This window comes from Astatotilapia calliptera, chromosome 22, assembly GCF_964374335.1.
Source record: "Astatotilapia calliptera chromosome 22, fAstCal68.1, whole genome shotgun sequence".
NCBI lineage: Eukaryota > Metazoa > Chordata > Actinopteri > Cichliformes > Cichlidae > Astatotilapia > Astatotilapia calliptera.
Window position 1 is genome coordinate 437,046 of NC_137442.1, and position 70,455 is coordinate 507,500.

The 70,455-nt window shown below is 46.9% G+C and overlaps 1 pseudogene across 1 annotated transcript; it reads left to right on the plus strand.

Moving 5' to 3' along the window:
- Positions 1–41,403: 41,403 nt before the first annotated feature.
- Positions 41,404–44,715, plus strand: LOC145423586 (derlin-2 pseudogene; annotated as a pseudogene). Its single transcript, XR_013904635.1, has one exon. The product of XR_013904635.1 is annotated as a derlin-2 pseudogene (transcript).
- Positions 44,716–70,455: the final 25,740 nt, after the last annotated feature.

Here is a 70,455-nt window from a genome sequence, read left to right on the forward strand (position 1 = left end):
ATGGTTCTTACACACACACTGGACCTTCTGGACATTGTTTTCACTTCATTACTTAAATCACGCTGCTGTTATTGTGTATATATTTATTTATATTTCTTCATACAGGGATAGCTCAGTAGGTAGAGTGGTTGCCCCATGATCGGAAGGTCGGGGGTTCGATTCCCCTTAACAGCTACCCTGAGGTACCCCTGAGCAAGGTACCGTCCCTACACACTTCTCCCCGGGCGCCCAATGGCTGCCCACTGCTTCACTGAGTGAATGGGTTAAATGCAGAGAGCAATTTCCCCACGGGGCTCAATAAAGTACAATAATGTACACACTTTCTTCTTCTACATTCTTATATAGTTCTATATTGTGTATTTTGTTGTACAGTTATTTTATTTTCAACTTTAATTTATATATTTTATCTTATTCTTTCCCGGTTAAATTTACCCTTCATTCTAATTTGTGTTGTACAGTTATTTCATTTTTAACCTTAATTTATATTTTATTCCTTCCTAGTTAAATTTACCCTTTTTAATTTTTCATATTTATTTCCTATCTTATTCATAGCCTCTTTTTTTAGGTCACGAGCAGTTGTCCAAGCATTTCACTACATATCGTACTGTGTATGACTGTGTACGTGACAAATAAAAATTTGAATTTGAAATACAGAGACAGACAAATACAGAGCATACAAAGGGATAAATAGAACAAATAGGAATAACAGTACAAGGGAATTGCACATTTCAGGTGTTGTGAGTCTATTGCATCGTTGGATATTAACAAAAGTATTGCACAAAAGGTATTGCACAGTGAGGTGAAGAGGCACTACAGCGCAGTTGTCCCCCTCCTTTGTCCCCCTGTCTCCCCTCCCTCTCCCCTCCAGAGAGGAGTTAAACAGTCTGATGGCGTGTGGGACAAAGGAGTTTTTAAGTCTGTTAGTTCTTGTCTTGGGGAGAAGTAACTTGTCACTGAACAGACTCTTCTGGTTGCTTATGGCCGTGTGCAGAGGATGCCCAGCATTGTTCATAGTGTCCAGCAGTTTCTTTAATGTCCTTTTCTCTGCCACTGTCACCAGAGTGTCCAGCTTCACGCCGACCACAGAGCTAGCCTTCCTGATCAGTTTCTCCAGCCTGCATGAGCCCGAGGTTTGGTATAACCAGAATATAGCTATCTATCCCCATAAACTTTATAGTGGTTTATTTCTGATAATAAACATTAAATATTATAATATCCTGCTTTGGGCAGAAAAGGAAAAAGATGAATTAATTATTTTACGTTATGCACAAAATATAATGGTGCATGTTTTCAATAGGGCAGTCTGTATCTGTGAAAGTGTTGATCTGCTCATTACATCACACTTTAACACTGTTTTCTTTCAGAACTTCGATTATTTCCTCCAGTTTGTTATTGTCCTGTTACACAAGTTTCAGGGTAATATTACTCAACTGTAACCACTGTTGCTACCATGATATTACTTGGATGTTACATGGTTATTACTTTGGTAAATGACCACATTGTTACACTCTTGTTTCCCCTTGTTACCCTTCTATTACCGCTTTATTACCACGTCATTACCAAGCTGTAATACAAAGTGCTAGCGTAAATGTGAAAGTAGATGACCGGCTGTTTTTGGTCTCTGGGTGACTCTTCATCCCGCTCATGGTTGCAGCACCAGCTCATCACTTCATGGACTGTATAAGTTTGCAGAGACACTGCAGAGTCGTGAGCAGAGAGAGGCCGATTGTCCTGATTTTAGATGCAGAGGCGGAGCATCCACACCGGCCATCCAAACAGACTTTTGACACGAAGCGCCCTAATTTGGTCTTTTAACTCGGCTGGTCCTGTTGGGCTGAAGGAAACCCAGAAAAGTGAGCTGGGTTTGCTGTTCTCGCTGAATCTCTCCTCTAACCCACGAACTCAAGTCACAGATATTTGAAAACCCTGAAGTTGGCTTTAGTAACTCCAGTTTTCACACAGAAATAGCAAAACGTGGAGAAGAATGGAGGGATTACTGACGATTAAGAAGCCAGCGAGTAATCCACCGACGGGCCACGACTCCATCGCTCTGCTTGCCCGACAAAAGCCTCCAAAATCCCCCCGAAAAAGAAAAAACAACTTCACTTCAAACAGCTGCTGTGAATGGCAGAAGAAAGCCTCCTCCTCCTTCAAAACCGCTTAGCAGGAAGCCTGAAAATAAACTGGGCCATGCGAACACGAGGCCTCGAATTCCCTGCGTATCTCAGCTGCCTCCCGATTGAGCGTCGATGGGATAATAACGCAGATCTGTCACGGCGCCGGCGTCCTGGGGATAAATCTTCAGAGGTGCAGGTGCTGACGGCGCTGCTGAAAACAGCATTGTGTTTCTGTCAGATGCTTTCTGCTCACGAGCAGCTTCGGCTTTTCCCAGCTGCTCGTGCAGCTGCAGGTGACGGCTGCAGGGCGCCGCTCACCTGCTCGTGCAGCTGCAGACGAGCAGGTGACGGCTGCAGGGCGCCGCTCCTCCATCACCACTTTTATGCTCACTGTCCTCCGCACTTACACTGAGTTTGATTTATAGCTGCTCAGTTTTCTTGGACTTTCCTAAAGTAGCTCTTTATCATTGGGTGAAAGAGGCTGTATTAGCCCCTCCCCCTCGAAAGAAGCTTACTTCTGATTGGCTGCCCTTCACAAACAGGACTCACAGCAGTGAGGGGGCAGTAGCAGCAGTCAGCACCAGCCTCTGCAGTTTGTTAAATAAATACTACTCACATAGTCACTCTGACTCTGACCAGCAGGATGATCCTGTGAACCAGAGACTGTGAGGCGATAATAAAACACAGTCACAGGTGTATGAGCAGACGTCTCCCATGACGCCTGAAGGTGGCGCTGTAAAGCCAGAGTTTGGTTTTGACATTATAAGATTATAACATTAAGAATCTGTTTCCTGAGTCACAGCGGTTACTGACATCCTCATGAACTCTGCTGATCCAGGATCTGTTTTCCTGATCTGACCAGCAGGTGAAACCTGAACTCCTTCAGCGTGACTTTAACGTGACGTAAAACATTTGTTTGAATTTGCTGCTCGCGCTTTGACCCGCTTGCCTCAACGTCTCACTCGTTTGAGTGAAGTTTCCATCAGAGAGCAGCCGAGCCAATCAGCTGAGTGCAAACAGAGCGAGAGATAAAGGAGGAGGACAAAGAGGAGGTGAATCTAATTTACTTGTCTGAGCAGCAGCACGGTGAACACACAGACGAACGGCCGACAGAGCGAACGACGGCCGTCTGAGGTCCAGGAGGCTGCGTTTGAATTTAATCAGCCTGGGCTTTGATATCAGCAGGTGAAAGTCATTTCAAACTTCACGCGGCTGCTTTGTCTTTCAGATTATGATTACTGTCTGATTATGAAGAGCTCCTCTGTCAGAGGCCAGCGCAGGTTTTAACTCAAACTGTCAAAATGGAAATGCACAGATTTAAGCTGCTGGAGTTTCTCCTGCAGCTCACATCTCTGCACAAACTCTGGAACAGCAAACACCTATTGTTACTGCAGGCAGAGCAGGTCACCTACTGACTGGGAGGTTGGTAGTTTGATGCCTGACTGCTCACATCTTCAGGCCAACTTACCCTTGGGGCAAGGTACTGAACCCCAAGCTGAGCGTCAGTGTGTGAATGTGGGGTCGAAGGTCACATGGGCAGTAACAGAGGGGGGGGATTCAGACAAACAGCCAACATCAAGATCTGAACCCAGTGCTGTTCTGTTACAGGAACATCAGGAGTGTCCATAAGTCTGAGATCTCTGACCGAACCTGGATGGTTTACAGACGAACGCAGCGAGGACCTTTGAGTGAAAGCGCGAACAGGACGTTTGCTTCGTCCTCTGGCCATTCGGTCAACAAACACCATCACCTCCCCACCCACCAATCCGAGTGATTCTATTCTATTCTATTCTATGGAGCTGGAGACCTTCTAGACCTTCAGAGCAGGAAGTTTTATTGCTGCGGTCGGTTCATGAACAGTGTGGAGTCCTTCCAGGCTTTTTATGGCATCTCACTGTTTTAACTGTGCAGCTGTTGCTTTCTGCAGGAATCCGAGCCGCACTCGGAATCTGGGAGATTCGTCCAGTAAAGGAAAAGTGAGGACTACAGGGACGACGGCCCCATCGGCAGATCCTCGCCCTCACCTGGAGAACTCTGGAGTTCAAAGAGACTCTGAGGTCAGAGGAGGTCAGAGAGTCACACAGGACTGAAGGCTCAGTCTGCACTCATAGCAAATGCATCTCAAAGCTCCTCAGTGGAGGAGGTGCAGGTGGAGTCTACAGGTGGAGGGAAACGGGAGCTTCTCTGCTGCCACCACAGCCTGCTGCAGGTGGGTGGATGTACCTCACACTGGAGCTGAGTGTGAAACTGTCTCAGTTTGACCTCACAGTGGATGTGTGGAGGTTCTTTAGTGCACCCCATCGGACAGATCAAAGACCTGCAGAGAGGTCAACAATTCAGATTTCTGTGAGTCCACTTTTAGGTCACAGATACATAAACAAACAAATAAGGGGTGGGGGTGTTTTCATAGATAGAGGACGGCTCGTTGGAAGTTTAAAAGTGTGAAAATCCCAAACCTCGGGAAGGTTTGGGATTTTCAGGAAGCAGGTTCAGGAAGCAGGCGTCGGTCCAGAGGTTTATTTGGGATTCATGGGGAGAAAGGTACGAGAGACAGGTCGGACTTGAACTGAATGGAGAAAACACAAGGACACGACCTTCAAAATAAAACAGGAAGTAAAAGGAAGGAGGACTATTATAACCTTCACATGCACGTGTACATGTACACACCCGGTGTACTTCAGCAGTAGCGCAGCACTGCACTCTTCCTTCAGTCTCACTTTAACTGACCCGTCGGTGGCCCCCCCCAGCTCTGCTCCGAGTGCACGCCGCTGCTCGGGTCACCGATCTGTATGCACCTGCAGGGGGCGCTGTCATGTTTTAAACTGTTTTTCTTTCATTTTTAAATGAAACATCTTTGATTTTACAGCCGTCAGCGCGATGAAGCCTCAGTCTGTTTCAGGCTCAGCTTCTCATCTGTAGCCAAATTCAAAAACCCTTCTTCACGATCTTCCTCCTCATCCTCTCCTCTCACTTCCTGCCACCTCCCTCCGTGTTTTCTCACACTGACCGTGTGTCGTTTCATCACCTCCTCCTCTCCTGGCCTTTCCTTTCATTTCTTATTCATGCTGTTTCAGCCTTTGATTCTGGTCCTGTCTGACTCCAGCTGTCAGCCGGACGGACAGAGGAGGCTGGAGGAGAGGATCACACTGAGATTGTACGCTTTAAAAAGAGAGCGAGCTGGAGGAGAGAATGAAAGAGTGTAAAGAAGTTTACTGTGGCTGCACTTCAAATCCAGCAACACAGAGATGCTGCAGAAGAAAGAAAACAAGCTCAGGATGAAACAGTGCTGGGATCTTGTTCCTGATCCCGTCTGAAAAACATCATGAATCCAAAGATCAACAGCTGCAAGGCCAAAGTGAAGAAGGCGGGAGAAATGTGAAAACCAGAGGTTCAGAGTTTATCAGCCTGCCGTTTGGACCTAAGCTCACATTTATGCATCAAACGGCCCTTTGTCTGTCTCTGTCATCACCTGAGCAACACGCTCGAAAGCCACGGACTCCAAACTGGACTCACTCAGGGACACATGACCGTCAGATTTACAGGTTGAAATACAAAACACTGGAGTAAAGGTGAACTCTGGTTTTAGCAGCACCTGGGTGGTGGAGCTGCTTTCCATCAGAAACTTTAACTGTGGCTTCCTGTTGGGTTACTGTGTCTTTGTGCAGCTCACCAGCAAACGTGTGTTTGTGTCATTTACAATTTCAATTTCCTGCAGATGTAAAACGTGGATATGTGAGTCCATATTTTTCTTATTATTGTGTGTGTGTGTGTGTGTGTATGTGTGTGTGTGTCTGTGTCTGTGTGTGTGTGTGCGCGCGCGTCGTGTGTGTGTGTGTGTGTATGTGTGTGTGTGTCTGTGTCTGTGTCTGTGTGTGTGTGTGTGCGCGCGCGTCGTGTGTGTGTGTGTGCGTGCATGCGTCTTGTGTGTGTGTGTGTGTGTGTGTGTGTGCGTGCATGCGTCTTGTGTGTGTGTGTGTGTGTGTGTGTGTGTGTGTGCGTGCATGCGTCTTGTGTGTGTGTGTGTGCGTGCATGCGTCTTGTGTGTGTGTGTGTGTGTGTGTGTGTGTGTGCGTGCATGCGTCTTGTGTGTGTGTGTCTGTGTGTGTGTGTGTGTGTGTGTGTGCATGCGTCTTGTGTGTGTGTGTGTGCGTACATGCGTCTTGTGTGTGTGTGTGTGTGTGTGCGTGAATGCGTCTTGTGTGTGTGTGTGTGTGTGTGTGTGTGCATGCGTCTTGTGTGTGTGTGTGTGTGTGCATGCGTCTTGTGTGTGTGTGTGTGTGTGTGTGCGTGCATGCGTCTTGTGTGTGTGTGTGTGTGTGTGTGTGTGTGCGTGCATGCGTCTTGTGTGTGTGTGTGTGTGTGTGCGTGAATGCGTCTTGTGTGTGTGTGTGTGTGTGTGTGCATGCGTCTTGTGTGTGTGTGTGTGCGTGCGTGCGTCTTGTGTGTGTGCGCGCGCGTCTTGTGCGTGTGTGTGCGCGCGTCTTGTGTGTGTCTGTGTGCGTGTCTTGTGTGTGTGTCTGTGTGCGCGTCTTGTGCGTGTGTGTGCGCGCGTCTTGTGCGTGTGTGTGCGCGCGTCTTGTGTGTGTGTGTGTGCGTGTCTTGTGTGTGTGTCTGTGTGCGCGTCTTGTGCGTGTGTGTGCGCGCGTCTTGTGTGTGTGTGTGTGCGTGTCTTGTGTGCGCGTCTTGTGTGTGTCTGTGTGCGCGTCTTGTGCGTGTGTGTGCGCGCGTCTTGTGTGTGTCTGTGTGCGTGTCTTGTGTGTGTGTCTGTGTGCGCGTCTTGTGTGTGTGTGTGTGCGCGTCTTGTGTGTGTGTGTGCGCGCGTCTTGTGTGTGTCTGTGTGCGTGTCTTGTGTGTGTGTGTGTGCGCGCGTCTTGTGCGTGTGTGTGCGCGCGTCTTGTGTGTGTGTGTGTGTGCGTGCATGCGTCTTGTGTGTGTGTGTGTGTGTGTGCGTGAATGCGTCTTGTGTGTGTGTGTGTGTGTGTGTGCATGCGTCTTGTGTGTGTGTGTGTGCGTGCGTGCGTCTTGTGTGTGTGCGCGCGCGTCTTGTGCGTGTGTGTGCGCGCGTCTTGTGTGTGTCTGTGTGCGTGTCTTGTGTGTGTGTCTGTGTGCGCGTCTTGTGCGTGTGTGTGCGCGCGTCTTGTGTGTGTGTGTGTGCGTGTCTTGTGTGCGCGTCTTGTGTGTGTCTGTGTGCGCGTCTTGTGCGTGTGTGTGCGCGCGTCTTGTGTGTGTCTGTGTGCGTGTCTTGTGTGTGTGTCTGTGTGCGCGTCTTGTGTGTGTGTGTGCGCGCGTCTTGTGTGTGTGTGTGCGCGCGTCTTGTGTGTGTCTGTGTGCGCGTCTTGTGCGTGTGTGTGCGCGCGTCGTGTGTGTGTGTGCGCGCGTCTTGTGTGTGTGTGTGTGCGCGTCTTGTGCGTGTGTGTGCGCGCGTCTTGTGTGTGTCTGTGCGCGCGTCTTGTGTGTGTCTGTGCGCGCGTCTTGTGCGTGTGTGTGTGCGTGCGTCATGTGTGTGTGCGTGCGTCTTGTGTGTGTGTGTGTGCGCGCGCGTCTTGTGTGTGTGTGTGTGTGTGTGTGCGTGCGCCCGGCAGCTGTAAACCTAGAAAATACTCCCATTAAGATGAGTCAGTCATGCAGGGTGGAGAGGAGAGGCTGCAGTGAGGAGGAGGAAGACAAACATCCTGTCAGGAGAGGAGGCGTCAGAGCCTGGAGCAGAGGGAGCGAGGAGGCGAATAGTGATGTGGCGTTGGGGCCGATCGGCCCCTCCTCGGCTGCGGGCGATGAAGAAGCTTCAGTCTGATTATCCCGAGTGATGACTGAAGGCGTATCTGCAGATCTGCTGAGAGGGAAGCTCAGAGCGCTTCACTGTGAATCATTAACTTCAAGGTTTCAGATTGAAAATCAATGAGGGGCTGCTTCAAAACCAAAACAGCTGTAAGAACAAAGAACCAGTGACTCCGTCAGCTACACCTCGATAGTCCAACGATGAATCCGAGAGCTGTGTGTGAGCCGCAGATGTGGGTGGGTGTTGGTGGAGTTCAGACTCGGTCACTGAGGTGGAAACACGTCTGAAACCATCAGCGTGAACGCAGCTCATTACTGCACCCACACAGGAAGCTCAGTCTCCACCACACACGTGTAGAAACACCTCCACCCCTTCGTCCCGTGGTCTGAGAGGAGCAGAGGGATGGGGCATAGTGCACATGGCAGAGGCTTCTGCAGGGACCAACATGTGCTGTCATCCTCATGAGCTCCAGCAGCACAGCTGCATAACTGAGGAAAGCCATCAGGCACATCTGGAGCTTGATGAAGCCAGAAACACAATAAAGGATCTGAACTCATCAGTTCATGATGCAGCTCAGTGGAACTTTTCATTTTTATCCATGTTTTAGGAACTTTTTCAGTAGTGTGGATGTAGTCAGTCTGTATTTAGCTGGAGAAAGGACAAAGTGATGTAGCCCGAGGAATACGACGTCTTTGCTGCCAGAGTCGACGTTCCCGGCGCTCACGCTAGATCAGACACTTCAGGCTCAGATCGATCCGGCAGGAAGCAAAAGCCTGACGTCTCACTAACATCCAGTCAGGAACACGAGGCTGTATCTGAATGTGTAGTTAAGGTTAGGCAGAAAGATCTAACACTGAAAAATGTAATAGTGCGTTTTAAAAACACGGAAACACTTCAGCCAGCCGACAGAGTCGTCACCCCGTCGGCTGCTGGGAGGAGCATCCTCGTGGAGCACAAAGTAATGAATCTTTCATGTAACGTCCTGTTTGTGCGGCCGTGTCACCTCAGCGTTCCTCACCATCGGTGGTTTTGTTGTACTCCTCTGGTTCATGCTGTACTGTCGCTCTTTTAAAGGTTAGCGTCATCACAGTTTGAGGTTTTTATTTCTGCATGTGTTTCCTCTCAGAAGGTCCAACCCGCCTTAACTGCCTCCACCTGTGTCTCATTTCCTGATCAGCCGTCTCTGTGAGCTTTCCTCTGTCAGTTCATCCAGCGCAGACATAACGGGCTGGGGAAAACACGGAATAAAACACGAGGGGAAACGAGGGCTCACAGATACACAGAGGGGCACACAGGGGTAAAAGTCACAAGGGGAAGTCAAATAAGGAACAAAATACAAAAATACATGAAACTAAGAATGCTGGGTCAACATGGCCCAGGATCATGACACTGGTTCGTTTCCAGCTCTGTGTGTTTCCTAATGAACTTGTGAACGCTGATCCGACTTCGAGACGGACCAGTTAGCCAGTGTTTGTTCCACGTTTGAGCTGAACAAACTCCCGTAACCACATCTGCTTTGCATCCTGGGATGAGGCAAATATAACTATTGATGTGCAAAGGTCTGTAGGGCTGGCAACTAGATGTGAAATGTACATAAACTCTCCTGTATTTACTTTTGTTGCTCCACATCAGGCAAACATCTGTCCCTGCTGAAGAGAAGCACCCCCAGAGCATGATGCTGCCACCACCATATTTGACAGTGGGGATGGTGTGTTCAGAGTGATGTGCAGTGTTAGTTTTCCGCCACACAAAGCGTTTTGCATTTTGGTCTCATCTGACCAGAGCAGCTTCCTCCCCTTCTACCAAAGGGGGCTGAATAATTACGCACACCCCACTTTGCAGTTATTTATTTGTAAAAAATGTTTGGAATGATGGATGATTTTCGTTCCACTTCTCACGTGTGCACCACTTTGTGTTGGTCTTTCACGTGGAATTCCAATAAAACTGATTCATGTTTGTGGCTGTAATGTGACAAATGTGGAAAAGTTCAAGGGGCTTTTGCAAGTCACTGTAGAGGCAAAACTCAACTAAAAAGAAGTTGGTGCAGTAAATACAGTTAACAGTAATGCTAAATATGTGCACTGGTTTTACAAACCAACGTTTTTACAGCAAGGGGAAGAAAAAGCTGAAGGAACTCTTCACAGATTCTCTTTGATTAAAGGAAAAAAAGAATGGATTGTCATGGACAGATAGAGCTGGGTGTCATCTGCATAGCAGTGAAAATGTATGCTATGTCTTCTAATGATGCTGCCTAAGGGAAGCATGTATAATGTAAACAGAATTGGTCCTAGCACTGAACCCTGTGGAACTCCATAATTAACCTCAGTGTGTGAAGAGGACTCTCCATTTACATGCACAAACTGGAGTCTATTAGATAGATATGATACAAACCACTGCAGCACAGTACCTGTAATACCTACAGCATGTTCTAATCGCTCTAATAGGATATTATGGTCGACAGTATCGAAGCAAGGTGTAGTTCAGGGGATTCAAAGAAGACTGGAATATGTGAAGATGGGAATTTGACCACAAACGCAGGAAGATCTTGTCCCTCCAATCCACTTACACGATTCAGTCTTCTATGAAGGACTTTTTACATCGTGCAGTCTGCTGGGTCCATGCTTGTCTGACAAATAACTAAATACTCAGCAGCAGACACGAGCAGAGAGGATGGATCATTTAGGATCGAGCAGGTTTCCCAACCCAGACCAGCAGAATGAAGAAACAGGAACCAAACTGACCAATGACAGAAGTCCAAGGTGGCAGGTGCACTGATGCTGACGATGGGGTCACTGGGACCTGGCAGTGATCACAGAGGAGAAGGTACTCTTGTCTTTGGTTTCCAGGATGAAGATGGTGGATCTCTACTAACAAAGCAAGCTCCAAATTAATTTGGGCTGGGAAGTGTGTGTAGCACAGAGATGCTCAGATTACGGGATTACAAACTTCAGGAATGTTGAGATGGACATTAGCCTGACAGTAAGCGTGTAATGACCAGGCAAAGACGTTGGCACGTACATATTAAAGTGTTGCTGTTAGTCTTCGTGTGTCTGAGCTAAAAGCAGCATTTATTTTACAGACGAGGATGCCCCTGAACCTCTGAACATATCCCTTCATGAACAGCTGTTTTCTGTTTGCCACCAAACTTTTCTTGTGTTGTTGACCTCCTGGACTTCAGCCTGAGGATCTCAGGAGCTGCAAACTGACCTTAAACGTGACACCTATGTCAGCAGGAACAGTGATACAAAAATGAGTCATACCAATTTGTCGGTATCTAAATGTCACCTGTTCTCTGTGTGCGGCCCTTCGCTCTGCCCCGGGGCTAATGGACACAGAATTAACACTGAAATGCTCTGAAGCTATCAAACTGACACATTTTTAAGGTTAATTGCATCATTAGACTCAGGCGGAGGGAAAGAAAAGATTCCCAAAAATGTCACTCGGTTGTCCGCGAGCGCCGCTTTATTCCAGACAAAGGCAGGATGTGATGCTGCTTCTTACCTTTGTTAAGGTACAAGTCATAGTCTGAATTCAACACTGAGGCCCATGGAGGGTCAGACTGTTTGTTGTTGTTCTTTTAATATGAGGAGCAAGAAGCAACCATCGTGGAGCCAGTCTGTGTCTCTGTAATCACATGACGTCCTCATTTGTCTCTTATCAATAAAACGCGATGGTAAATAAATAAATGGCCTGTATTTATATAGCGCTTTACTCAGTCCCTAAGGACCCCAAAGCTCTTTACACATCCAGTCATCCACACACTGGTGATGGCAGCTACATTGTAGCCACAGCCACCCTGGGGCGCACTGACAGAGGCGAGGCTGCCGGACACTGCCGCCACCGGGCCCTCTGACCACCACCAGTAGGCAACGGGTGAAGTGTCTTGCCCAAGGACACAACGACCGAGACTGTCCAAGCCGGGGCTCGAACCGGCAACCTTCCAATTACAACGCGAACTCCCAACTCTTGAGCCACGATCGCCCGTGAAGCGAGGCGAACACTCTTTAATAACGAGCATCATTTCACAGAGCGTGGTCTGGCTAAGCAGGCCTTACCACTGAATGACCTCACAGAGACTGCAGTCCTCGTTTCTATAGGTGCATGATTCATGGACTGTAAATACCCAGCGTGTACTGTATTTGTTCCCTAGCAACAAGAAAACGCAGCCTGTGTCTGAGGAAAGGGGAAAATCATGGCGGCACTGCTAAACTTAAACACGGCGAGTATGAGTGCAGCCTCGGGGCGTTTTCATCGTTTAGCCATGACAAATATTAGTTTGGGTTCAGTTCAGGTGTGTCAGGCTTGTGTAGCTAATGCTGTACACACACACACACACACACACACAGGCGCTCATGAATAACAGTGACTCATGTTTTACTCCCCGAAGCAGATCAATTTAATCTGTTCTCACTGTGTGTGTGAAAAACATGCTTTTCTGCCATAGTGAGGTCCGATGTGCAGTTCTTACGTCCAGTGAGAGGACGTCCATGAAAACCGAGGACATCGCTTTGTGACGGTGCTTCAGCAGGTCATGTGACGCCTCATACCTGGACGTGTGTTTTTTAAACAGCTGAATGTGGTTCAGATAAAAGTAGTGATGTGTGTGTGTGTGTGTGTGTCTGGGCCGCGCTGCTGCAGGGATGTTAGAGCGCTGAAACCACAGCTGTAGGAAAGAGGACATAAGTGAAGCACAAAGTGTTTTCAGCAGCACGCTGACATTTAGCCTCTGAAAGCTTTTCCACAGGAAGAAGAAAAGATTGTGGTCATGAATTTTGGAAACAACAGAAACCTTTCTTCCTCTGGAATCCTGAATTATTGATCAGAACATGAATTTCCCAGCTGGGAGGTTTTATTTTCTCCCATCTCCTGCACTGCTCTGTGTCTGAGAGATGATGATCTTCCCACCAAAGCTCTCCGGCCAAGCAAAAATCCAACAGAAGCATAAAGTTTTATACGGTTTTAGTGCGGAATGAGCACTTTTCACAGAAGCCTGTGATGAAAGCCCAACAGCATCACTACAGGAGCCTCTTCAGTTAAAGCCAGATCCTGCACCACGCTGGAAAAAGCTCCAAATTGGTGCTTTTGTTTGCACTCAGATCTAAAACAGCACAGCAATTCTTAAAACTGACTAAAGGACACAGAGGAAGGAGACAATGTTTTAATATCACTGCATGTACGTGTTTCATATTTAATGCTGCTCACATGAAACCGTGTTTAATGATTTAAAGTGAAGACGACACGTGTACCAACAAATGTGCTCATGAAAGTTGTAGAGGACTGACAGGAACCTTGGTTCCTCAGGGACTCACGCCGAGGATGGCTGAAGGAGATTTTACATATTAGATGAAATCCACGACTTTTATTTGATTTGCTCAGCTGGTCAGGAGGAAACTGCTGCTGCTGGTGTCCAGACAGCAGGAGGCGCTGCATATCAGTATCACAAGTCCATGAATGTCCCCAACGAGGGGGGGCCCACCAACAAAGACTCAAAACTGTGTGATGCTGATGATGACAGGACATGATCTGCGTCCTGTGTCACACATACAGAGATTATCAGCAGCACTTTTCAGCTCTTCTGTTTTCATCATCATCGTCCATGGACAGGATGTTAGCTGAGCTAGCCGCTACAACAACCTGCGTCCGCCTGTCACTCAAAGGCCACGCCCCTAACAATGCATACTTTAATCCAGGTGAGTTATAACAACTTGTCTTGTACAGGTGTGTCAGGCTGTGATATTAATGTGGATGTAAAGGCTCTCACACACAGGTGTGACTCTGGGTTTAAGGAACAAGTGCTTATACTTTTAAAAACAGCGCCATCTTCCGTCGGTACGGAACGTCATGTGATGTAAACCAACCACAGTGCAAAGGTCAGTGAGGGTGGGTTTACCCACACTCACAGGCTGTCATCACGCGGCTCACGTGAGGTCACGACAGAAGCACAGTGATCCACGTCAGCGGCGTCACAGCAGGTGCCACAGCAAGTGGAACTGCTGAGGTCACATGGACAGTCTGATGCTAATGAGCTGGCTAACCAATGGGAGGCCGGCAAGGGGGCAGGTGCAGCCTGATTGGATGAGACAGTTTGTGTGTAAACGTAGTCGTCACTGTGGAGACTTTCCTGTTTGTGAGGATTGTGAAATTGCTGTACGCCCACCACACACACACACACACACACACAAAACTATTCATCATTGTTTGTGTGTGTGTGTGTGTGTGTGCGTGTGTGTGTGTGTGCGTGTGTGTGTGTGCGTGTGTGTGTGTGTGTGCGTGTGTGTGTGTGTGTGCGTGTGTGTGTGTGCGTGTGTGTGTGTGTGTGTGTGCGTGTGTGTTGCTGCCCGCAGAGATCATTTGGTTGAGTGATCTTAATAACTTTGCGATTGCACACACACACACACAGGGTAAATGTTTCTCATTGGCTGTGTGATGCAGCCTCTGGAGGAGGAGGAAGATGGATGAAGATGAGGAAATAGAATCAGTGAGGGAGGATGGATGAAGCGATCTGAGCGTGTGCATAAACAATAGAGAAGTTTTTGCTCCTCCTCAGCTGATTCATTAACACGCCGAGCTGCAGTGATGGTAAACTCGATTCTTTTTACTGAATTGAGTTTGACTGAGTCACTCATGAATCCGGTTTTTGAGTCAGAGAGTGCAAAAAATGGATATTTTCACTTAAACTGAATTTGTTTTTCTTTTCATGTAAATCCTGCTGCTAAGATGAGTGATTGAAAAAAATATCTTAAAGAGCAAAAAAGAGCAAAAAACTTGAGATTTCTAAAGGGAACATTTATTTTATTCTATTTGTATTTTCCTCAAATGTGTCAAATATATATTTTCTCATCTAAAAAATTTAGTGAAATAGTGAATTTCATATAGTTTTTCCTTTAGTCTGCTTGTTATCTTTGCAAAACAAACAAAGACTGAATGTTACATTGTGTCAGTCAGACTATCAGACTTCATCTCAGGTGAAGGAGCAACTCTTCCACGGTAACACGCTCTGAGTTTCAGCAGCGGAGAACCAGGAGGGAGGGGTGAGTGAGTCATATGTAAATGGCCTGTATTTGTATAGCACTTTACTCAGTCCCTAAGGACCCCAAAGCACTTTACACTACATTCAGTTATTCACACATTAGTGATGGCAGCTACATTGTAGCACCTGGGGCGCACTGACAGAGGGGAGGCACCGGGCCCTCTGACCACCACCAGTAGGCAAACATGGGGTTAGTATCTTGCCCAGGAATATTTGGCATGCAGCCCGGGATTGAACCACCGACCTTCTGATTAGCGGCTAACCTGCTCTGCCACCTGAGCTACAACTACCCAACCCTTACATGTAGCTCGAGCATCCACTGAGCTGTGTGCCAGGGGGCGCTAATGCACCTTAACATTGGTCGCCAACCAAGAAGAAGAAGAAGCTGTGAGCCAGGAGGGAGGGGGTGAGTAACTCAAACGTGCTGTTAGCATGTTAGCAGAGCGATGCAACTGTGAACTGAGGAGCTATTGTCTCGATGTGAGCTTCTACTCAGGGTTTTTTCTTCCAGTTCAGAGCAGAAATGTTTTTGTTTAGAAACTGGCTGTTGTTTTTTTCCACAACTTTAATTATAAGCTAGATATATTTCTGCTAATGGTTAGTTTGCTAACAGCAACAGGGATGAGTCAGTGAGTCAGTTGGGCTTGTGAATCATGATTTACGAGTCAGTAAAGTTATTCTCGAGTATTGAACGATTCGTTCATGACTCGCACATCCCTACCGAGCTGCTCGGTGCAAAGCTCCAGAAGTGCGTCCTGTCACGGCGAGGATGATTTCAGACTCGTGGCAGCAGGTTTAAGAAGAGCAGGAACTTTATTGAGACGAGGCTGAGACAAACACACATGGGACGGCACGGCGAGGCTGACGGCGCCTCTAATGGTGCACATAGACCGGGGAAAACACGACAACCTGCAAAAGTCCAACAAAAAGTTCAGGGGGCGGAGCTTGGCCAGAGACTGGCATTACTGGCTGTGCTGGCATCAAAAAGCCCAGGACCGCAGTTTGTGAACACTGAGCAACATTTACAGCACATTTTACTCTTTAGGTCACTTTGAAGATATTTAGGCTGAAATTAAATTATTTATAAAAAAATTTTTTAATTATTTAATTTTTTTAAACTTTATTTGAAGTTTAAATATTTCATGGATGAAGTGATTTTGTAACACTGTTGAAGAGACTTTGGTAAAACTGTGAGTCATTGTGAACAAAGAATAAAACTCTGGGAGAACCAGGAAAACTTTGATTGGTATTCCCACCATCAGAGGGGCCTGTGGGAACCGCAGGATCACCTGCTGGGTCCACAGCGCCTGAGGCTCCCCCGCCCCACCTGGAGCTTTTGGCACACTCTCTGCCTCGGCCTCGCTCACTAACAGCTGTGTGTCATTCATGTGTGAACTCCCGGCTCTCTGATGATGCTGGAGTTTGTTTCTCAGCTGAGACGGGAACGTCTCGCTGATGTTCCTGTCTCAGAGACGTACAGAAACCTGCCCGAGTACACCTCTGCTCTCGCTCCGGATGGTGGGTTAGCTGATAAACATGATTTCTACAAGTCTGGACAATTTTCCAAAGAAAACTCCAACAGGAGGAGACGTTCATCCCTGTCTGTCTGCCTCCAGCCGGCGGTGTGCACGGCACCGCTCACCCCGACCAAACCGATGGACACGCTGAGGCTGCTGGGAAATGTACGTAGAAGAGCAGCGACCAACACCCGAGTGTCAGCGGCTGAGAAATGAAACCACATTTATGGAAAGAAAGTGGGAGGCTGAGAGCGTCGGCGTGGGAACGGTCAGACCACACCCACAACATCCAAAAGTAAGACAGCAGACCAGAACCACAGCAGGGTGACACCCTACCCCACCCTCACAGTGGGTTCACCTGAAGCTTTGGCTGACTGTGACCCACACCTGTTGTCACACCCAGGCAGAGGATCAACATGGGGTCCACGGCCCTCTTAGGGACACTTCCCACATCTGGGACTCTCACCAACTGAAGAAGCATCTTGGATGAAACTTCTTAAAGAAGTCCAGATGTTTGTGAGCCGTTTGGACTGAAACGCGACGCGTGATCCGACTCGACATCCTCAGAATGATGCAGAGCGTTTACAGCTTTTATAACGTCCTTTTAAGCCCTTATTGGTTCCTGCACATCTGAGTGACCTTCAGCGTCTCCAGCACCTCCACCAGCGTGTGAGGTCCTCCTGCCTCCACCTGCCTCCTCTCTAAAGCTCCCTGCTCCATACTAATGGGCCTCCTTCAGTTTCTTTCACTGCTCACGCTCCGCCGCTGCACGTTTTCAGCTCCTCTGTAAGAAGACAGATCACTTCCCTGCGTCAGGCTGCTGACCTTTGTGTGATGTATAGGGTCATCTGATCTGCCGTTTCTCAGATTTATGAGACCGCCTGCTGTAAAACACGGTGACCTATGTGGAAAACAACGTTTTTGGGACGTTGGCCAGCAGGCAGGGTTCTGAACGAGAGCAGAAAGATAAGCTGAGCTTCATGTTTTTCACTCTCAGGTCCGACTGGACGTCCACGCCTCGGCGTGTTCAGGACGCTCGGTGAATTTAACCCTCCAGAAAGAAAGAAAGCTGCCACAGCATCATTCAGACGTGCTTTCAGTTTAAAAGCTGAACACAGCTTAATGGAAGCAGCATTCTTCACGTGAGCCGGCGGCGTCCTCAATCCAGCTGCATATTAACGGCTTCAGGTTCCTCTGCACACCTGAGCCGGAAGATTTGGAGAGCCGCGGCTAATCACGCGTCCTTTTAAGAGCTGAGGTGTGCTCACACAGCTGAATGGTGCTGATGAGTTCCTGCAGAGAGTGATTACAAAGAGCCGCTGCTCATCCTCACATGAACCCCGACAACACGATCTGAAAATGCACCAATCAGCAGCGAGCTGTGTGTTCACCTTCAAACACTTCACAGGACATGAGCTGCAGAAAGGATACAGAGCGTTGTATGAGCCTACGCTCTTATTTGGAGTTTCAAAGAAAACACAGGAGAGCAGACGGCGTGGGATATCGTGACAGAGGTTATTCTTATAATCTCTCTGCATGATGTTAACACGAGTTCACACGTCCATCTGAACGCTGGGAGGATACTCCGACATTCCACTATTGAGGGGGAAAAGAACAGGAAATAACATTCAATTGAACTTTATTTATACAGCGCCAAATCACAACAACAGTCACCTCAAGGCGCTTTATATTGTACAGTAGCTCATACAATAATAGATACAGAGAAAAACCCAACAATCATATGACCCCCTATGAGCAGCACTTTGGCGACAGTGGGAAGGAAAAACTCCCTTTTGACAGGAAGAAACCTCCAGCAGAACCAGGCTCAGGGAGGGGCGGGGCCATCTGCTGTGATTGGTTGGGGTGAGAGAAGGAAGACAGGATAAAGACATGCTGTGGAAGAGAGACAGAGGTTAATAACAGATATGATTCAATGCAGAGAGGTCTGTTAATACATAGTGAGTGAAGAAGAAACCCCCAGTGCATCATGGGAATCCCCGGCAGCCTACGTCTATTGCAGCATACCTAAGGGAGGATTCAGGGTCACCTGGTCCAGCCCTAACTATATGCTTTAGCAAAAAGGAAAGTTTGAAGCCTGATCTTGAAAGTAGAGATAGTGTCTGTCTCCTGAATCCAAACTGGAAGCTGGTTCCACAGAAGAGGGGCCTGAAAACTGAAGGCTCTGCCTCCCATTCTACTTTTAAATACTCTAGGAACAACAAGTAGGCCTGCAGAGCGAGAGCCAAGTGCTCTAATAGGGTGATATGGTACTACAAGGTCATTAAGATAAGATGGGGCCTGATTATTTAAGACCTTGTATGTGAGGAGCAGGATTTTGAATTCTGGATTTAACAGGAAGCCAATGAAGGGAAGCCAAAACAGGAGAAATCTGCTCTCTCTTTCTAGTCCCTGTCAGGACTCTTGCTGCAGCATTTTGGATCAGCTGAAGGCTTTTCAGGGAGTTTTTAGGACTTCCTGATAATAATGAATTACAGTCGTCCAGCCTGGAAGTAATAAATGCATGAACTAGTTTTTCAGCGTCACTCTGAGACAGGATATTTCTGTTGGATATTCTGATCCAGATTCTTCCCACATCTCATGATGATGATGATGATGATGTCATCCACAAAGCCCTGAGCAGCACGTCCTTGCAGCTCATCTCGTGCTTCCTCCACGGCACACTGAGGCGTCACTCCTGAAGGCTTTCTGGTCCTCAGATCTTTTTCTGCTGAGTGAAAGGTTTTACTGATGCTGCTGCTGAAAATTATGCACCAGAGAGAGCCAGCACGACCTTATCCTCTGCAGCAACAAGGAGAGGAAGCGTGAGCCTCTCTCTGAAGTAATAATCACCAACGAGCAAGAGAAGAAGCGTGGAACAAACAACTTCCTGTTCCCAAGCTGAAGCTGCACAGACGTCCGTCTGGCATCAATTAAATTAATTAAAAAAACATTAACAAATACAAAATGAAAACAGAACATGAATCCAAATATAAACAGAAGACAACAAAATAAATAAACAGAATAAAATGAAGTCGCAGGTTAGGCATGCTTTTGATAATTAGCATCACATCTGATCAGTCATGTGACTCGTATCTAAGTTTGGGCTAGCGAGCAGCTCACTGCTGAGGGCGTCCACGCACAGCGGGAGGCTGCACCGAGGCGTGACAGCGCTGTCCGTGGTGCTGAAGGCAAACGAGGACCAAAAAGTTTTCAGATTTAATTGAAACCATAAAGATCACCTCACAGACGGTCAAACACACAGCAGGCACAGGTAACACTGGCCAGGTAAGCACAGCGACGCCAAGCAGAAAGTGTGAGGTTCAGGTACGAAAACACAGATCCTCAGATGGCAGGAAGTGATGACCACATCTGCAGCTGCACGTCCACGTTACACCGTCCAGATGTGGCTGCTGTGTGGTGCCACACCTGCCCACATCTGGAACAGACAACATCAAAACACGTTACAGCTTTATTCAAAAACACTACAAAGTCCTCACAAACAACAGTGACCCACAGGACCCCGGCTCGAGTCCCGGGACGACGGCGCCGTCTCTCTGATGAACCGAGGGCGAAGCAAAGCTGGAGCAAACAGCACCACCTCTGTGGAGATTTCTACGTCACCTGCTCATCAATGCTGTGATTAATACACATGGAAGCAGGAGCTACAGGTGATACAGAGTCTGAGTGTGATTTATGTCAGCTCCTTTAGAAAGGACCTCAGGTGTGTGTGTTAATATTACCTGTCTTGGTTGGTGAGTGCAGGAATATTCCACCACGTGTCCGAGTATAATTACTGCTCCTGCTTTCCAGTCAACCAGCTGATCCTAACTTAAATCCCAGCCGGAGTCTGATCCTTGAATTTCACCAGCTGTTGTTGCTGGCAGGAGCTGCTGTGCTTATTAAAGGCAGCACCGTGTTGTGGTCTGCAGCTCAGGTGTGCAACACGCAGGTGAAAACAACGATGACATGAAGAAGAAACATCTGCATGTCTGCATCATTCTTCCAGCTTCGGTTAGTGCTGCTCCTTCTACTTCGTCTCAGTGAAGGAGCAGGAGGAGGACTCCGAGGGGCTAGCCTCCTGCAGTTCAGCTCGGTCACAGCTCAGCTCGATGGTGAACCGTCAGCATCACCTCTGACGTACCTGAACTCCACCTGCAGAAGCTCAGACAGCAGGCCTTCCATTCTGGTCCTCAGACTGGGAGCTGCTCTGCTGCCCTTCAGTGAGCACAGTAACAATGACACTAAACAGCTAACTTCCTGTTGACCTTTAACCCCTTTAGACTCATCATTTAAACCAATCAGATCATGAAGGGTGGCGTTGCAGGCTTCAGGGTCTCCTCCTGTCCAAACACACGGTGGTTGTGTTAGCCAAGCAAACAATGTGCTAATTATGACAACAACAACAACAACAACAGTCATAGTCAAGAATGAGGCTGCTCAGGCGGCCCCCTGCTGTGTGTCGGGGTTAGCGCAGCCACAGATGTTTATGATCAGTGTGATACGGCCACCTGCTCCTCAGCATCACACACTCAGGGAACCTGATACCTGTGAGTGTGTGTGATGCTGAGGAGCAGGATGAAGAGAGCCTCTCAGCAGCACCGAGCCCCACAAACTGGCCCAGTCAGCCCAGTGTGAACCACCACACACACGCACACACTGATGTTTCTCTGCAGCACGGTAATTAGTACTGACGGTGTGTGGGTGTGTGTGTGTGTCCATGTTCTCCTAAACCATAATGAGCAGCTGCAATTACAGCCTTTCTGCTCTAATTAGCAACCTTCATCCTCAGCATCCTCCCTTCTTTCTTCTCTCGGCTCCTCTTCACCTGTGAATGTCAGGTGAGCCCCGCCCTCACACATCTCTCTGCATGAAGTCTAATATTTACTCAGTGATGGAATTACTTCTAAAATGACCTCCGGCGCTCCGGTCGCTGGGAGGGGACTTAGCTAACGAGATTATAATGACCTGTGGAAAGAAATGTACTGACTCATTATTGGGGGCGCGCTCTGAGCTCCTTCCTCCGGCCCCAGGGACGAGGCCGTTGCCAAGCAGGCAATGAAACCTCGGCGTGGACCAGGAGAAGAAATGTGCTCAGAAATCATGTCAGTGAATCGCTGCAGGCACAAAAGAGTCTGCATCAGTGTTTTCAGCTCGACGTTGTGACGGCGTCTTAGAGGCTAAAACAGGATCAAGGAAAAAAGAAAACCGTTTACTGAGAAAAATACAACTTTTCATTTTTACGACTTGAATCTTGTTTCTTCGGCTGAATATTCCCAAAGCCTAATTACCAGAAAGCCTTCCAGGCTTGTTCGGGTTCCTGTTTCGGAGCAGCTCTAGCACCATGGCGCTGCTGAACTTTGAATTGCAAATTTGTTTTGACCTTTAAGTGGACAGAAAGATTTATTTAAGCTCTTCTGTCAGAGTATGAACCAAAACAACGAGTCCAGCCAGTGAATCTCATCCAATCAGAAAATGATGAACCCTCATTTATCTGATGCTGGGCCCACACGCCAGCTGCTCATTAGAAACTCTGGACATGTTTAATATGACGATGCAGCTCTGCACATAGGATGAGTTTCTGTATCTATCTGTCGATACTGTCATGGTGTGCAGCAGGAATGCAGGACTCGAGACGACAAAACTAAACTCAGCTTCATTTGCTGGATGGCAAAAGGAACAGAAACTAACTAGACTGGGAATCATAACCGGGCATAACACAGAACACAGCCGGGTATGAGAGTACGACGCGACACTGACAGGGTTAAACACAGCGGGGAGCAATCAAAGCTGACGAGACCGGGGGAAGCTAAACTAGAAACACTGACATGAGACACGGACCGTCAAAGTAAAACAGGAAACACGAGACAGAGGCACGGACTTGACACTGAACACAGGGAACATGGAGCCCAGAGATGACTGACCTGGGAACAACATGATGAACATGAAGACTGAACACAGGAAGAAACTAGAATTTAGAGAGCATAGAAGAACGCCAGGATACGACGCAGAACCCAAAACACTATCAGTCATAAACACCATGAAGTCACAGATTTACAGTAACACTGGGGACTGTGACAGATAAGTGCGTGTGTTTGTCTGACGTCAGTGTCCTCACTCGTTCCAGTTTATCTGCCGATGAAATCCTGTGAATGTTTGTTGAACTCCGGATGTTTACTTTCATACTCGTTACTCCATGATCTGCCTCTCTCCATTGGGTTGATGGGGTCACCATGGAAACATCCCAAATATCCCTGAGGTCACATCCAGTGGATGTGGGAATACAGCTGGAGCAAAAAGAAAAAGGCAGGCTTCATCTCTCATCCAGGCGGGTGTTATGTTTGAGGAAATCTTATCAGGATAATAAATAATCCCATTTAGTGGAAAAGAATCCTGAAATAACACTGTTGTGTTTTACTGGCTCCTGACTGGGGGCAGTTTCAGGACAGCCGGAGATATATCATTATTATTATGACGACTGTAGACCAACATAAGGCTGGAGGCAGACTCGGAGTCACCGTGGGCTAAAGGTTTTCTTTCAGTGAGGAGTCTGTGTTTGGAGAGTCTGCGAGCAGCCTGTCAGGCTCGCTGAAGCAGCACAGTGTACATGTCATACATCTGCAACATTACATGCAGTAAATGGCCTGTATTTGTATAGCGCTTTGCTAGTCCCTATGGACCCCAAAGCACTTTACACAACCTGTCATCCATCCAGTCATCCACCCATTCACACACTGGTGATGGCAGCTACATTGTAGCCACAGCCACCCTGGGGCGCACTGACAGAGGCGAGGCTGCCGGACACTGGCGCCACCGGGCCCTCTGACCACCACCAGTAGGCAACGGGTGAAGTGTCTTGCCCAAGGACACAACGACTGAGACTGTTGTAGCCGGGGCTCGAACCGGCAACCTTCTGATTACAAGACGACCTGCCAACTCTTGAGCCACGATCGCCCCACAGTCACCGTCCCTGTCAGGTAAAGCTTTGATATTTGACAGCGATCAGTCAGCAATGCCGGGGTCACAGTGCCGACACAGCGCTCGACCACAGTCCCTGCAGGTGGCGGTCCCGGTGCGCCTGGTTGATCCCGGACGCTCCAGGCGTTACCAACAGATATTTGTCTCCAGAGTCTGGCTCCAGGAGGCGCCGTTGGTTTCCGTCGAAGGTGCTGCTACACTTATCGAGTTCATTTGTTACCTTGGTTACAAATAATGAAAACAAAGCGTGAGATGGACCGTTGGACTGACTTAACATCAGGGTTCACATGACAGACTGAGCTTTCAGTCTGCCACTCGACCTCCGATTATCACCTGTGCTCATAAGATCAGGGTCGCTTTTCCAATCACTGGAAAACACTGCCGACCACACAACCTCCGTCACCATAAAGCAAGAAGATGGATGGATGCAGGATAATAATACAGATCAAAACAAGGAGCTCTGTAACCACGCCCTTTGACGTGTTTCTTCCTGTGTGCTCGGGCACTGGAACCAATTGACCCTGTGCACGAGAAAATGCTAACTTCCTGGTTTGAGACCGGATGTGGGGTTGTACCTTTCCGGTAGCTTTACTTTGCGGTCAATCGCTACTGCGAAGATATCCTCCAAAATCATGTCCAAAACTCGAAAACGGAAAGATGGCGTTAAGTTACAAAGAGCAGAAGGTGGGAACACTCACCACGATCGCTGGCAGTGTGACTCTGAAGTGCAGTGCTGTATGTCCACAATGTCCACGAAACGTTTTGTACCGTCAAAAAATAAAATTGGCTACTTGAGTTCACCTCTCGCTGGTTATTTTTAGAACATAACACCCGCGATAAACGAGGGACAGCTGAGAAATATAACATTTGAATCCCTTTTCTCTTTTGCTCTGAGGCGCGGGGAAAAATATCAACAAGTCGATGAACATCATTTACAGATATATTGGGTAAATGCCCGAGACATCTATAGAAATGTAAATCGCCGCTTGATTCATTCATTTGCTTAACTTGTTTTGGACAACAAACCAGGCGCGAATAGGACACCGGAAACAAAGCTCCCCACAGGAGTTTCTGCACCGGAAGTAGCACATGCTAACGTGCACATAGTCTATAATCCCACACAGGGATATGAGGGATATCCCAACAGACCAAACCCATGGAAACTGTCACATGAAGGCTGTTTGACCCCAGAACCTTCTCCATAATGATGAGGATAATGATGATGATGATAAGCACAGTATGAATCCACCGGTGTTGTTTCTTACAGGCACTAAAATGAAACTGGTTCCTTTTTGTTTCGTGAAATGCAGACTGAGAAGTGCAGCCGGCAGAAGAGAGAACAACAACAGCTGTTTTTGTACATGAAAGCATTGAGGTCAGACTGACCTGCTCACATCAGACGTGTTTGGGAGGAAGTGAAAATAACCAGAATTTCAGAGAAACTCTAAATGTGTCAAAGTGACCTGCTGTGTCCAACAATAACAGCTTAAAACAACTTTACCTTTTCTCAACCATCAGAGATGATGGCAGTCTGCATCCCTGGGCCTGCTTCCTAAAGTCCACAGAGTCCACTGCTCCTTAACAGGACTCTCAGACTAGAACTACGCGAGGATCAGTCAGGACGAGGTCATCTGTGGTCACGTCTGCCATATTTCACCAATCAGATGCAACATAAAAGGTTTTTCCACGCCATTCTTCCATCGCCTCCTGAGTCATGGATGAGGATAAATGTTTGGACTTGATTCTTAGAAAGATCAAAGTCAAACCTGTCCACAGAAGACATCAACAGACGGTGACGTAAATATAAAATAATATCCATCAATAATGTCACGTTTGAGAAAAACACAGGTAACACTGGTGATCCTAACGCTCAGGTGTGTAATAAGAACAGGAACTACTTAAAGTAAGACTTAAAGTCAGGTGTGAAACACATCTGCAGCTGATGTGAGGAGGCCGGAGCAGACTGAGGCAGGTCGAGATGACAGGAGATACAGGTGAGGATCAAACATCCTGTGAAAGGAATAAACAGTGTTGAAGCTGTTCTGAACATTTAACAGATCTCACTGAAGCAGCTGATTTTCAATAACAGATGCAAAAATTCACAGAAACACGGCCGCCATCGCCCGATATTCTGACAAGCTGACACACACACGTTTGTTTTTCTGCCTTTGTGAGGACCCTCGCTGGCGCTCATTCCCAGGACCTCCAACACGAGACTTGTTTTAAACCACAGAACCAGGAAACCTATTATATTAACTTACGGCAACTCATCGTCCCAGAAAGCAACATTAGAAGTGAGAGCACACACTAGTGGCCAAACTAACTATTGGATAATAACGGCGCGTGAAAAGACACCCCCGATGCCACTGGACAGACGTACTGCTAATCTCAGTACATTTACTCTTTCCTGAATATACTTGTACTGTATTTAGGTATTTTTCATTTCTGTGTCTACTTTAGAAGCACCATTTACAGTATTTGCAACACATGGTGCTATTCTTATTTTCTTCACTTCTTATATAAATCCACTAACATAGAGAGCAGGTCATTCCAGTCTATAATCCTGCAGCATCACGAGGAATACAGAGTTGGTCACGCAGCATCAAAGGTATGTGCCTTTATTCACGTCACGCTGTGGCCATGTTATTGTTTACATGAGATGAACTGCAGAATGATAGAGACAAAATACTGTTAATCTGACTGTCTGCAGGTTTTACACGCAGTTACTGTCCCTCCATTTACAAAGGCAGAGGCGTCATGGTGTCATTATTTTACATGTAGTTGTTTTTTCCTGTGTAATAATGTTCAACATTGCATCAATACCTTTTTCAAAAAATGCCTCTCTGTGCAAAATGGGTTTAAAAACATAAACAGCTGTTGGATCCCGTTTATCTGTGATTTAAACAGCCCAGCGCTGCTCCCGACGCAGGGAAACCAATCCTGCAGGGAGACCTACCTCAGCACCTGTGCAGGTGAAGCCAAAGGGCAGATTTGCTTCACCAGAGTTTCTAGTCTTTGGCTTAGAATGAAGTTGGTTTGGAAACATATTCAGCGATGCTTCATCTCCTGCTTTGTGTTTGTGTGGGCGCTGTGCTAGCAGTGTCCAAGCGTTTTGGACCCCCGCGATGGCTCTGCACCCCCCCTAGGGGGCGGGCCCCACACTTTGGGAAGTCTGCTGTAACGGATACTTCAGAGGACCCCGGGGTCTTCATGGCTTTCTTTACATGTATACATAAGTATATGTAAGCGCAGCGATGGAACTGTGTTCTTTATTTAAAATGATATGAAAGCAAAACAGGTTTTGATAAAAAAATCAAAGATTACCTGTTAGCTTCATTTAAAGGATGTTTGAACTGCAGGTCACAGGTTATTTAAACAGAGGTGTCAGTGACCCACTTACATGATTCCACATCATCACCACTTTCATTGCTTGTGTCCGGAGGCCAAAACTTTGGTCCCGTTACTTCAGGTAAACGTGAAGTCAGAGTGGGCGGAGTCAGATTTTCAGTGCTTTGGGTTGAGCCAGTTTACTCAAGCATGGAGCAAAGTTACTGTAAAGACGCTTTGGTGCTCCAACAGACTGTGCATCCTCCCGCCTTCCTATCTGGTCCTCGTGTGCCGACATTTAAATAAATGTCAGATAAAAATCTGCACAATACAAAACAGACGTGCTATAAAAACACAAGTTTTCATCTGTCTTAATAATCACATCATAGCAGTGAAGCATGATTGGTCCAAATGACTGTAACTCAGAAGGAGGCTTTTACTTTTCAGGCTCAGATTACTGCAGTATTACTGCAGTATTACCACCTAATTAATGTCTGTATCCTGCATCAGTGATTGGAGCCTGAGGCGTTTCAGACGTAGCAGCAGAGACAAAGGGTTAACTCAAAGTCCTTCTTTTCTGGGACAAACTCGGAGCGCACACTTCCTGGATGGATGTTTGTTAGCTCGGAGCCGTCTCTCCGGGCCTTTCTTCTCGCTGCCTGAAGCGTGTGTGTGTGTGAATTCAGTTATTGTGCTGAATAAATCCCATTAATGCGATGTGTACCTCTGCTGATCCCTGCAGGGTGTTTAATTTTCTTTTCAGAGCAGCGTTTCCCCGCAGAGGACGCCACGAGCTCGTCTGCAGGAAAAGAACAAATTCAGAGAAACTCGAGCTGCACGAGGGCGGTGTCTAAAGCAGCTTTAACAGCGCTTTCAGGAGACACGCTCTGCTTTCCTGTGAGGAGGTCAGAGGTCATGTAGCAGCAGAGCAGTGAAGGTCAGGAAGCTTCCTTTGAGGCTGTGTGATGAAGCAGTGAATTTATTTTAAGGGCTGAACCTTTTGGTTTTGTCTAACAAAGAGAAAGAAAGACTCTGCAGCTCCAGAGGAGGTCGGGAGGTCTCACTGTTCTCTGAGCCCACAGAGCTCCTCTCTCTCAGGGCAGAGCTCAGCAGACTGCGCCTCCTGACCCTGGTGCTTCAGATCGGCTGGTTCCCAGGACCTGCAGAGAAAACAAGGACAGCAGCTGTCTCTTGTGAATGTGGATCCAAACTCACACTTGATTGGTTGGCAAAGCCAATCACGTATTTTTAAAGCTGACGCTATTCCTGGAGTGATGGCATGCACACACGTGGACAGTGTTGGTCAAGTTACTTGAAAAAAGTAATCAGTAACGAATTACTGATTACTTCCCCAAAAAAGTAATCCCGTTACTTTACTGATTACTTATTTTCAAAAGTAATTAGTTACTTAGTTACTTTTTAAAAACACGATTTACAACCTGAAGAGGTGATAAAGCGATAGATCTTTCAGCCCAATTCTACTTTTTCTGCATAATCCATCATATAAATGTAATCAAATGGAAAAGTCTCTTTTTAAAACTTGTTTTATTAGTTTTAATCTTTTAACTTTATGCATCAAGCAAAGATTAAATTATCTGCAACATTCTCTGACTGGAAGAAATTAGTTTAACATTTAAACCTATTTTCTGCACATTCCAGCTCATAAAATAAAATATTTTGTGTGTTTACACTCAGTCTTTCAAATAGATGCAAGTAAAACACAGCAGAAAATAAATAAAGTCAAAGACTCAGCGGTCCTGTTGCTCTATTTTCATCTGTAAAGCAGGAGTGGGGTAGGCGGAGGTTTACCCTGGTGCAGGTGTGCCGCGGTCAGTGGAAGAATCCGCGAGTTTCTCTGTGAGTTTCCCATTACGTCGTAGCTACTCGGTGCTTGTTGGAAGTTTAGGGGTTTTTCGCTGTAAAAAGAAGTTTTCTTCCCACGCACAGCGGACACTAATGTTTTTGTCACTTTTTATGGAATCAAACTCAAAGTAAGGTCAGTACTTCCACGCTTTAAACGCTGCACGCTCATACTCTCTCTGCACTCGATATGTGATCCATTGTTGATCTGCACACAGCTGTTGTCACGAACGTCGCACTTGCTTACGTCACTGTCATAAGACATTCTCGCAAAAAATCACGGTTTTAGTAACGCAGTAACGCAGCGTTCCTACGGGAAAGTAACAGTAATCTAATTACCGTTTTTGCAATAGTAATCCCTTACTTTACTCATTACTTGAAAAAAGTAATCGGATTACGCGTTACTGCCCATCTCTGCATATGGAGGACATGCTGGGCTGAGGTGAAACTATGGATGCTGTGAAAAAACTGTGGAAAACAGAGTCTGTCTTTAAAAAGTTGGACTGTGAGACAAATAGAGGCATTAGTGAGTTTTACTGACTCACTCGTGTCTCAAACCACAGAATGACCGCCTGTTGTCCTTTTGTTGTCCTTTTGTTGTCCTTTTGTTGTCTGATGAAACACATTCGTCCAGAACCGTCAGATTTTTAACTTTCAGACTTACCAACAGATAAAATTCCTCCTCAGAGAGCAAACAAACAAACTCGAAGAGAAGAGAGGTCAGGGCTGGCTGCCAACACTCACATCGACTTCCCTGAGAACCGCAAATATAAACACTTCCAGCAGCTGTGTTGGGGTTAAAGGTCACGGGGTGAAAAAAGACACAATCACTAAACAAGTAGATGATGAACGCTGCAGGAATCAGGCATCAGCTCAGATTTAAAAATATTTACTAAAACCCTTTTTTAATCTGATCCAGAATCATCTTAAAGCAGCATTCTCTCTGCTGTCCAGCATCGGGCAACTCTGCTAGTTTGTACTTCCAGGATGGCGGCGCGTACAGGCGTATGTTTTACATCTACAGTGACGATAAAGGGCCATTCTATTCTATGCTGTTCTATTCTATTCTTGATTGGCTCAGTAAACTCCTACCAGGCGCGTTTATGGTATTAATGGATAGCACATTGCAAAAAGGTGTTCAGATCAAACAGACGATAAAACAGAGGCGTTTAGGGCGGAGCCATCAAAGTCAAAGTCAAAGTCAAAGTCAACTTTATTGTCGATTCTGCCACATGTACAGGACATACAGAGAATAGAAATTGCGTTACTCTCAATCCCTAGATAAATAGCAAATGAACATTTAAATATATTTAAATATAAAAGTGATTAAAAATGCAAGTAAAATAATTAAAAAGTAAAAATTTAAATAAATACAATTTTACATATAACAAGAAAGCTATATAATATACAATATAATGGGTAAGTGACATTGAGTGAGTCAATCAGCCATCTGCTGATTGACAGGTCACTCGCATCGTGTTTTAAGACAGCCTACCTCATAAACATGATTCTGACGCATTACAAATCAGGTGTTTTTCCCGTGATTGCTTTTATTTACCTGTTTTGTATGTAGCTCCTGTTCAACTTACCAACTTACAAACAAACATCTGTCAAACAAACATCTGTCAAACAAACATCTGTCATGTCGTGGTCATCTTGATTGTGATTAAGTCTGATTGATCGTGATTGTGTCTGATTGATCGTGGTTTATAATGGATTGGATTTATATAGCGCTTTACAATGCCACTATTCACTCTCACATTCACACACTGGTGGAGGCAGCTACGGTTGTAGCCACAGCTGGCCTGGGGCAGACTGACAGAAGCCAGGCTGCCATATCGCGCCATCGGCCCCTCGTCTGTTTGTGTCTGATTGATCGCGGTACAGATACCTGTTTGTGAATAAAGCGCAGTCTTCTCAATGATAATGTGCTCTTTAAATTTCTGTGTTTCTCTGCCTCTTTTGGATTCAGCCCTCAGCGCTGAAACGCTCTTTTCTCACATATGTCCTTTTGGCAAACAAACAATCCGAGTCCTGCGCTGCCTTCAGAGGCCGTCTTGACCTCGGCTTTTATGGATGCTGGAGGTGCTATGGATGATGACTGGTGTGTGTTTTCTGTTTTACATTTACATATCTCTGCCTCTGTTGTTCTCTGTAGCATCAAAGTGGTTGTTTTTTGTTCCTTCCATAGTCACTCATGCTCACAAACGTGTTTTCAGATCAAACCTAACGGCAGAATGAAAGAAGGTAAAGTTTGTGATTGCATTTAAATGATCTTATGGGCGTTAATTTGTGTTGAGCTTCAGATCTGTGAGTCGAAGGTAATTTAATTCCCTGCAGTTGGCTTTTAATGCTGTTTTCATCAGAACAAAAATAAAAACATCTGCATATCAAAGACTCGACTGCTGACCTGATTCTCTGATGAAGAAACTTTTTTGCATCAAACTGTCCTTCAACCAGAACGGGCGGTCTGCACTCAGGAGACCTCATTCCTCAGCTGACTCCCACTGATGCTGCAGAGCATTTCCATCTGCCTCTAACACGGGATTCATGCCTTATGTTTACCCAAACATTATTTAAATTTAAAAGCTCTATGTTAGCGTGACTCTCTTTCTTTGAAACGAGTGAAGATCATTAAAGTGGCTTAGGCAAATGGAAGGAATGAATAACCTTTGACCTCTGAGGTTTCCTTTGCAGTTTGTGGTGGTGGTTTTGGTGCGTCCCAGATCGCTGTGGGGTTTCCTCGTCCTGTGTGGTTGTTCTTTTGTTGTCTGGACTTCCTGCCTAACGTTGTTAGACTCTTCTAAAGCTTCAGAAAAGCAGATTTTCTAACAGCTGGCCCACCTGCCCTGGTGTTCACAGGTTCCTGTGTTATTTTGGACTTGCCTTCTCTTCCTGAGTCAGATCCTTCTGCTTCCTGCTTTCATCATTTATTTGTCTCACTGTCTGCCCCTAAATAATGAAACCCATATTTCATCTGTTATCTGTCATTATTTATTTATTTATTACAATCCAACTCAAAAAACCTGGCAATAGCCGATTAGCACCTTCAGTACCTCCGACATCCTTTTTATTCTTATTATTAGAATATTATACTATTATGTTTATTCTAAATGCAGCATATAGAAAAATGCACAAAGGCAATAAGGACGGTATTTAAATGCTCTAAACGCTATCTAATACATATAAACAGTTATATGTATTATCTCTTGCCTCCGTTGTCAATGGTAACTTTATTGTCCCCAATGGGAAATCAAATTGCAGTATGTCCACACATGAAACAACACACACAACAACAAGGCCCAGAGACAACAGCCCAAATGTTATCAGTAGCATCAACAGAGTGCGATGTGTAGCAGTGATGGTATCACCACTTGCTATTAACCATGATAACAGCAAAGGCTATAAAAGACACTCCATGTCTCTCAGTCTTCACTGCAGGCATGTTATACCAATGACCTGAAGGAAGCAGCTCAGAGTCATTAAAGTGAGGATGGTCTGAACTCAACTTGACCGAGGTCGGCCTCCTCAGCACCTGCCTGTTAGAAAAGCCCACAAGCTGGACCTGAGACCTCCCTGAAATCTGACCAACAACTTTAACCAGGTTAGCAAGTCTGGTCTTATTAGTCAAAGGCAAATTACCGTACCAAGCAATTATGCAAAACATTAAAACAGATTCAATCAAACTTTATAAAAAAGGATTATAATTCAGATGAGATGTTAAAAGTCTCAGTCATTGTTGGAGGTTTTTCTCTTTCCCAAATGTGAGTCAAAGGACAGAGCCTTATCTTTTTTTTTTTCTTATTAAAAAATAAGAAAAAAAAATAAGGACAGAGCCTTATCAACCACAGAGGCAGACTAAATGTGCACAGTCAGGGGTTAAAGTGGATTCAGCAGGTGGGGAACCTAAAATCAGCTGTAATGTCTCAGTGTGGGGAAAACAATCAAACTCACAATAATTCCTACTGACAGCTCCAGTAGATGGTCTTTACTGTAAACCAATCACAGTGCAGCAAACTCACCTGTATATCCTGCGCTGACCTGCAGAGGATTCTCATGCAGTCTTTAAATACCAGAGTCAGTCTGTCTCAGTTCGTTTCAGTCCGTCCTTTAACTCTAAACTCTCTCCTTCTTTATCATCTGTCTCCATCTCTGAGTGAACTTAGCTCTCTGTCTTTTCTCTCCCTGTCAAATCAGCAGCCAGACTTTAGCTGCAGCACACTGTGAGACAAACTGCTTGCTGATGTTGGCTGAGCTCATAGAAACGCTGCTTTCAGATGACCTGACACTTAAAATCGTCGCTCCCTTCATGCTCGCTCCTCTTCTGTAGAGCCAGCTAGATGCTGACCACAGCCTATGACACCTGCAGTCGTTCTGCTGTTGTGCCAATAATAATGATAATAATGATAATAATAGACTGACCCACTGTAACCCCTGACTGTGACACACGGTTTGTCCTGAGTCTCCTGACTCAGTGTTTATGGTTTGTGGCTAATTTATATTCTTTGGTTATTGTTATTCATGTTTTTGGTTTTCTGCTTGTGTTTATTCTTAGTCCTAGGATTTAGGCTTGTTTCTTTGCCTGTCCTGTGTTCCTCGTCTAGTCGCTCTTGTCTCTTTGTCCCGTCTGTCTCCCCAGTCGGTCGTGTCTCAGTGTCTAGTCTGCGTCTTTGTAATCGTCTTGTGTTTCCTGTTTTGCTTCCCCTTGTCTCGTTAGTCCCAGCTCGTTGCTCCCTGGTGTATCTAAGCCCTGTGTTTCCACTGTTACTTTGCTCCTGGTTTTCTACTATTTCCGGTTTCCCCTGTTTAAGTTCTGAGCTTCTAGTTTGCTTCATTCTTCACGAGTTTGTGTTTCGAGCAGCAGCAGCATAATAAAGCTGTCTTTTTGAGTTTATCTTGTCCATGCTTACTGTCCGCCACAGTGCAGTACCATTTCTTCTTTCATCTCTTTTTATGTGACACCTGTGGTCATTCAGCCCATTAACAGGATTTCCTCTCAGGTGTTTCTGTTTAGGTTTAAGTCAGTCTGATACTTAAAGGCTCACATGTATTAATAACTCCCCTCAAATGTGTCCAACATTTGTAAGAATGTAAGGAGCAGAAAGTACAGATATGTGTTTAGGAATGTACACAGAAAAACACCCATTCTGGCGTAGGTGTTGTTGTTGTCCAGGTGTGAGAGGACAGAGTGCAGTGCGATGGAGACTGCATCCTCTGTGCTCCTGTTCTGGCGGTATGCGAATTGGTGGGGGTCCAGGGTGGGGGGGAGACAGGATTTGAAGTGTGCTAGGACCAGCTGCTCTAAGCACTTAGTGATGATGGGGGTGAGTGGTACTGGGCGGTAATCATTGAGGCTAGAGCGGTTGGAGTTTTTGGGTATCGGGACGATGCAGGTGGATTTGAAGCAGGCCGGTACCACAGCGTGGGCCAAGGACAGGTCGAATATGTCTGTCAGCACTCCTGCAAGCTCCCCAGAACACGCTCTGAGAACACGCCCGGGGATGCCATCAGGACCATGTGGACATTGATCCTGCTCAGCACCGCTCCTACATCGGTGGGGGAGAGAGTCAGAGATTGGTGGTCCGGCGTCACGTCTGCTTTGGTTGTGGTTGTGGGGTTCCCTCGCTCAAAACGAGCATAAAAGTTGTTGAGCTCGTTGAGGAAGGAGACATCAGAGGATGCGGGGGAGGGTTTGATGATCCTGTAGTCCGTGATGGTCTGGAGTTCTTGCCACATGCGTCGGGGGCTGGAGTTGGAGAAGTCTTCTTCTACCTTCTTTTTGTAATGGTGTTTCTGACACCCCTCTTTAGCTTCATGTTACCTGCTGCCAGTTAACATGACCACAGTTTGGTTGCACATGTAGAAGGAAAATAAAGAGCCGTTTTATTCTAGCTGCTAAATGTTCCTCCAGCTTTCTGTTCAGACGTTTTGCCATCAGATTCAAATTGTTGGATTTTGTTTATAGATTTTATTTTGCATCTCATCTTTTGGGGAATTTTTGCACCTTTCAAATAGAAAACATCTTCACTGTTTGTATTTAGACATTTATTTTCTGTTATTGCAGAGTAAATGCTTACTCAGACTTTTGATGATCTTCATTTGTTCCTCTGTGAGTTCTGGTCCAGTTCATATTCCTGACCTCTGACCTCCCATAATTCATGAAATCCTCCTCTTATACAACTTCAGCGCCTGGCTCTGTCAGCTTGTTCTTCGGTTCGTTGTCTCCCAGCAGAGCGGCTCGCAGCTCGCGGCGCTCTCCTCGGGGAAACAACTCCTCGGCGGAGGTGAAGTTCTCGGGCTCAGCCGTCAGAAGATGAGTTTGAGGGTAAAACAGATCAACTTTGATATTCTAATGAGGGCTTTTCTCCAGGATCTAAAGCAGGTCAGGATCAAAGACAAACAGCGCTATATGCTAAACGGGATTGTGGATCCAGGCGGGGAGACATTAAACTTCTCTACAGGCCTGCTGTTTGTGCACAATTAACTGTTGTCAGGCAGATTTTACACGCCAGAATGAGTTAGAGGAAAATGTCTGCAGCTAGTCTTTCACAATCAGTTTCATGGGAGGCTGTAAACACGATAAAGTCACTGCTAACAACACAACGTCAGCAGTTTTCAGTGATGCTTCCTTCAGGCTGCCTGTTGTTCAGAAGCATGCTAATGTTGTACAAGAAATTCAATTTATTTAAATACATACAGAGAAAAACCAACATTCATAAGATAAGAAGCGGTTAATTCTTTTGTCATACACATGCTCAATGCAGCAAGAGAGGAATAAGATATACTATATACACAATAGAAATACTAATATACAGTAATATACAGCAAGATAGTGCAAATATAATATCAAATAACTCTAATGAAGTAACAAAATAACTATATCCCATAATATATGACCCCCTATGAGCAAGCACTTTGGCGACAGTGGGAAGGAAAAACTCCCTTTTAACAGGAAGAAACCTCCAGCAGAACCAGGCTCAGGGAGGGGCGGGGCCATCTGCTGTGATTGGTTGGGGTGAGAGAAGGAAGACAGGATAAAGACATGCTGTGGAAGAGAGACAGAGGTTAATAACAGATATGATTCAATGCAGAGAGGTCTGTTAATACATAGTGAGTGAGAAAGGTGACTGGAAAGGAAAAACTCAATGCATCATGGGAATCCCCGGCAGCCTACATCTATTGCAGCATAACTAAGGGAGGATTCAGGGTCACCTGGTCCAGCCCTAACTATGTAAAGTAAAGTGTGCGTGTTAGTCCCCATAGGGAAATAGTTCCTCTGCATTTAACCCATTCACTCAGTGAAGCAGTGGGCAGCCGCCAGTGCAGCGCCCGGGGAGCAGTGTGTAGGGACGGTACCTAGCTCAGGGGTACCTCAGGGTAGCCGTTCAGTGGAGTCGAACCCCCGACCTTCCGATCATGGGGCTACCACTCTACCTACTGAGCTATCCCTGCCTATATGCTTTAGCAAAAAGGAAAGTTTGAAGCCTGATCTTGAAAGTAGAGATAGTGTCTGTCTCCTGAATCCAAACTGGAAGCTGGTTCCACAGAAGAGGGGCCTGAAAACTGAAGGCTCTGCCTCCCATTCTACTTTTAAATACTCTAGGAACAACAAGTAGGCCTGCAGAGCGAGAGCCAAGTGCTCTAATAGGGTGATATGGTACTACAAGGTCATTAAGATAAGATGGGGCCTGATTATTTAAGACCTTGTATGTGAGGAGCAGGATTTTGAATTCTGGATTTAACAGGAAGCCAAAACAGGAGAAATCTGCTCTCTCTTTCTAGTCCCTGTCAGGACTCTTGCTGCAGCATTTTGGATCAGCTGAAGGCTTTTCAGTGAGTTTTTAGGACTTCCTGATAATAATGAATTACAGTAGTCCAGCCTGGAAGTAATAAATGCATGAACTAGTTTTTCAGCGTCACTCTGAGACAGGATATTTCTAACTTTAGAGATGTTGCGCAAATGGAAGAACGCAGTCTTACATATTTGTTTAATATGTGCGTTGAAGGACATGTCCTGGTCAAAAATGACTCCAAGGTTCCTCACAGTGTTACGGGAGGCCAAGGTAATGCCATCCAGAGTAAGAATCTGCTTAGATACCATATTTCTAAGCTTTTCAGGGCCGAGTACAATAACCTCAGTTTGATCTGAATTAAGAAGCAGAAAGTTAGCGGCCATCCAGGTCTTTATGTCTTTAAGACATTCCTGCAGTTTAACTCATTGGTGTGTGTTATCTGGCTTCATGGACAGATAGAGCTGGGTGTCATCAGCATAGCAGTGTAAATGTATGCTATGTCTTCTAATGATGCCGCCTAAGGGAAGCATGTATAATGTAAACAGAATTGGTCCTAGCACTGAACCCTGTGGAACTCCATAATTAACCTCAGTGTGTGAAGAGGACTCTCCATTTACATGCACAAACTGGAGTCTATTAGATAGATATGGCTTACTTTTTGTTGGCAGGCAGGTTTGAATACTTTCAAGCAGGAAGTGTCAAACTTTGCTGTGACCCAGTTTTTATCTTTTGCTTCTGTGAATGTTAATTTTGGCCCTCAGGGGATTTTTTTCTTTTTCAATAACAGGCTGTGAAAGAATCTGTTTTACTGAACTTCTATTATTTCTCTCTGCATCTTTTCAGGAACATCTTTTATTTCATATTTTTCCATGTGAGTCATGAGGATTTTAAAGGAAGGCAGCTAAAATATTTTTTAAAGCTTTTTCTTTTCTTATGATTACACTGTTTGGAAAATTCAAAATTAGGAACGAAAGCTGGAAAATAACACCCCAGTGTGAGTCTGCTTTTGCACTTTCATAGAGACAAAGGAGTTGGTGTTTGGAGGTTGGAGCAGAGGTGGTGTTGATCTATGATGTTTCAGTAAGTCATTTATTATTAAAAACATGGCGCTTGGTTAGGTTTAGGTGTTTGACAGCGTTAGGTTTAGATAAATATGGCCGGGGTTCACATTCTTCAAAGGTTGGCACCTTTTTTAAACCGTGCTTTCTTTGTTGCCATGGTTACGCCTCTGCCCAAAAAGCACACTTCCTACTGAAAAATGCATCACCTACGGATTCGTGTGCACGACTTGAAGACGTGTGGAAGCACAGATGTGCTTTTCCATGAGTTGTTCAGGAGCTGCTGTCGGAGCGGCTGCATGTGGTTTTTAATAAAGTGTCCAACAATAAATATTTCTGGAGAACACCGAGCAACGTGAGGAACAGGAGCACTTATGAGGGACGTGAGGACACTTTTATGTAAGGAAAATCCTTTATAGACCTTTATAAACAGACATGTATCATTATCATTATTAGTACTGATGAATGCGTGTTTAAATAAGACAGCCTCGTCGTCACGGTGTGAGGCAGCTCTAAATGTGTTCATACAGGCGTCCAGTTTCTTTTTCTTCAAGCACATACAGTGGAAGGATCCCGCAGTGTAAAAGCTCATCTATGCAGCTGAAATCCGCACACCTGTGCTCAGGTGTGCGCTGTTGATGTTCACAGTCCCTGCAGTGAAGCCTGAACCCTCTCAGCTCAGTCTGCTCTCTGTGGACTCGGCTGAATGAAAGGTGTGGTGGTTAAAGATAATGTGAGAAGCCTTTTTCAGTAGCAGCGAGGATCTTTGAAGAAGTTGTTGGGTTGACGACCGCTTTAATATCACGTTAAACTTCCTTCAAAGGAATTTCTAATCTGCGTGTTTTCCTGGCAGGCAGACCGGCAGGAGATTTCACAGGGATTGTTTGGAATTAAATATTGTCTCATTAGAGGGGCTTCATATTTCACGCGTTTTACTCTAAATGTGGGAAAAGTTCAGTTTTACCTGATGACTTTGACACACACAGCCAAATCAGAAAAAGATTTTTTAAATGTTTTATTTTTGCTTCAACCTTCAGTCTGTACTCTCGATATGAAAGCTGGCACGCAGGCTGGATGCTGAATAATATGAAAATAAGTCATAGAGGAAACAAAAAGAGGTTCTTGTGTCCGTTGTTTCTCACCTTCTGCAGGGCGGTGATGGTCTGTCAGCCCGAGGCTGCTCGTCCTCCTCCAAACATCAGGTCAGCTTTGACTGTGTGGGATGGACTCACAGAGTCCACGCAGCTCGACTGGACCGTGACACGACGTGCTTGAACATCTTTCCAGGTAGATCGCTAAGGCCCAGATTCAGTGAACAGGTCACCTGGACCTCCATGTTTACAACAAGAACTTGGTAAGAACAGATAAGACGACAGGCTGATAGACCCAAAGGCCCAGAGTGCTGAGAGGAAATGATCAGTCGCTGGCACGTCGTTAGAAGAGGAACCAAAGTGAGGAGCGAGGCTGTGATACATGGGAGGAGTCAGACCAGCACTGCCCCCTGCTGACTGCTACACCTTTAAAACGCCGCCCTTAATGTTCTCTCAGCAGCTGGTTGGCAGACACCGTTTCTGACCTGCTTTGGATGAAATAGCTGTTGGGACTATTTTCAGGGGTGGATGAACACATATCCTATTGGTAATGATATTCCTAATGTAAAAACCCTATTCATGTTCTCCGTGGTGATGATGGTGTAGCTGAACCACACATCTGTGTGACGTCGGCCTTGTTTTAACAAAAACTTCAACGATGTCCCGGAAACCTGCAAAACAGGCCAACCAGGCCGTGCACGCACACTACTGAACAGCACCACAGCAAGGACCACGACTCAGCTCAAGAAGGCCGGACGCTGCTCGCTGTGTGAGCTGGGATTTGCAATGCATTGTGGGATGAGTGGTTCTTTCACTGTTAAAAGTAAATGAGTACTGAGCCTGGTACTGACTGACTGAGAACCTGAACAGGAAATCCACTTCAGGAACCGGAGCCTTTAGAACAGCGAGTGAGCGCGTGTGGCAGCGGCAGCTGATGCTCACCCGGTGGGCAGATTTGTGATAAATGTTCGGGCTTTGTAGCAGCTTGTCAAACAGTGAAGTCCTTTTAGAAAACAGGCTTGGACTGAAACACCTGCGCCTTATTTTGAAGCTTCTTTCTGAATGAGCGCACCACTGTGACATCACTGTGACATCACCGCGACGTCACCGTTACCACCCCTCCATCAGCTGATGGTGATACAAACTGTTTGGTTAATGTTTTGAAAGCTGTGTCCTTTGTGCACAGAGCACAGCGATGGAGTGGTTTCTAAAAACGTTCTGTATAAATGAACGTTTTGACTCTGTGGTTTGTTTTTTCCACATCATCTCGTCAAATTCATGCAAATTAATTTTGAAGAGTAAATCTGTGAAAGCACCACGGTCACATGAGGCTTCCTCATTGGAGAGGATTTTACTGATGTTTTTCCTGTTGAAGGGAAAAACATTATTCCGAACTTTAATAAGACATTAAACACAAAACTCAGTGACTGTAAGAGCAGCAGGAAGTGGGTTTTAGGCCTTGTTGTGTCTGAGTTAGAGTTACAGCTCTATGGGTCTCGCTGTAGGGGAATCTCAGGTAAAGATGCCTGACAAACACAAACGTGGTGATTTGGAGGGGGAGGAGCTAAACAAGGATCATTTGAACCATGCAAAGCTGCTCTATGAGAGCTCAGGAACGAAAATCCAGAGCAGGTCGAGTCTGAAGCCTCAAACTGTCCTCGCTTTGCACAGCTGTCCTCACAGGATGCCAAGCTGACACTGGTCCCCACAGAGATAGACAGACAGGCGCACACACACCTCTCTCAGACAGATGAAACATTAAATTTCAGGTACGAAAGATGATTGGAGGTCAGCTGCTGTGCTCCCGTGGTTACCATCTCTGAGGTATCCACATGATTACACCCCTCCACCCCCTGCCTCTGTCTCCTCTTTCATCTCGTCCATCTTCATCCTTTCTTTCCTCTTTTTTACATTTTCCATCATTATCCTTTAATCTCCTCATTTTGTCTACATCTCGTCCTACTTCTCCTCCCTTGTTTCCCTTCTTTGTCCTTCGTTGTTTTCTTTCCTTCCCCACTCCCTTCGCCTCCTCCACGCTGATGGCTAAAAGGAGGGGCGGGTGAGGAGGAGGGATGCAGCGTGGCGTCTGATTAGAATCAGTTAATTAGAGATTGCAGCAGCAGCAGAGTGGAGGTTCATTAATTATCAGAGCTGATCTACATGCTGATACAAGCGTGAATCATTTCACATGGATTATTATCGCTGTAACGTGGAGATCATCTGGATGATGTTCAGACTGTAACGCCATCCACCAGATTCCCGAATTGAGCTGCTATCCAGAGGGAAACGTGCGCTCTGCAGGTATCTGTATTCACCGAATGATCTCCTCAGTCATGACATTCAGCCTGTAAGATCAACAACAAATACCTGCAGGGTCCAGTCTAAAAAATAAAGGGTAGAAAAAAGTATGGTGACGAATGAAAGGCTGAAACAGACGTTTGTATCAGCGACACTGAGACGAGAGAGAAGAGAGGGACCGACGTGTTAGAGACGTCTGCACTGGACTCTGACATACTGACGGAGGAGCGCGGTGCGATGTGGATCAGGTGACCCCGAATCCTCCCTCAGTTAGGCTGCAGTAGGTGTAAGCTGCTGGGGGATTCCCATGATGCACTGGGTGCCTATACACACAGAGTGGTTGTTGGGTTCCTCTGAATTATTGTAGAGGCTTTACCTGACTGTAACGAAATCACACACACACACCTGGTTCCACTTTCAGCTCTTAAAGTTTGAGAAACCAAAAACTGCATTTAAAATTTTTGTAGACTGATCAGCCTGCTGTGTGTGTGTGTGTGTGTGTGTGTGTGTGTGTGTGTGTGTGTGTGTGTGTGTGTGTGTGTGTGTGTGTGTGTGTCTCACTTTGTCACGCGTCATCGTTTGTGAGGCTGACAGGCGGGATGACAGGCAGTCTCTCGGCTGTCAGAGCGGGAGAAGAAGCTGGAGATGGATATTTGCTTCAGAGCGGCGGGAAAGCGGCGGCGCGATGGAGAGGAGGGAATCGCTCACCTCATCGGCGGAGCTGCTGAGAAGCAGAAAGGCAGCGAGGAAGAGGAGTTTACTCTGCCTTTTTATTCTTGACTTTCAGGAGCTGGGAGGCTTCGATGAGCCAGGAGAGAAAGTTGGAGAAAGCGTGTGTGACAGAGGCAGAGCGAGCACAGACTGACATGTTTACACTGACTGAGCTGAACGGCGTCGAAGCTGACGGCACGTTTAGAGTCAATCTGCGCTGTTTACAGGACGCCTAATTGGTTCAACCTGCACAGAAAAAGGAAATGACTCAACACACTTTAAAGAGCTTGGATCAGTTTTCAGAGTCACAAACAGGAAGAGGAGGAGCTTCAGACCAACCATCTGGTGACCACTGATGGGAAGACTGCGCCTCGCAGGAAGTCACCCAGAAACTGGAGGTGTGACGCTGCTGTCACCGAGCAGGAGGACGTGTTTACAGTCGGTACAGCCAGTGTCAGAGCAGACCTCTGTGGGGATGAACAAAAGTATTTTACCAGCACAATATAATCTGCAGTATGATCGTTGCTTTAACAGTGTAACAGATAGCTTTAAGATGTTTATGCATACTGTTATCATATTAACCTTGTATTCCAGATGCAGTTATAACTATTTTATACACATTGCATATCTGTGCTTCGTTTGAGTTGATGTTCGGTTCATTAAGGGTCTTAAGCTTCACTGGCGTGACTGTCCAGGTGATACATGCTGAGGGAAACTAGAACATAGAAGGAATTGCAATACAGGCTTACAAAACACTCATATCAGGTCATTTTCATTATTGTTTATAAGTTCATATTCTTGTATTAAGCCTTTAGTAGAGGTTCTTGATTAAAACATTTATTTAGTAGATGATATATACATAGTTTCAGTTCGGTTATTACATATATGAGAGTGGCTTTGTCTCTCTGTCTGGTGAGAGGTCAGCAGCTAGTCGGCGAAGTGAAGTAGGGTGCAATTGTGGTTAGCACACAGACACACACACACACTCAGTTAGAGAGAATCGTTTAGAGGTGAAAGTTTAATCATGTTTTGCTCGGGGTTGCAAAAGAGCAGTTTGTGATGTGTCAAGATGATAAGCGAGCATCCGGCAGTGACAGGAAGTACCTGCCGTGAAGACGAAGACAATGTTCTTTTAAACTGTGTTAAAAGTCATTGTGGTTTTCAATTGACGTATGCATATATTGTATCTGACGCATGAGGGGGCGTCATTAAATTCAAACCCTGATGGTATAAAATATCTGTTTATGTTTTGAGTAGTCAGAGATCAGCCCTGTCTGCGAACGGAGCTGGTCCCCCACGCGTGTATTTCATTAAAATCAATTGTTTGACCAAGCTCTTGTTGGACCATGGTTGTTTGTACTCTCCTTCCTCAATATTTGAACCTTAACACCTCTGAAACGTGTCAGCCCGTTAACGTAATCATCTGTGGGATGACGTGTCAAGAAAGTACCGGAAGCTTTCAGTCGGTCTAAAATGGCTTACCAGACGCTGCAGCAGGAATAGCTGCAGATTCCTGTTGTTACCAGGGCATACACAACCGCCTGTGTCCTCACAACTGCTGCGGTGCAACTAGAGAGCATCACACCATTTCAGCTCTACTTCAACCCAGATTTAATTCTAAGAAATTATCAGGTATGGTGACTAATAACCAACTTCCTGTTTTTTGGTCCGGTTGGTTTCAATTTCCTGTTCCATATGATTTTTCTGTACAGATGCTGTCGAATGCTGGAGGAGGGCTCTTTCAGGAGACGCACGGCTGACTTTGTCTTCATGTTTCTCTTTGGTGGACTTCTGATGACTATATTTGGCACTTTTGTGAGTCTGGTGTTCCTGGGCCAGGCCTCCACCATCATGCTGGTGTACGTGTGGAGTCGACGGAACCCGAATGTTCGCATCAACTTCTTTGGCCTGCTCAACGTTCAGGCACCCTTCCTGCCCTGGGTGTTAACGGGATTCTCACTTCTGCTGGGCTCTATCATCGTGGATCTTTTAGGTATTGCTGTTGGTCATGTGTACTTCTTCCTGGAGGATGTTTTCCCAAATCAACCAGGTGGTGGAAGGTGGCTCTAGACCCCATCAATCATAAAGATGCTCTTTGACACTCCAGAAGAATACGCCAACTATAACCCCCTGCCAGAGGCGGGTTTGCGTGGGGGGAAGGACAGCGCCTTGGTGGTTAAATACACCCTCTATTTCATCCCTGATCATCAGGTCACCTTCAGGGACCTTCCTCAGAGAGTTGAAGACACGGTCTTTGTTTTTGACGTGTTTGTTTAGTTGTGGATGAGGAATCCTCCACACCTGCTTCATGCCCTGGAGGACGGGGCTGTGGCCCCCCCACACCCTCTAGCAGATCATTACATGAAGGAACCTTTTAAAAACAAGCGCGTCCATGCTCACAGGTGTACACACGGGTGATCACACCCACAAACTACACCCTTTTTGGCTCCTACCTCAAAGCACACTGTGTTCTGTTGATCTTATGTGCTGCACAATAATGTTTAATATTTAGTATTTACTGTCATATTCCCATATATCATCGTGATGTTGTTGGTTATGTTGCTCTCGTTTTCTTCGGCTTGTTTTCTTTTTTCTTTCTCAACAGGTGAAATTAAAAAAGTATCTACTGTTATCTACTGTTATCTACTGTTAGCTAGTTTATTGTGATGGTGTTGTTTTTATTATGTTGCTCTTTGTTGTTTGTTTTCTCTTCTGGTTTTTTTTCTCCACACATGTGATCCAGGTGTTTTTCTTTCTTTCTTCTCCCCCTTTCTCACCGTCTCTTCTCCCCTCCTCTCTTTTTCTTTCTCTCCCTCTCTTTCTTTCATTCTTTCTCCCTGTCCTATCCCCCAGTCATGTCTGTCCCGTCTTTAAAAAACGAAAATAAAATAAATACATAATAATAATAAAGGTCAATCAAATGGACCAATAAGGCCATGATGATCCACTTGGTGAAGTAAATCTGTTTGGCATCTTTCTGCCTTCAGACAACAATTCTGACGGCTAAAGATCCAAACGGGACAGACAACATAATCATCTGACCAATAACGTGTTGGCCACGGCGCGTCGAAGCCTCAGACTGTGGCGCGTGCGCCGTTTATGAACACGGCTGTGGAAGATCGCCTGTGATGAAGAGCCGTGGCTCATGGGAAGGTTGCTGGTTCCATTCCAAAGCGTCCTTGGGCCAAAACCCGAGTCGCTGCTGTGCAGATGAACCTGTGAATAAAAGTGGGCGGAGCTGTCCAGCAGACACGTGGTGTGTGAGATCCAGGCCATTTACCATCACTGATGTCACACACGGTGTATATTTTGTTTATGTGCTGCAGGGTGTTTGCGGTCTGAGGTCATTTCCTGCTCTCCGTGTCACGTGTCTGATATCGTGCGCCTTTTTGGGCACTTCATGCCTCCAGCTGACAGTTCTTATCACCGAGTTTGATAAAGCAGTAGAGACGACAGGCACACAGGAAACGGTCGGGCTCAAACCCACGGCCCTGCAGCCCGCGGTGTCCCTGCAGGCGCACAGCGTGTGAGCTGATTGGTTTGAAGCCACGGTCACACGCACAGGAAGAGAAATGAGTGGATTTTATTGTTCAAAGCTTTGAGTGCTCTGTGGTTCAGAGCTCTGAGAGCCGCTGAGGTCACTCTGTTTTTACCTGCACCAGTAAAACATGGAGCAGGACAGGAAGTCCTTATAAGGGTTCAGCCCCTGTCGTTAAATGAATTTCAGTATAAAAGTCATTATATTGACCCACAAACACTCACAGAGGTTGAGCACAAAGGAACAGTTGTAGTGACGTGTGGAAGTTACCTGTGCAGTAACAGTGTTTCCATCTTACAAGGTAGATATGCTGAACCTTTCAGGGCGGGGCTAGCCCACTCCACTGAAAGGTGCATTTCTGCAGAATCACAGTACTTTAACTTACAAGGTAACTTCCTGTAAAACACCTGGAGTTACCACATGAAAGTACTAACAGCTTCCTGTCTGCACAGGACGGCCCCGAGCGTGTGGAAGGACCCAGACTGGGATTCACTCAGGAAAGATGTGATCCTGAAGCTCTTTAAACCCTCCGTGATCCATGCAGGAGGTTTCCGGACTCCTCCTCCTCCGTGGGGTCTGAGCTTTCACTTAATGCTGTAATGTAATTTGTAGCATTAACATTTCATGGATGCAGTTTTAGGAGCAAGCTGAGCCCCGCCTCCTCCTCTCTGCTCCATCTTTAAAAAGCATTTACTCCCATTAGTGGAGCGAGTTGACAAACCCGTTGCCTCCACCAGTTTTCCTTTCACAGAATCCCTCCACCTCTGCTCACACCCCCACCCAAAACCAATTACCTCCTGCAGCTTTACAGCCCGGCTCGTAATCCCAGAGCCGCCACATGTGAGGCTCCTCTTTAGGCCGCTCACAGAAGAAGAGAAGAAGGAGGAGCAGGAGGAGCGTGTGGGGGCGAGTGCGCCCGATGAGACGGGAGAACAAGGAAATGAAGCGATTCGATTAGCGAGGCGAGGACTCGGTCGGGGTCACTGAGGCCGTCTCAGTCGGACACGGCAGACAAATCTGCGAGCTCGCCGTTAATGGCGTTTCTATTTTGGAGCTGAACGATGCCATCAGTCTGCTCGGCCTCGTTCTGCCACTTTCTCTGGGTTTTAACTCCAAACGCTTTGTGGCCTCTGATGAGGTTCTTTCTTTCCCCGAGAAAAACACGCCACAAAAGACGCTTTCACAGACTTCACAGCCCGAAACCGGAGATTAGAGCGGCTTTATTATGAGACAGGAAGCCTGAAATATCCCGCGGTGCACTGCGTCAGGTCTGAACGGCGAGGAAGGCGACGAAGATGACAAAGACGAGGAAAAGTGCTGAAGTTCAGCCTGAGGGTGAAACACTGGACTCTGCAAGCAGAGCACGGAAATCCACCTTCAAAAAGTGGGATTGGCCACCGTCAGCACGCCGCCTTCAGCTCATCAGTAGCTTCACAGGTGATGTCACCGTGGCTACCAGCACGCGGTGTCTGACTGCACGTCTGAACAGCTCGCTGCTGTTCTTCTAAGAGTGGAAGTAGGCAGGAAGTGAAACAGGAAGTGAGGTCAGGTGGCATCTGAGTCAACTCTGGGCTTCCATTAAAGCAGCATCAGCAGGCTCATCCAATCATCTGCAGGAAGCCTCCTTTCATCGTTAAAAGGCTCGCGCCCGGTCAGCCCAGCACCACGTGTCACGCTGACCCAGGCCTCGGCCTGTCGTCATGGCAACAGTCCGAGCTGCAAGCAGTCACCGGGAGTGACATCTCAAAGCCTTTCTGTGCGTCGGTTAATGAAGCGAGAGGCCGACAGGTCGCGGCTGACCTGAAGGGGGCGCTGCGAAGTCCGATTGACGGTTTTGTCACAGCAGGAAGAACAGCGAGCGCCAAAAGTACAAAGAAACCTCTCACAGTCAGTTTCTGTCCCCAACGCAACCTCAACCGGGCAACGAGTTGATGGCGGTCTTGAACAGTGGCGTGATGAACAGTCGCGTGTCGATGTCGGTGTGTTGAATGGTGGCGAGCTGACAGTGGCGTGCTCTGGTTTGTTTCTGTGAACCTAGAGCTGCTCCATTCGCTCCTATGGCTGTCCTACCGAGACACGTGTGTTTATGAGGACTGATGGAGCGAGCAGCAGACTGCTCACCTCCACCCATCCGTCTGTGTTTACAGTGAGTGTGTGCAGCACACTGTGGGCTGGTCAGCTTTTAACGACCATCCCGGTGCTCCTGACGGGCCGCTCGCCGCTCCTGGACCTCACAAGCTTTACGCTCACTTTAGGACGGTCTGAGTTTAGACCAGGGAGGGTTTAGACCAGTCTGCCCCAGGGCAGCTGTGGCTACAACTGTAGCTGCCTCCACCAGTGTGTGAATGTGAGAGTGAATGAATAGTGGCATTGTAAAGCGCTTTGGGTGCCTTGAAAAGCGCTATATAAATCCAATCCATTATTATTATTATTCCCTATGAAGCCCCGCCTTAAACTCTTCATGTGTATTTCTGGAAGACTCGAGTGTCAAGACTGGAGTCTGATCACAGCTCAGAACGACACCCGAAGGGGCCCACCCGCTGCAGGGCACAGGTGTAGTTGTAGGGTCTTTACCAGTGTGTGTGTGTGTGTGTGTCTGTGTGTGTGTGTGTGTGTGTGTGTGTGTGTGTGTGTGTGTGTGTGTGAGATCTTGTCCCCAGTCTTCTTTGATTGACAGCTCAGCCCCCCCCCCTCCACCCCAGCTGGAAAGAAGCAGCTCACTGCTGAGGGCGTCCAGATGTTAGCGTGCTGATGATAGATGTTAGCTTAGCCTCCAGCTGTGCGTCACAGGAAAGTAAATAAACACCAGTCAGCTGTCAGTGGGGACTCCTTCTGCTCCTTGGTGGGTCCAGCAGCACATTTCTAACAGCAGCGGCGATGGACGTCCATGCCCCTCCTCCATGCCCCGCCTCCACAGTTTCTTTTAGGTGGATTCAGACTGAGCGTGCTCAACGCAGTGCTGGGTGTAATCCATTTATTTCCATGAACTCCAGATGGCGCCCTGCTATCGACCCGCCCAGTCCCCCGAGCCCACTCTGACCCGCTGCTGTAATGAGAGCCAAGCGGTCCCTGTCTGCTGCGCCGTCACTACAAACACCGGGTCACACGGCCTCGTGTTTGCGAGTGACCGCCGTGGGGTGGATTTACTCAACGCAGTTGTGCAGATAAGTACACGGAAAGTGAGACGTCCAAAATGGGGCTGAAAAGCTCCTGCATGAGCCCTCACAGAGGCTTATGTCTGCTCGCTCCACCTGTGAGCCTCCACCCTGTGCCCACAGGTGAGGACAGGAGCAGCCATCATGAACCCCCCCCGTCACGCTCTCTGGAGTGGGCGTGGCCTTGTCCTGAGGACAGCTGGCAGTATGGTGTCAACATCATAATAAATAAATTCATGTATTTATGATGTTTCCTGTCAGTGGTGTTTCTGTGTGGTGGAGGTGTAGCGGGGTGTTAGTGGGTGGGGTTAAAGTCTTTAACCTGCAGCAGCCTCCACCCTGACCCCAACTTTGTTCCACTGTGAGCGCTCTGCCTGCTCTGTGCTTGTCCTCGTTCTTTGCTGTGCTGGATAAGAGAATAAAGAAACATAACGGGGCCGTAACCCACCGAGTGTGACGCTGAGTGGGAGCGCTGAGCGTCGGGGTGGGAGAGGGCGCCGTGTTCAGGGTGCGACTAAAGCAGCTCGAAAGGTTTCAAAGGTCAGGGCTTCATGTTGGAGGTGGAGCGGTAACCGTGGTTACTGGGCGGCACAAAGCAAACTAAATGCTCGCCAGGCCAAGAATGACTGAAGTCTGGTTAAGCCACTGTGGGAGGTCAAAGGTCAGTTTCTTTTATCAAACCAGCTTCAGTCTCGCTCTCCAGTCTGACAGTTTACGGCTCCAGCCAATCAGAGCGCTTGTATCTTATTTCACCGCTGCTGAGAGGAAGTCCACGTCCATCCGCCCCCCTGGATCACGGTCATGAACGCCTAAACGCTGGACGCAGGTGTGATGTCACCTCTCCTGTCTCGCTGTTTTCAGGTTTGTTCAGTGGAATCTGTTGAATGTTGATCTCCACCTTTGTTCACTCCGGTCTCTCTCCCACCTCCCTCCCTACAATCTGCTCCTCCCAGCATGCACCTCTCCCACAGATGGCGCTCCTCTCGTTCATCCCTCGCTCTGCAGGAGGAGAATGAGGAGGTCCTCAGCAGGCTTTACCCATAATGCTTTTCTGAACGAGGTTCTGCACGGTGATGACAGGACAACCTTTGAGTCCCTACTGTCTGTGTGATCTGTGAACCACCTAGCCTCTATGCTAACCTCAGCGTTAGCCATTCTGGTGGGTTGGGCAGACCCAGCTGTGTGCCGGCGCTGACATCACATTTCTGGAGTAACGGGAGGATGGGGATGATTTAAACAGATTAAACACAGAGCAGCTCCACTTCCTGTCAGCACCAAACCAATCAGAGGCATTCTCGCCTGCACTGCCGCCGTTCCTCTGAGCCAAACAAGCGAGCCAGACATTTTGTCTCCATATGTGCGAGACTTCTCTGCTTCCTGTTAGAAACCAGCAGAAAACAGGCCCCGAGTTTTAGTTTCGGTCTCCTTTTGTGAGCGCGGCGTCGTCCACGGGCACGTCTCTCCGTTACTTCCTCTGCATTCTGACGCGCTAACGGTCCAGATGGTCGAAGCCTCGTCCCTGACTCCATCCCTCTCTGCGTCTGACGGATGATTCTGGCTGCTGCTCGCGACACGTCGCTCCGCCGAGGCTCCAAACATCAGCTGCTGCACAGACGCCGCGTCACCCGATCCAACTGCACGCAGGAAACAAAAGCAGCTCCCGGCTCCGATAATGCTAACGCGGCTCTGCGGCGCTCTCAAACACAAACCCTTTAACCGGCTGACCGGCCTCCGCCTTGTTTCCACACACTCCCACAAACCAGCTGCTGTGTTCATCTCTGTGACAGTGAACGTCCTGCCCTCAGCAGCTGGTCACACTCTTCCTCTGCATTAGTAACACTTCAGTATTTTCTGACCTTGGTACCGACTGTGGCTCCTTCAGCCGGTGTTTGTTCACAGGTGCATATAAGCCTGTTTCCACCTGTTTACTGTGCACGTCCCCTCCCTCTGTAACCGTGTGCCTGCACCCTGCAGGTAAGACTCCCAGCCAGAGCTCACGTATGGATGAAGCGTTAAAGCAGCTGAGAGTATTTAACTGTTCACACAGTTAGACTCTGGTGGTTGTTTAACCTGCAGCTGCAGCTGTGTTCACCTTTAAACTGAGCTCCTGATTTATGCCCATGACCTAGTGTCACCTGTCATTCACAGACTACATCACTTCCTGTTTCTTTACATGAGCTCGAGGTGACGGTTGTTGTGATTTAATGCTGTTTCAATAAAGCTGAGTTCATATTTTCGTGTTTCTGTTTTCGTGCACCATCTGATTTTACTGGTTTTATTTTGTGTGATTTTTATGTCGTTTGTGCTTCATGACTGTCTCTGAAATGAGTTTCCTGCATTAGTGCAGTTCTTAATGTCATCACGGGCGTTAAAGTTCATTCTTTGTGTTTGATGGATGGAGATCCTGCCGTCAGACACACTGAAGTAAAAACACATTAATGCTGATGTGCAGCACAAACCGCCCCTCGTTTATTATTATTACTAATATCTGGTGACATGTTGGAAGCTTCCTGTTGGAGTCCTGTGCAGGAAGTGAGGAAGTGAGGGTTAAAACCGTGCTGAAGCTCCTCCCACTGGGATTATTTGACCAAGTCTTTCCTGCAGCTCACAGCGTGGAATGGCGTCAGCTGTTCAGAGCTAATTAACCACCTCCAACATGGCCACCCGAGGGTGCATCACACCACCTGAAGACCCTCCTCATCCCTCCATCATTTCTGGCTCCTCTTGCCGTCTCCTGGAGGTGCTCACACCTCCGAGCACCCACCCAGGCCCTTAGTGTGCTTTTATAATTAATGCTAACAGGATGTGCTAGCTGCCCGTGAAGATGTGCCAGATCATCCTTACCTCCGTCTCTCTGTGATTTTACGCCTTCCTCATCCATATGGCCCGGTCACTCCGCCTCCCCTCCCTCCACCCCTCCGCCTGCAGAGAGGTTGGGTTTGTTAATAGCCCATATGGCCTCATCATATGCTGCCAGTGAATTCTAATGACAGGAGATTGGCGGTCGTTCCCTAGCTGGCCGCCGGCTTCGCTTTAATAAACCCCAACCCGCCATCGGAAACACAGGCCACGCTGCGGTGACTCCTCCTTCACAGCCTGAAGGAGGGGAGGGACTTCAACGTGCCGATTTAACCTCTGATTGGATGGCTCAGTTTGACCCGCCTCCCTGGAGGTTATCACCTGGAGCTCCTGATGCTCCTCCAGGCTGACGAGGACGTCAGTCATCAGGTGTGAGTCCCGTTTGGTAGCTGGCAGATTTCTCAGGGGCGACTCGTCTTCGCAGCACGTAAACGTCGGCGTGTGTGGACTATCAGTTTGAGTTCTGGCTGCTGCTCAGCGAGATCTGTGAGGTTATGATCTGTGGGCGGGCCTTCCACTCACACGCCTGCTTCACCTGCCACAGAGAGCACATCATCAAACACAGGACGCCACACCTGACAGTTCGGGGGGTGGGGCATCATTGCTGCTGCAGTTGGCATAGCAACAACAATCAGAAGGCAAGCTCATTCATGTTAGCATGAAGTCGGCTGGCTGACGTTTCTCACCACAGCCTCTTTATTCTGTGATCTGATTGGCTCACAGCAGCACAGGTGGTAGAAAAGTTGAACTCACCTTTCCTCCACAGTGCAAACTTCAAACTGATGTGACTGGTTAGCAACCATCTGCATCTGCAGCGTGGTCACAAACTCGTCGCCCACCACTCGTGAAACTGAAAAACTGGAAACAGAGAACATTCACCTTCAAAGTAAAAGTCCTGCCTTACCATTACAACAAATATGTTTATTTTGAAGGGGAACAGTGTCCTGGTTTCACGTTAGCTCCAGCAGCTCGTTTGGTTTAGACCAGGTTTGATTTCAAATGTAAATACTTCGTTTAGCTTTTTATGAAATGTTGTTTATAATGGTGTCATGTAATTATCTTTATCTGTTTGATAAAGTGCAAACACACTCAGGTTACGTCCTGTTTAGTTTGAGCTCGACTTTAAACTCGATGTTTGCTGGAGTTTGTTAAAGCAGTGAGAAGCTTCAGATGTGGTTTAGCTGCATTATTCATAATTTTGCTTATAATGAAATGTAGAGTGTGACCGAGGACGCATCATGTTCTGTTTTCATGCATCTGTAAAATCAAAGGTCAGCAGGTGATTGGTGCTTACACATGACTGATCTCACACTCTGACCTTACAGAAAGTTTAACAGCTTCACCGGCTGCATCGACTTTTCTTTTATTGCCCGTTTTCTGCCTTTTATCGCAGTTTGACCTTCGAGCTGATACGTTCTGTTTTCAGGACCAGACGTGCTTTACATCTGCGGGGTCCTCGGATCAATACCTCGACTCAGCGAATTATGATCTCTGCTTCTCCTGAGCCACCTCCGGTCCTCGAGCCGCTCACAGTTCTGGGTGAGCAGACCATCACGTGGGGACCTGAATGTGTCGCTGCAGGTGAGGCCCACCCGAGACACTGAGGGTGTGTGTGTGTGTGTGTGTGTGTGTGTGTGTGTGTGTGTGTGTGTGTGAGGCTGCTGCAGTTTGCAGATCCCTGACAGCTCAGCTTTAACTGCAGCTTTTGCTCGTTGCTGGTGAGAAACTCACAGCCTCCATTATTTATGAGCCACTGTGGGCTCTTTACAAACGAGCTCCCAGCAGGCTGAGAGTCCCTGAAAGAGCAGCTCGCCGGCTTGTTTAGCGCCGTCATTGTTCGCCGTGGTTTGTTGTTCGGCGCAGGAGCCGTTTGCTGAAGTACTGTGACCGAGGAAGCATCGCAGCTCGAGTCAAATATTTGTTCACCACACGGTCACAGACGCCCGGAGGAGCAGCTTCGCTGCGTCTGGAAAGTTTAGAGCCCTCACGGGCCTCCTGCAGAGGAGCTCAAAGACCAGAGCGATGGCAGGAGCGCCACAGCTGCTGGTTTAGGAGTCCTAACACCCCCACCCGCCCCACAGCACCACTAGTGACACTGCATCATTTTAATGTTCCCGTGCTGGCAGAAATCCAACCTCTGTGCTGTGAACAGCGTCACAGCCTCGTGCCCGTCTGAGGCATCGAGGACCAAAAGCCACACGGACAACAGTCCGGTCTGCCGTCTGGGACTCTGCATTCATGTAAATGCACTTTCTCGTGTCTTAGCTGAACCTGGCAGCTGTTAATGTCAAAGTAAATGTGGCCTGATCTGTAGCTGGATCAGTCTGAGATCCAGGAGTGATGCTGAATGTAAGTGGCTTCATGATCCAGTCCGTTATCAGCATGCTGAGGGCCTCGCATCAGACGCCGCTGCTCCCGCTCTCCATTAACCACTCCTCCACACTGCTAATGGGAGATTGTAATCAGTCTCTGTCCTGGATTCATCAGCAGAGTCGTCAGGGTGACGGAGAGGAGGCGGTGGAGAAAAGAGGAGACGGATGAAGGAGGAGGTGGGTGACAAAAGCCAGCAGCAAAACAAGCAGGATAAGAGAACGATAAGCAGGTGATGGAGTGAGGAGGAAGAAAAGAAGATGTGACAGGAGGTCAAACAAAGACGCGAGGGAGGGAGGAGGAACAGGAAAGGGGGGAATACACTCAGGAGGAGAAGAGCTGGGAGAAGGCAGTGATGCTGTTACCTGGGTGACGGTAACCACGGCAGCAAAGCTTTTGACCTCCAATCATCCTCCATGGATGGTTTCCATCTGTTCTCATTACAGAGAGATTAGGAAAGAAAGAAAAGGAGCGAGGAAGAGAGCAGGAGGAAGATCACCAATCAGCACAACTTAATTAGTGGGTAACAGCTAATACTAAGCTATCACGTGGGATGGGGACGACAGCTATTAATCAATTATGCATTAATTGCTGTTAAGTATTTAAAGATCCGCTGCAGGCATGTTTGGAGACATTTAACGTCTTCACTTTGAGTGCTCGCCTCTGCAGATGGACGGGAGGCGGCGGCTCCAGTCCCGAAACACTTTCAACAGGAAAGCAGGGACAGGTTTGACTCCAGAAAACCTTAAAAACACGTCAGGGCACCAAGCAGCTGTGAGTGGGCGGAGCTTCCGTCTGGCAACTGTCATGCAATTAATATATTCTTAGTGCTTATTTCGTTGTATGTATTTTAATAATGAAGGTTTGTAAAGCAAGGCCACTTTTGACTCACAAACTAAGTGCTCAGCCAGACTGAAAAGAGGAACTTGTAACATAGTTGTTGAAACAATCAGTGTGCCTCATCACATCTGATGTTTGCGGCCAAGATGGCGATGTCTATCACCACAGCGATGTCCATCTGTGAACAGAAGCGAGCAGCTTCAGGGTCAAACCTGATCAGAGGATCTCTGTGATGTCACAGAGCACTGAGGGGGACGAATACGGAGTTTGTTGAACTAACTACTCCAGAGCTGCTCCAGGAGAGCTGCAGACACTCAGGTAGGGAAACGTAGTCCTGTGGGACACTTCCTGCAGGGGGACAGCAGCCTCTGCTCCTGCCTGTCACATCCTGTTATGTCTCTGAGGTAACTTTAGACTTGTTTGTAATGCCCTGACAGCAGGAAGCACACACACACACACACACACACACACACACACACACACACACACACAGACGTACAGACACACACACAGACACACACACACACACACACACACACACCCACAGACGTACAGACACACACACACACACACACACACACACACACACAGACGTACAGACACACACACAGACACACACACACACACACACAGACACACACACACACACACACACACACAGACGTACAGACACACACGCAGACACACACACAGACACACACACAGACGTACACACACACACACACACACACACACACACACACACACGCAGACACACACACAGACACACACACAGACGTACAGACACACACACACACACACACACACAGACGTACAGACACACACACACACACACACACACACACACACACACACACACACACACACACAGACGTACAGACACACACGCAGACACACACACACACACACACACACACACACACACACACACAGACGTACAGACACACACGCAGACACACACACACACGCAGACACACACACAGACACACACACAGACGTACAGACACACACACAGACGTACAGACACACACACACACACACACACACACACACACAGACGTACAGACACACACACACACACACACACAGACACACAGGTCCAACAACACGCTGCTGAATAATTGAGCGTTGGTGAAGGCCTGCGTGCTCCTGGCCGCACACACAGCACCTCTTCCTGAATGTGACACGCCTCACAGTTCACTCACAGAGCGCTGCGGTTAGGAAGGAGGGCGGGGCACGAAGGCCTTTAATGTGCTCCACCTCACAGCGCCCTGAGTGGAACTTTCTGGAAATGTGAGTCCCTCTGAATGGAAAAGTGTGACCTCAGCAGCTCCAGTCCGAACACCATCCATAATTCTGCTTTTGAATTAAAGTGGACATTGTAACATGCCTGAGCCCCTGCTGGACGTTAGAGGAACTGCACGTCACCAACCCAAATTAATTTCACGTCCTCACTGACCTGCAGCTTAGAGGAGGCTCTTACATATAACCCTGGAGTCATATCAGCACAGGTCTCAGCCCTCCACACAGCTTTACCTGCTGATGCTGAGAGTCCTGAAGCTCTCACTGCTCTCTGCAGGGCCACACCAAGTCTCATCTCGAGGGTCGACTTTCAGCAGAGTAAATAAAATAAAGGCACATCTGCCGTCTTCTCTCCCTGCTGCCTGATTCCAGCACTAACCTGGAGCGACCGGAGAAAGAGAGACGTCATCTTAATGAAACTAACAAACTCGCCTGCTGTTTCTGAGCCCGTCTCCTTTGTTGGCTCACAGCTGGATCGTGTAACTCTCACTGACGTCTTTCGGGCCTTTTTGTTCTGTTTTCGTGTGCCGGTAAGAAGCTGCAGCACTTCGAGGGGCTCGTTTCAGATCTTCATGCTCAGATGTAAAATGTGGGGCAGCTGAAATATTCATCCAGTCTAAAGATGCCAAATAAAAACAGCAGCAGTTTCTGCTGTTTGATTTCCTCCTCACGCTGCTTCAAACAGCGGCACAGACCCTCAGCAGCAGAGGTGTGTTTTCCTGTTCTCAGGACGCGCTGCAGGATGAACACCGCTCACCAGCAAACACCTCGATCTCGCCGTGAATCATACATGAGTCACTCTCGTTGGGTCTCGGCGGAGCAGGCAGTCAGAAATAGCAGTTTGGTTGTGAGTCACGGCTGAAGACGAAAGACTCGGACAAAAGTTTCCAACAACAAGCCGCAGAGATGGCTGGAAGGAGGACGGGTGAGGACGCCGCAGCTTACATCTCCCTGAGGGCGTCCACCACACGTGCGTCCAGCAATCAAAGCTGCGAGGACCTCGCCTTTGAGCCGACTGACCTTTGACCTTCAGATGAAAGCCAATGATCTGAAGCACTTCCTGTGGAGAAGTTTTGGAACTTTTTGTCTTTTTTTGTCTGAGTGGAGATGAAATGATTCATGAAAACATCAAAGCCGAGGCTTTCACTGAGAGCCTGAAGCACAAAGAGGTTCATTTAGTGCTGATTTCACACACACTACAGCTGGAAGCACCATGTTTGCTGCTTTTACACGTCATTAGAACAATTAATTATCTGTCTCAGCTCCACTCATCAGTCATTATCCATTTCTGGGTCCAAACGCAGACAAACGCTGAGACTTAGAGCCGCTCCAGATTCCTTCAGCTCCTCTCCGAGCTGTTTCCATCAACGCGGCACCCACAGATCTGCTTTGAGTTTGATGGATTCCATCCACAGAAGAACATCTGGCCGAAGGAAACTGTCTCCTCGCTGCCGCAGAAACATCTGCTGGATCTGAGATTAATGTCTTGCCTTAGCGCTCCACAGTTAGCAGTTCCAGCATGTCGGAGCGCTGCTGGGACACTTCACTGTTTTATTTTTGCCCAAATGTCTCACCAGAGGAGCGTTTGAGCCCCCCCACCTCTGGTCAGCAGCTATTAAAAAACATGATGACCAGCTGCTGTTTTTCCTGCTCGCAGCTCTGATCCCCTCAGACTCTTAATCAGAGATGAAGTTTGCTGAAGGAGTTTGAAACTTTGTGAAAACTGGCAGCAGATCAGCCAGTCGAACGGCCTGAGAGTGAAGGAAGGTGCGGCGGAGGCTGCGGGGAATAAAAAAGCCATTTCATCTGTGATGTCCTGTTGTGACAGCACAAAGACGGCGGGGGAGCCGTGTTAACCTGAATGCCAATTAGCAGCATGTGTCAGGCTGAAAGGAGCTCTGACAATCAACGCTTTGATTTGAATATTCAAAGCTGACGGGTTTAAACAAAGGTCAGCGAGCTGATGACGGCGAGCCTCGGTGAGCAGGAAGCTTCATCCTGCAGGAACCAGAGAAGACCGTGGATAAAGTCTCTTTGACTGTCAGATGCTGTGGGCGACTGTGGGGAGCACGGCGTGACTGGGTGGGTCTTAGATTTTGGACTGATATTCTCCGTTTGTTGTAGTTTCTCAGGTTTGAGTGTCACCTTTGCTCTGGTTGTGTTTTCATTCATGTTTGGTGTTTGTACTTATCGTTGTTAGAAGTTCTTGAGGGTTTCCCATCCTGTGTTGCCTGTGTCTTTGTGTGTCCTGGTCTCTGCCCTGTTGTGTCTCTTTGTGATGTGTGTTGTGTTCGGTTCTGATTCGCCCCTTGATTCTGTTCTGCTCTCTCTTTCCCCCTTTGTCTCATGTGTATTTAAGCCACGTCCTGTTTGTCTACCTGAGTGTTTGTCTCATGTGTATTTAAGCCACTTCCTGTTTGTCTACCTGAGTGTTTGTCTCATGTGTATTTAAGCCACTTCCTGTTTGTCTACCTGAGTGTTTGTCTCATGTGTATTTAAGCCACTTCCTGTTTGTCTACCTGAGTGTTTGCCTCATGTGTATTTAAGCCACTTCCTGTTTGTCTACCTGAGTGTTTGCCTCATGTGTATTTAAGCCACTTCCTGTTTGTCTACCTGAGTGTTTGTCTCATGTGTATTTAAGCCACTTTGTTTGTCTACCTGAGTGTTTGCCTCATGTGTATTTAAGCCACTTTGTTTGTCTACCTGAGTGTTTGTCTCATGTGTATTTAAGCCACTTCCTGTTTGTCTACCTGAGTGTTTGTCTCATGTGTATTTAACCCACTTTGTTTGTCTACCTGAGTGTTTGTCTCATGTGTATTTAAGCCACTTCCTGTTTGTCTACCTGAGTGTTTGCCTCATGTGTATTTAAGCCACTTCCTGTTTGTCTACCTGAGTGTTTGCCTCATGTGTATTTAAGCCACTTTGTTTGTCTACCTGAGTGTTTGTCTCATGTGTATTTAAGCCACTTCCTGTTTGTCTACCTGAGTGTTTGCCTCATGTGTATTTAAGCCACTTCCTGTTTGTCTACCTGAGTGTTTGTCTCATGTGTATTTAAGCCACTTTGTTTGTCTACCTGAGTGTTTGTCTCATGTGTATTTAAGCCACTTCCTGTTTGTCTACCTGAGTGTTTGCCTCATGTGTATTTAAGCCACTTCCTGTTTGTCTACCTGAGTGTTTGTCTCATGTGTATTTAAGCCACTTCCTGTTTGTCTACCTGAGTGTTTGTCTCATGTGTATTTAAGCCACTTCCTGTTTGTCTACCTGAGTGTTTGCCTCATGTGTATTTAAGCCACTTCCTGTTTGTCTAGCTGAGTGTTTGTCTCATGTGTATTTAAGCCACTTCCAGTTTGTCTATCTGAGTGTTTGTCTCATGTGTATTTAAGCCACTTCCTGTTTGTCTACCTGAGTGTTTGTCTCATGTGTATTTAAGCCACTTCCTGTTTGTCTACCTGAGTGTTTGCCTCATGTGTATTTAAGCCACTTCCTGTTTGTCTACCTGAGTGTTTGTCTCATGTGTATTTAAGCCACTTCCTGTTTGTCTACCTGAGTGTTTGCCTCATGTGTATTTAAGCCACTTCCTGTTTGTCTACCTGAGTGTTTGTCTCATGTGTTACCTGCTTTGGACTCCTTTTGAACCCTTTTTTCTTCAGCCACCTGGACATGCTGCTTCATCTAAATCAAGGTTCACTTTTATTTGTTTAAATCTTTCTTGGAGTCTTCATCTTGGGTCCAAATTAAGCACAAACAAACGCCCCTTTAACAGGAAGAGGAGCAGGTTCAGGGAGGGGCAGCCATCAGCTTTGACTGGTTGGGCGGTTTGAATTCACAGGTACGAGTTTCAGGTATTGATGATGTCATACGCTGCCATTGGTGATGTAATGCTTTGCCTTCTTTTGTTGTACTAACCCTGAAAGGTTAAAAAAGCACCAGCCAATCAGCTTGCATCTATTCAAGTGCAGTTCCAGTTAAACCTCCAGCAGGAGGAGCGGCCATGTGTGTGATTGGTTGAAGATGGGACAAAGACACGCTGTTGAAGAGAGCCAGAGATGAATAATAACTAATTTAATAAAACCACTTCAGGCTTGGTGGTGCCGTCGGGACAGCTCAGCGCTGGTTCAGTTTTAAGGTTTTAACCCTATGATGCCCTTTACGTCATATTTGATACATGCGTTTCTGAGACCTCTATCTCATCAACATGATCAGTACAAAACTTTTTTTTGTCTAAAATTAGCACTGCTGTTAACAAAACGTTGCCAAAAAAGCCCAATGTATCAAATGCAATACAAAAAATGTATAATAATTATATAATTATAATAATATTATATAGCAAAACAATTGTGGATTTTGTTGAAGGGTTGAAAAACATCTTAGTTCCAAAAAATCTGAATTTTCTGGCCATTTTTTGATGGGTTGGGTCTTGCAGGGTTAATTCATTGTCGTCTTCTCTGTAAAAGTGCCAGATTTAAAAGATCGCATGCATCGGCATACTGAAACCAGCACTGCAGTCAGTAAAGCTCGTCTTCCTGCCTGCTTCCTGCAGACGCTGCTTTGACGACTGCGAGCTGAGTTTCAGTGTGACATGGTGTCTGAAGGCTGACAGGGATTATTGGTTGTTTCCCTCAGAGATGCCAGTGATGCTTCATGACCCTCTAAGACCTGCAGGTGGAGCCCATCTCACTCCCGAGGCGTAACATCCTGACGATTTGTAACGTCCCGCTGCGTTCCTGAGGAACGAAGGAATGAAGGCGACCTTCGCCGTTCTTAAGGTACGCGCCAGGTTATGGGTGAACCACAGTAGAATGACGGTCCCACGGTAAAACACGTTCCAGCCATGTATTCCAGCCCTAACCATAACCAGCACGTTAGTGACGTGAAACAGTGTTTTCCAAAGCGCTTTGAGGAAAATAAACAAACAAGTGTGGATTGATTCCAAATGGTTCTCATGTTTCCTCATTTTTCCGATGTCGTCATTTAGGAACGTGTTGGGTGCCTGGAAGCATAACATGTTGATGATTTGTCACCTAGCGTAAAATCTTACGCCTGCTGGCAGGTGAGCTTGCCCTACATGTGTGTTTAACCTTAACAACGAGCAGGCGTTTAAGTGCTGCTCTTACACCAGAGCACCAAGTCAGTGCAGCTCTGAACATGGTTACTACAGTCGATCCCTGGTTTCACAGCAACCTCCTGCCCCAGTCAGGAAGACTCATTTGTCCCACCAGCTGGTCTCAGGCCTGTGTGAGGCCTTCCCACAGGGTTAGGGTTAGACCACGAGGTTGTGTATCAGACTGTAACGTGTTAACCTGGGAGCCCATGTGGACTGACTCCCTGCTGGAGCCCCTGCTGGACGTTACAGGAACTGCAGGTGTGGTGCTTGAGCGTTGGTTTCAGAGGCTGATCTTTAATGCTGAGGTCTTATCCCACCTGACTGATGTGTGATGTCTCGTGCTGTGATCTGAGACAGAGGCGAACACACACCAGGAGAGTTCATGAAGCGAAGCTCGGCCTGGCGGTCGGCACACAAACCTTCTTGGTTCTGCTCAGCTGGTTTTATGATGGCTCCTTCCTGGTAAAACGTGCCAGACGGAGAATAAAGTTTGACTTTGTTTTCCAGCAGCTGACAAATGAAGGCTGAGAGTGTTTGCATTATTCATTACAGGGGTTAATAATTAACTTGTTTACATCATGCATCAGCCTCGGTGGACCAATCACAATCAGACAGTGACAGACAGATAATTATCGAGTCGCAACTTTCCCAGAAAACGTGCCTAATTATTTTTTATTTATCCGTGCATGAGTCGGATTGATTCCTCTGGTCCATCAGCTGAGGAAGAGGGGACAGGAAACGGGCAGCGAGGGGCGACTGTGCGAAACGTGCAGTCATCCAAAGGAAAAGTAAAGCATGACTGTTTCACCCCACAGGGTGAGCATTACAAACAGCCACACATGCATGGACTTATTTCTATGGATTTGTTTAAAGGACAGGGTGTCCTGTTGCTTGGTGGGTAACTGTGCTGAAGGTTTTCATGATTACCGAGATGCAAGTTATTCCCAAGACCCCAAGACAGGTAACTGGAAGGAACAGAGAGCGTTAACTGGTCAATGAAAATATTTGGGTGGGTGAATAAATCACCTGGAGCCAACTCCACCTGCAACTAATAACGGTTTAGTCACAGGTGGAGTACAAGTGTGACTAACTGAGGTAGATCAGGTAGAGGCAGAGCGGATCATCTACTAACTGGAAGGTTGGTGGTTTGATATGTGGCTCCTCCAGTATATATTCCAAATATCCTTGAGGTGATTCCGTTGTGTCTTTTTCTAGCAGTAATTCTGTTGACATGGTGTCAGCGGTATGATGAGTGTTTATACACATAATTCTAACAACATAATAGCCAATCACAGCAGAGCAACCCAACCCTGACCCAAACCAGCACCATGTCCATGAACACTCATACGACACACAGAGGTGGCGACAGGTGACGAGGTGAATGCTAACTCACTTAAACTCATCCATCCATCCATCACTCACTTATCCATCCATCCATCACTCACTTATCCATCCATCCATCACTCACTTATCCATCCATCCATCCATCCATCCATCCATCCATCACTCACTTATCCATCCATCCATCCATCCATCATTCACTTATCCATCCATCCATCCATCCATCACTCACTTATCCATCCATCCATCACTCACTTATCCATCCATCCATCACTCACTTATCCATCCATCCATCATTCACTTATCCATCCATCCATCCATCATTCACTTATCCATCCATCCATCCATCATCCACTTATCCATCCATCCATCCATGCATGCATGCATCCATTCATCCATCATTCACTTATCCATCAGTCCATCCATCCATCTATCATCCACTTATCCATCCATCCATCCATCATCTACTCATCCATCCATCATCCACTTATCCACCCATCCATCCATCCATCCATCATCCACTTATCCATCCATCCATCCATCCATCATCTACTCATCCATTCATCCATCCATCCTCCACTTATCCATCCATCCTTGCACCACAGCTCCGCCCAGCTCTAAGTCACGTTTGTTTTTTTAGTTTGGTTAAATTTTGTGTTACATGTGGATGCGCACATGAGCAATGTGTGTCTACAGGCGGTGAAGTATTCAGCTCTCACACATCCACACAGTTAGCCTTTAATGAGTGCTATAACTGAGGCAGAGCAGTGCAGAAACACACTCGCTCTCTATTCTCTGACGGTTTCAAACAACGGGGTCAGGGCCGGCACACAGACACAAACACAAACGCACCGTGAGCCGAGCCGAGAGGCTGCGCGAGTTATTTTTACTCTGAGAAGTGGAATAAAAGCAGTGCGATGCGATCTTCCTCTCTTTAAAAGAAACAGAAACCTGAGATGGAAAAAACCTCCAATCATGTGAAACTGTGAGGTTTCCATCTGCTGCTGGCTGCTTGTCATGCTGGGAGAGCTGCTGGGGTTTCATAACAATCTGAAGTGCAGAGATAGAAGGAGAAGAGAGACATCAGCACGTATCTGAGAGCTCCATCATCAGCTCCACTGCACGTCTCCGCCGGATTGGTCACCAGGACGAGGGCGCTTGTACCCTCTGTCAGGATTACATCACTGCACTGCTGTCACTGTGGCCTTATTAGTTTCAGAGTACAGACAGATCTGCAGATGAAGGCTGGGTTAATATTACACTAACATTCTGATCTTTACAAACTCATTTATCTCATTTTATTATAAAGTGTAAAGTGTGCGTGTTAGTCCCCATAGGGAAATAGTTCCTCTGCATTTAACCCATTCACCCAGTGAAGCAGTGGGCAGCCACCAGTGCAGCGCCCGGGGAGCAGTGTGTAGGGACGGTGCCTTGCTCAGGGGTACCTCAGGGTAGCTGTTCAGTGGAGTCGAACCCCCGACCTTCCGATCATGGGGCCACCACTCTACCTACTGAGCTATCCCTGTCCCAGTTATTCTTAGCTGTGCTCCATAAATAATTGACTCCCCATGGAGGATTTTTCCTGGTTATGCTGGTTATGTGAGAGACATCTGATGGTTTTAGTCCGTTTGGCCTGTATTTATATATCGCTTTACTAGTCCCTAAGGACCCTAAAGCGCTTTACATATCCAGTCATCCACCCATTCACACACATTCACACACTGGTGATGGCAGCTACAGTGTAACCACAGCCACCCTGGGGCGCACTGACAGAGGCGAGGCTGCCGGACACTGGCGCCACCGGGCCCTCTGGCCACCACCAGTAGCCAACGGGTGAAGTGTCTTGCCCAAGGACACAACGACCGAGACTGTCCAAGCCGGGGCTCGAACCGGCAACCTTCCTATTACAAGACGAACTCCCAACTCTTGAGCCACGATCGTTTGCAGGACCGGATCCAGGGCCCAGGTTCGGGGTTCTGTGGGGCTTGTAAAACACTCCACCAGAGATGTGGGCAGGAAGCGTCCCGGCTGATTGGCTGGTGGGATCCGTACGGTCGAATCGTGACAGCCCTCAGAAGGAAAGGCCAAGCTTCAGTTTGTGAAGAAAGATTCTCAGTGAAGCGACTGTCTTAATGAATGTGGAGGAATCTCGAAGGTCACGACCTTTAGCAGCTTTCCTTTGTTTAACTGTCAGTCATGTGGAGCCCAGCCCGACTCTGACTGCATAAGGAGGCGGCCGACACACACAAACAGAGCTGTGTGTGTGTTATACTGACTGACACGCTGAGCGTTCAGTCAGCAGCAGAGCTGATTAAACAGAGGAAGAAGACAGAAACTCGTGTTTTTGTGTTCATGTTGCGTCCTCTGAGTTGTAGCTCCGCCTTACGGGACATTAGCATGCATTCCCGCTCTGCTTCACACCTAGCAGAGCTTTAAACATCCTCCAGTCAATCAATACAGTTCAAATCACTTCAAATCAAATCAAATCAAATCACTTTTATTGTCACATCACATGTGCAGGTACATTGGTACAGCACATGTGAGTGAAATTCTTGTGTGCGAGCTTCACAAGCAACAGAGTTGTGCAAAATACAATAATGTAAACAAGCAAAATACAAGAATGGCTACATCTGAAACTAATAAATATATGTACAATATATAATAGTATATGCATTTCTGGATGTGTATATTAAATATTTTTCTACGTGTGTGTGTGTGTGTGTGTGTGTGTGTGTGTGTGTGTGTGTGTGTGTGTGTGTGTGGACAATTGAGGACAATTCAGGACAATTATGTGATCGATAGTGTAAATGAATTCAGTCCAGTGCTGCAAAGATTTCTCTTTGCTGCTGTAACAAACCCGAGCCTGTAACCAGTGCTGGAGAGGAGTCCGTGCCTGTTATCGATACCACAGTGTGGCCCGAGGTCTATCTGATTTATGTTTGGATTTCATAATTACATAGCTTGAGTCTTCTTGTGTGTGTAGTATGTTTATGTTTCATCACTCCCATCAACTTTGTCATTTGAAAAAAACGAAGTTTTGCTTTTTGTTATTTCGTTTTGTCCGTCTGGAAGCTCCGCCTCTCAAACTGTGACAAACACATGTGAAATAACAAAAACAATAAAAAAGCAATAAGCAGAATTATGAACGACACTTCTGACGATAAATCGCAGCGCCTTTATCGAGACAAGAACCTTCAGCCCACAGAAAACTTCTGTTCCTGTGCAGGAAACTCATTTTGATTATTCCAAAGAAAAGTTTCAGAGGTCCACAGATGGTGCAAAATGCAGCTGCTCGCATTTTAACAAGAACTGGGAAATCTGAGCACCTCTGTACTGAGATCTCTTCACTGGCTACCTTGACAGGTTCGTGCAGATTTTAAGGTCCTGCTGCTCACCTACAAGGCTTTAAACAGACTGACACCTTCATACCTCTCCGACCTTTTACACCTTTACGTTCCACCCTGTGCTCTCCGATCTCAGGACTCTGGCCTTCTAAAGGTTCCTAGAGCCAGAACAAAGACAGTTGGAGAGCTTTTACTTTTCATGCCCCGTTTCTGTGGAACAACCTCCCTCAAGATATTAGGCAGCTGTACAGCACTTTGTTTGAAAGCGCTTTATAAATAAAGTTACTATTATTATTATTTACCAACAAGGCTGTTGGATTTAAATCACAGGAATAATTCTGAAGCGTCTCCATGTTGGAGCCTTGGACAGTTACAGCTCCATCACCTCTGACCCTGGGTAACAACATGAACTTGGCTTGATCCACATTCAGGTCTTAGATTAGTTAACATCACAACATAGAGGACTTTAAATGACTGTTTCAGGTTTTTTAGTGGGTAAAATAGAAGAACAGTCATCTGCATATAATCATATATAATGAATTTTACAGGAACATGACATATAGTTTGATTAGGTACCAACATTAAACCTTTCCACCCATAATCTCGCCCCACAGAGACCAGGCTGGTTTCTTTTTTTAATAGAAAGAAGTTTTTCCACTGTGGCAACGAGGCTTCACTGAAATGACTGCACTCATTTCACACCTGTCACTTTGTCATCTTCTCTCTGTGTTGCAATTGTTTAAAAGGCTTAATTCAATTCAATGTCATTTAATTAATAACTGAAATCACAACAACAGTCGCCTCGAGGTGCTTTATATTATAAGGTAGACCTTTGAGCCCTGTGAGCAAGCACATTGGTGACAGTGGGAAGGAAAAGCTCCCCTTTAACAGGAAGAAACCTCCGACAGAGCCAGGCTGAGCGAGGGGCGGGGCCATCTGCTGTGACATCATCAGCTCTGTCAGACTCCTTACAGAGATCGATGATAAAGTACCATGATGCCTGCTCACATCACATGTAGTGACGCTATCAGAAATCACAAAGTCCTTCCAGAAGCAAGCCGTGCCACGTATCAGCCATCTTGACAAAGAGGTAAGAATATTTCTGTAAGTTATTTCAAATATAAATAAACTGAATTAACTTTCAGAATGATGATTATTATAAGGCAGGCATAAAAGTAGCTGACTGTGCCCTAAAATAAGGATTTCGAAGATAAAGGTTTTACTCCACCACAAAGTTAGACTCCTCTCTGCTGCCATGGACTCTCCAAAGATTTTAACACTGGACCCATGAGCGCCCTGCTCCTCCATAACATGTCTGTAAACCATGCTGAGCTTTGGGTGTCCTGCTCGTTCTGCTCTCAGCGTGAGCAGGAACCACACCAGCGCTTGACTTTATGAGTTATGGGCTGAGCAAAGTGTCTGTAAACCAATCTAGTGGCTGTAATCAATAATGTAAGAATGTAAGAGAAACTTATCACTGTAATCAATAGAGTCCAGTGTGTGTGATCAATCACAGATGCTGTGGATCATGGAAGCACATGTTGTTGCTCCTTCATCCCTTTGCTTCACGGCAGTGAAAAAACAAAAGTGCAGTAAAACGCTGCTTTATTTCTCGTTCCCTTGTTTTGTTCAGAGAGCCGCTCTCATTGGCTCGTTAATGAGGACCATGATTTAAGCTCTTCATTGTGTGTCTGCGTCTCCAGAACAAACTGCAGTAATTAGATTTCTGCCTTTGTGTGAGGAGAGAGAGGAACAGCGCTCGAGGCCGTCTGCTCTCCTCGCTGCCTCCCACCGCTCTCCCATCTGCTTCTGCAAGCGTTACCGTTACATCAGCGTCTCCTGGAAATGTTCCATCGCTCCGTCAGCCTCTCCGCACTGCAAAGACTCCTTTAATGCAGTGAGAGCGCAGATGTTTCCAAAACCATGCTGATGATCTGGACACTCATCTTCTTCTGATTTCTTCTCTGTTCTTTGGGAAAAGTAAACTGTGAAAACATGTGAAGTGATTTCAATTAAAGGCAGGGATTCATAGAGGTGTGTCAGACAGCTGGGAAGGAAACTGGGCACCTGTGAGGGGCTACTGGGAGGGGAGCACACCCAGGACATACTAAAGAGATTATGGCACTCTGCTGGTTTGAGTGTCACCTCGGATGGATGGATGGATGGATGGATGGATGGATGGATGGATGGATGGATGGATGATGGATGGATGGATGGATGGATGGATGATGGATGGATGGATGGATGGATGGATAGATGGATGATGGATGATGGATGGATGGATGATGGATGGATAATGGATGGATGGATGGTTGGATGATGGATGCATGGATGGATGATGGATGCATGGATGGATGATGGATGGATGGATGATGGATGGATAGATGGATGATGGATGGATGGATGGATGCATGGTTGGATGATGGATGGATGGATGATGGATGGATGGATAGATGGATGGATGGATGGATGGATGATTGGTGGATGGATGGATGGATGATGGATGATGGATGGATGGATGGATAATGGATGGATGGATGGATGGATGGTTGGATGATGGATGCATGGATGGATGATGGATGCATGGATGGATGATGGATGGATGGATGGATGCATGGATCGATGATGGATGGATGGATGATGGATGGATGGATGGATGGATGGATGATGGATGGATGGATGCATGGATGGATGATGGATGATGGATGGATAGATGGATGGATGATGGATGGATGGATGGATGGATGGATGGATGGATAGATGGATGATGGATGGATGGATGGATGGATGGGTGGATGGATGATGGATGGATGGATGGATGGATGGATGGATGGATGCATGGATGGATGGATGGATGCATGGATGGATGGATGGATGGATGGATGGATGGATGGATGGATGATGGATGCATGGATTGATGATGGATGGATGGATGCATGGATGGATAGATGGATGGATGATAGATGGATGGATGATAGATGGATGATGGATGCATGGATGGATGATGGATGGATGGATGATGGATGGATAGATGGATGCATGGATGGATGATGGATGGATGGATGGATAGATGGATGCATGGATGGATGATGGATGGATGGATGGATGGATGGATGGATGGATGGATGATGGATGGATGCATGGATGGATGATGGATGGATGGATGGATGGATGGATGGATGGATGGATGGATGGATGGATGGATGGATGATGGATGCATGGATGGATGATGGATGGATAGATGGATGCATGGATGGATGATGGATGGATGGATGGATGCATGGATGGATGATGGATGGATAGATGGATGCATGGATGGATGATGGATGGATGGATGCATGGATGGATAGATGGATGGATGATAGATGGATGGATGATAGATGGATGATGGATGCATGGATGGATGATGGATGGGTGGATGATGGATGGATAGATGGATGCATGGATGGATGATGGATGGATGGATGGATGGATGGATGCATGGATGGATGATGGATGCATGGATGGATGATGGATGATGGATGGATGGATGATGGATGGATAGATGGATGCATGGATGGATGATGGATGGATGGATGGATGGATGCATGGATGGATAGATGGATGGATGATAGATGGATGGATGATAGATGGATGATGGATGCATGGATGGATGATGGATGGATGGATGATGGATGGATAGATGGATGCATGGATGGATGATGGATGGATGGATGGATGGATGGATGGATGGATGGATGGATGGATGGATGGATGGATGGATGGATGATGGATGGATGGATGGATGGATGCATGGATGGATAGATGGATGGATGATAGATGGATGGATGATAGATGGATGATGGATGCATGGATGGATGATGGATGGATGGATGATGGATGGATAGATGGATGCATGGATGGATGATGGATGGATGGATGGATGGATGGATGGATGGATGGATGGATGGATGGATGGATGGATAGATGGATGGATGGATGGATGGATGGATGGATGGATGGATGATGGATGGATGGATGATGGATGGATAGATGGATGCATGGATGGATGGATGGATGGATGGATGGATGATGGATGGATGGATGGATAGATGGATGATGGATGCATGGATGGATGATGGATGGATGGATGGATGGATGGATGGATGGATGAGTCAGGTAGTTTGGTGTGACCCGGGACTAACGCTGCCAGCTGTGACTGACTTTCAGAGCTGGCACATGGGCACGGGCCGCAGCTGGTTGTCCTTCCATATCAACTGCTGCTGGCAGAGTCTGGCTCATTTATTCAAACGATGCCACAGTTCAGGACAGAGAGTCTGACAAATAGCAGGAAGCTCAGCGCTTCATTTGAAACCTTGATGTCATAAATGCCTGAATGCTAATAGGTGAAGGTGTGTAGTGAGGAGCTCGTACGAGACTTCTGCTGCTGAAATGGCATCATCACCGTCACTAACTGTTAGTGAAGACCAGACTGTCTGCGATCCATCAGCAGAGGGGGCGTCGGGGTCATCGGCCTCAGCTCCACCAGCTATCCTCTGACCTGTCCAGGTCGCAGGAGATGTGTTCTGTCCTCTGATATCGATCTCACGCTGGAACGACATCCATAAATTCGCTCCGTTTGCTTTTGAGTGCTCGGTGCATCCAGAGGAGGCTGAGGGAAGTCCTGCGCTATTGATCAGACACCCGAGCGTCCCGGCGGGTCAAAGGGAGAGTCCGCTGAAAGCAGCCGTCGTGTAATTCAAGCCAGCAGACCGGCATCGACCTTGAGGAGGTTTGAAGGGCGCTCTCTGTCTCCTCAGGCTTTTCTGTCTCTCATATTTGAATTCAAACTTATGAAGTGCTCATTTATATACAGACACTTGAGCCTCGTTTTTATCGATGAACTGTTCGTTCTTCGTGGCTCGGAGTGTCGTATGAAGCGAGCTGTTAATGTGGACGAGCACATGTTGAACCTGTACAGGTGTTTATTCACGTTCATGCTGAATAACACTGCCCAGCCCAAATAATGTCTGAGAGGACTACTGTGTACGGTTAAAGATGGGAAGACCA